At 52.2% G+C, this 70,399-nt stretch overlaps 2 protein-coding genes across 2 annotated transcripts; both read right to left on the bottom strand.

Moving 5' to 3' along the window:
• Positions 1-22,379: 22,379 nt before the first annotated feature.
• On the bottom strand, positions 22,380-28,156 carry SRXN1 (sulfiredoxin 1). Its single transcript, XM_012755235.3, has 2 exons — positions 27,899-28,156; positions 22,380-24,479 (listed from the first exon to the last, which is right to left on the bottom strand). The coding sequence occupies exons 1-2, from the start codon at positions 28,106-28,108 to the stop codon at positions 24,276-24,278; spliced, it is 414 nt and encodes a 137-aa protein (XP_012610689.2). The 5' UTR covers positions 28,109-28,156; the 3' UTR covers positions 22,380-24,275.
• A 12,397-nt stretch (positions 28,157-40,553) lies between these two features.
• On the bottom strand, positions 40,554-52,140 carry SCRT2 (scratch family transcriptional repressor 2). Its single transcript, XM_012755234.2, has 2 exons — positions 51,988-52,140; positions 40,554-41,344 (listed from the first exon to the last, which is right to left on the bottom strand). Exons 1-2 carry the CDS (start codon positions 52,118-52,120, stop codon positions 40,554-40,556), a joined length of 924 nt encoding a protein of 307 aa, XP_012610688.1. The 5' UTR covers positions 52,121-52,140.
• Between the last annotated feature and the right edge of the window lie 18,259 nt (positions 52,141-70,399).

The following is a 70,399-nucleotide window of genomic DNA, read 5'->3' as shown; positions in this document are numbered from 1 at the left end:
AGCAAGCCAGGCATCAGAGAGACCCAGCTCCAGTTCCAAGGTTTGCTGCCTCCTGGAGTCTCAGTTTCCTGCTCTGAAAACTGGGGATAAAAATAGTACCCATTCCCAGGGCTGGTGATGGTTCTGTGAGCTGATGCCAATAAAACTGGGGTCTGGCACACAACGAGTGCTCAATACCTGAGAGGAGTCTGTGCTACGTGTTGTTAGGGGCTGGCCCAGCCACTGCCTAGGAAAGGGCTGAGCAGTGTTGACTCTGTTCTAGGCCTTGTCGCTGGGAGTGGGAAGGGAGTCCTGCCACATTCTCAGCCCCCTTACACAGGGACCTCGTCTGTTGAAATAATAATATTATTGAGGGGTTACTATATGCCAGGCACTCTTCTAAGCACTTTCTCATTTAATCCTCAGTTATAGTCTCATGAGCTCAGTACTACTAATATTCCCATTTTACAGATAAGTAGACTAAGGAACAGAGAGGTTAAGTAATTTGCCTAAGCTCTCACAGCTAGCAAGTGGACTGGAATTCTTTGATAAGTTGCTTCTGGTGGGGATAAGGAGGGAAGGACCCTTCCCCAGGGCAGTTTAAGCCCAGATGCTCACAAGAGTATGCTCCAGAGAGAGTAGGCCTCGTTAGCTGCAGAGTTCTGGTTTTGCTGGGCAGAGGATGCATATTTGAAGCCAGGATGGAATTGCTCAAAAATAGAGGGGAGGCTGATGCTGCCGTGGGTGTCCTCCATCAGCGCTGTCCCTCTAAGGAAATGTTGGGCTGATCCTTAAAGACTAGCAAGTTGAAGGAAGTGCTAAATTATTTATCCTGTCCAGGTACCCACCTGGCTCAGGGTAACCTTGACACCAGTGCCAGGTATGACAGTCACCACGATGATGTAGAAGATCAAGATGATGTTAAATAAAACCATCATTTAAGGAGTACTTTGAAAATTCAAGGAGTTCCGCTGAAAATCCTCAAGGTGAAAGTCAAGTACTCAGGCCCCAACCCAAGCTCAGCAGCTGACTGTGCCCAGGGGCAGTTCTCCTCCCCTCTGCAGGAGACACAGAATGGGGAGTGCAGGTTGGAGTGTAGGCCCCGCAGAACTCTGACCTTGGCAGACTGTTTTACCCCCAGTTCCAGCATTGGTAGTCCAGCCAAGAGAACAGAATTTCAGAGCAAGAGTAAGATTAGAGACAAAGAGAAATCTGGGAAAGCTTCCTGAGGGAGGTGGCCTGGATCAAGTTTAGGGGATCTCAGCTACCTTAAATAAGGGATCCCCATGATGAAATTGTTTTACTCTATCCTCCATGGCCAATGGCAGTGTTGGCACAACAGGTGCATTGTGGGTCACTCTCTTGGGTTGGCATGCAGTCACTGCTATCTTCCTATACAATACCTATCCCTTCTCCTTATCAACCCTGATTTGTCTAGGGCAGCAGTGGGCCTAGCTATAAATGCTCCTCTTCTCAGCCTTCCTTGCAGCTAGGGGTGGCCATGTGGCTCATTCTAGCCAATGAGATGAAAATAGAAGTTCTTAGGGAGGGCCTGCTTCCCCAAATGAAATGGCAGAGTCTCCTGAGAAGGCTTTTGCCTTTTATCCTTCACCTTCTTCCTGCCTAGAATGGAGATGCAATTTCTGGAGGTATAGCAGCCAATTTGGAGCCATGAGGGCAACAATCACATGCTAAGGATGGCTGAATTAAAAGCCAGGGTATTTGAGTCCTCGATGATTTGTTTGAACAGCCACACTATTCCCCAGCCTCTTGAAAAGAATAAAAAAAAAATAGTCTGATTTGGTAAAGGCACGATATTAGGTTTCAGTTACATGCAGCCAAATGCAAGCCAGTATCAATACATCCAGGTCTCATAATGAGTCATTTTCACACCATGACCATCTACAGCACATTCCATGCCAGGCACTGAACTAACTGCTTTACATCTAGTGTCTCATGTCATTCTCACCATCCAAGACAGTGGGTGCTGTAATTATCATCACAGAAGGGGCCATTGAGCCCTAAGGGGCTAAGAAGCTCATCCAGGGTCACCTAGCTAGGAGAGTGACAGAGTCAAGACTTGGACTTGGGTCTCTCATTTTCTTAGGTCTTTGTTAACAGTTGTGATGGTTTAAAAACATGACCTCTACTCTTCCCATCAAGATCTGGGTGGGGTCCATGCCCCATCCCTTTGAATCTGAGCGGGCTTGCGGCTACTTTAACCAATTGGACTTGGCAGAAGTGACCCTACGTGACTTCTGAAGCTGGTCATGAAGGATGATGCAGCTCCTGCCTTGTTCACTGGAACCCTCCTGCTTGGAGCTCAGAGTTGCCACCGAACAAATTTGATGCCCTGAGGCCGCCATGCTGTGAGGAAGCCCAAGCCACTCGAGAGGCCACAGGCAAGTGCTTCTGAGCAGTGGTTCTAGTCTTTCAGTCCCCCAGCTCAAGGAAAAGAGATATGTGAGTGAAGATGAGATGCTTTCCCATGATTCCAGCCCCAGCTCTTGGTCCCTCTACTCTTGAGTGTTCCCAGTAGAAGCCTCAGACATCATGGAGCAGTGATAAGCCTTCACAACTATGCCCATTCTGAATCCCCAACTATAGAATCTGTGGGCATAAGAAAATGGTTGTTTTAACACACCAATTTGTGGGGTAATTTGTCACACAGCAATGCTAATTGTAACTGTATCTCACTGCAATGCCTCCTAGATATTATTTCCAAACATAAAATCCCCAAACCCTGAAAGTACAGTCAATTTTCATTATTTGCTGTAATGATATTCTAGAAAGTCACTGTAAACACTGATTAGCAAATACTGAACCATTGCTCTTAGGGGAATCACAGGGTTGGGTGCATGTGAACCTCTCTGGTCACAACATTTTCATCAACAGACCAATACACAACCTCGTTTTATGTGTGTGACTGTTGAAAGACACCATATTTAATATACATTGTTGATTCATTCACAGCGAACTCACCGCCAACAGCTCTGTACCTCATGCCTGAACAATGCCCATCTAACTCACTTACCTTCTCTTTAAGGCACATTGCAGCCTTTTTGTGCTTAGAGACACTAGACAGCACCTCAGCACTACGCTTGGGGCCATTTTAAGCAGCAAAATCACCAAAAAGGCACAAAAATTTGTCAAATGTGGCACTAAATAGATTGCAAAGAGGACACTTGTTGACAGCATGAGGGCCAAAACAAGGCGGCGTGTCCATGAACTTGTTTGACCTCAGCTGGACACACGAGCATCAGGTGACTCCAGTTTGTCATTACTCCCGGCATGTCCATCAGTGACTGTAAAAGTTCTGGCGAGTATTGATTTGGGGGGCTACAAATAGATTTTAGCGAGTAGGTGAATCACTAATACAGAATCAGTGAATAATAAGCATTGACGGTGTTATTTGGTAAGTTCGGGGCTTGTAGTCTTAATAATTGGAGAAAGAGAGACACAGAGCAAGTGAAAGGGTGGCCCAAGAGCCTCACTTCTCTCCTTTGTAAGGTGTGGGTGACGAAGTCACAAACTGTGGGGTTTGTGGAGAAAAGGGGTAGTCACAAGACAATAACTACATTGTAGAGGGCTCCATGCTGAACACTTTACCTTATCTGATCTCAGTTAACACTCGCAACAGCTCTACGAGATAGATCCTATTATTAAGTCCATTTTTCGGGTGGGGACCTTCACACCCAGCAAGGTTCAGGGACATTGCTCAAGAGCTTGCAGACAGAGCTGGATCTCAAAGCTGGTCCTGTCTCAGCCGAACGCTTTCCCACCTGCTCTCCAGACTTGCCAGGCGCCCATGTTCACGGGCGGGGCATGTGCGGGGCATGCAGTAGGCTCACGGCAAGTGGATGCTTTGATGAAGATCATAAACCGGGATCTGGGGACTTTGAGGCTGTTCTGCCAAGCTGGCTGGGGACACCGAGGTGGGGTGGAGGGCATCGTAGGAGCTGTTGGGGAGGGAACCGGGTCTGTGTGATGGGAAGGCAGGGCAGGGAGCAAGGAGGATCGTGAATCAGACCCCTGGTCACCTCCCGCAGAGGGTTAAAGCAGCCCAGCCTCCTTCCGGCTGAGCGGAAATCAGATTTTGAGAGCTGAGCAGGGCTCCGGAGGGATGTTTTTCTTCTCCATTTGTCTGCTTGTGGCTGGCCCATAAAATCGACCGGAACTCCATGCTGGACTGAGGAATTCCTGCTCAACAGGGACATGGAGAATGCAGGTTGGGGGGGCATGGTGTGGCCCCTTATCGGAGCAGAGACCACCTCCACCCCCAAGGCCCCAGCTCAGGCCGGGTGATCCCTGCTGGAGGCTCACAGGATTCCTTGGTGGTGGGATGCGTGGGGGAGGGAGCAGGTATGTACAAGGAAGAAGTGATCCCCCTCCCAGCCTTTTCCAAGGGGGAGTTGGGAGGTGAGGAGTAGGAGGAGACAGGGAGAGGTCAGGCTGTGGCAGGTCACTGGCGTGTGGTGCAGGTTCCCCCTATTATGCTGGGTGACACTGGTTGAGTCTCTGCCCATTTCCTCATCTGTGCAACCAAGGAGGCTGAGTGAGATGACTGCCATGTGGGATTTCCTCATCAGAGCTGCATCCGGGGCTCAGATATATCTAGCAGGCACCGTGCGTGCATCTCCTCCCCTGAAGGCAGTGCAAGCATCATCACCCCTATTTCACAGGTGAATAAGCCACGGCTCAGAGAGGGGAGATGGCCTGTCCAATGTCGCTCACTGGAAGGGGTGAGGCAGGATTTGAACCCAGACAGCTAGTGCCAGAATCCACTTCTGTCTCCTTTAGTGAAAGTTCCTAATGCTCCTTTTCCTGCGATGCGCTCTCCCTTTTCGCTTGGCTTGATGCCCTCATTCTTTAAGACTCAGCTCATGTATCACCTCCTCCAGGAAGCCTGCCCTAACAGGCAGGCTGGGCCGTGGGGCTCCTCTTTGGCTGCAGCAGGCTGCTGTTTGTTAAAGTTGAAGGAGCCCAGATGAGGCAGCTGCCTTTCCTGGGCTATCTGTGTGGGCAAGCAGAAGGGATTAGGAGGGGCAGGAGCGGAGAGGCCAGGTTGAGCCAGTGAGGCCAGGGCTGGGGGACATTCCATGGAAGTGACAGCTTGCTGCTTCTCTGGGGGAGCCCTGGGGATGGGAGAGTGCAGGACAAGGCTTTGAAGATGCAAACGGGGCGATTCCAGCCCTCCCTCCTTCCTGGTCCTGTGTGCCTCCGGCTCGGCTCGCCAGTAAACAGGATCTCTGGGCAAAACTGCCTGAGAACCCTGCCCAGTGCCCCAGAGGCCTTGACTTGCTCCTTCCTGTGCTATAAATCGGGTCCCTTCCAGCTGTGACATCCTGGACGCCATGGGGGAGGCGAGGCAGACAGACTTGTTGCAAAGAGCTGTGTATGGCCTTGCACAGAGCACTGCACCTTGATTTCCCTGTGAAATCGAGTGAGGTAATGCGTGCAAGCCCTTCATAAACAGAGATGCTCGAAGGACCTGCTTGTGGGCAGAGGCACTGGGAACAAATCCCAGCTCTGCCACTGAGCTCTGTCTCTTCGTCTGTCCAATGGGGCTACTGGGAGTCACTAACTTCCCAGGACTGTCAAGGGATTCAATGTGCAGAGAAAATTCTTAGCACCCAGTACATGTGCCATAGATGTCAGCTGTCCTGAAGGGTAACTATTACAATGATAGGGCATCAGACATTTATTGAGAAGCTATCTGGGAGCCCAGGAGCCTCAGTTCACACCCCAGAGGGGACTGTGGACTGGACAGGGCACAACGTCAGCCCTGTGCCTTTGTGTATGCCTCCATCCTGTCAGAGACTGTTCCCATGCCCAAGACCACCTCCCCCGCACCCCAGAGAGGCCACACCTGTGAGCACACCCCTTCCCTAACATGTGCCACAAGAGTAAATGTCTACTTTGAAGCCAGCCCTGTGTGTGTGTGGTGGGGGTGGGCGTTCAAATCCAGACCGTACCACTCCCCAGATGTGGAAACTTACATGTCCCTTTATTGCTCTATGCCTTCAGCTTCCTTATCTGAAAAAGGAGAATAATAATAATACCCACCTCTTACAGTCACCATGAGGACTGAGTGAGTTAAACTGCCCAGCATACCATTGGAGATATTATTACCTTCATTCCACAATGGGTAAACTGAGCCTCAGCCAGGAGAAAGGACTTGGTTCAAGCTGTCAGTTGTCATGTTTATTGGTCCTGAGTTGGGATTAGTCTTATTATACCATGAGAAGCCCCAACCAGGGAACTCCTTGCTTGTGAGATATCTCCTTTTATCTCTTAGTAAGTTTTTAGTTAAGTGGAAGCCCATGCTCATAGCTTATGGAAACTGGATAAGAGAAAAACTACTTCCCCTTTCTTGGAACAATCACGTGGGAAGAAGTTAGCTGCCATGAATGAAGTCCAGCCACCCTGAGACTGCTATACAGTGAGGAAGCCAAGCTAACCATGGAGAAGAGTCTTATAGATGAGATACTATGTGACCGAGAGAGTGCCCAGGAGCATTAAAGCTGCAGACATGAGTGAAGAAGCTGTCTTGCTCTGTTGCCCAGGCTGGAGTGAAGTGTTATGATCATAGCTCACAGCAGCCTTGAACTCCTGGGCTCAAGCAATCTTCCTGCCTCAGCCTCCTGATTAGCTGGGACTACAGGTGTTCACCACCATGCCTGGCTGGAGAAGCCATCTTGAAAGGGAATCTCTAGCCCCAGCTGTCTTAGCTGATACCATATGAGCCACCCAGCTGAGCCCTTCCTAAATTCCTCACTCATAATATCATGAACAAAACAAAGTGGTTGTTTTAAGTCTCTAGGTCAGGGTAGTTTATTGTGGTACAAAAGATAACCAGAACACATATGCCCTATGATTCAGCAATTGCACTCCTGCATACTGGTTGTATGTCCGACAAAATTCTCATACCAGCCCACAGAAGACATGGCCATGTTGTGGCAGCAGGGAGTTCCAGGCCACCCAGGTGTCCCTAAAGGGGTGGTAGAGAGGAACAAATGGTGGATGAAGGAGCTGTAGCCAGCAATTAGAAATCACAGATCAAGCCATGTATATGATTGTACCATGTTCCACAAGAAGACTTACACAGGAGGAGGAATTGGCACTAACAATGGGATGACCTCCTCCAGGCAAGGCCCATGCCAGGTGCTGGGGCTCAGAGGGAACAGGGAGCCCGCCCTGCCCACAAGATGCTCAGGGTCCTGATTCTGCCCTACCCATGATGTGACCTCAGCCGACAAGCTGGTTGGGCACTGCCCACCCCTCTGCCCACCTCGGCCTCTGCCCTTGCCTTCACCCACCACCCACTGTCACTCTCTCCTTCCTTCTGCCAGGAACACTACCCCAACTCCCTATCTCCCCTGTCATTAAACACACAGACAAATATAGAGAAAAACAGAATAAAACCCTATGTACCCACCACCCAGTTTAACACATAAAAATTTTCAAATATAATTGAAGGTGTAATGGTTTTAGATATGTCCACACATTCTTTGACACTCCTCCTTTCAAAAAGTAGAGTCTAATTCTCCCCACCTGAGTGTGGGCTGGGCTTGGTGACGCACATCTAGTGAAGAGAATGTGGTGGAAGGAAGGTTTGAGGCTAGGTCATAAAAAGCTCCTGCCTAGATGTCTGTCTGGCTGTCAGTGCTCACTTTTGGAATCCAGCCACCATGTTGCCATGGAACCCAGGCCAGGCCAGGCCATGTGGAGAGGAACTTAGTCCCTCCTCCCTCCTCCCGGTCACTGACCAACAACCAGCACCAATCCGACAGCCATGCAAATGAGCCCCCTCTGGCTGGGCAGCAAACTCTTCAACCCACGCTCCCTCCCAACTCCCACCCCAGTTGATGTCTGAATGCAACCTCTTTGAGGACCAGAACCACCTGGCTCAACCACTCCCAAATTCCTGGCCCCCGAAAACTGTGAAATATAATAAATGACTGTCATTGCTTTAGGACGCTATGTTTTGGGGTGATTGTTATGCATGAGAGAGAACCAATCCAGAAGGAATCCCTTCCCGACAGTGATCCACCTCAAAGAAACCACTGTCCTGATATTATGATTCCTGTGAATGCTTTACCTTTTACTATATATTATACATCCTTACACGATACATGGGACTGTGTTTCATTATTAAAAATGTGTAGAAATGCCCATTGTGTAATACATGCATATTATGTGGATTATATACATCCTATCTCACGTGATTTCTTCCTTCTGTGGAGTGCGTGGGAGACCATCTGTGTTGCGACGTGGCTGCCATTCCTTTGCCCTGCCGGCCAGTACCGCGTTACGTGCACACACCACAACACGTCACCACAAAGTCCATGTTGATGAACATGGGTCGGTTCTGGGTTTTGCCACAACAGTGCTGGAACATCCAGTCACCCTCGCCCCCTCTTCACACAGCAACCTCTTGTCCTTGGAGGTCTCAGCTCTAATGTCACACCCCTGAGTCCCCGGCTAATGGACTCTCTGTCCTCACATGCCCCCCAGGCTGGTCTCTGCTGGTATTCCCTCTCTGTTCTTCCCAGCACCTGCTCTGTGTGGTCAGCATTCGGTTGTCTATTCCTTGCTGCGGCGAGAGGGTAAGGCCATGAGGACATGGGGGGCAGTGGGTTTTCCTCCCAGTCCTGCCCACACCTGGCCCACACCTGGCACAGAGCCCACAATCAAAACTGTCACGTTGGGGATGGCTGAGAACAGCTTCCTCCCTTTGGGTCTTGGTTTTCCCATCTGCACAGTGGAAACTCTAGGTCCATTTTGGGTGACTTTAGTTCAGCTTCTGGGAGCTGCCTTAGATTTTATTTGAAAAGAATAGCCACCGTTTATGTAACAGGCCTGTTCTAAGCTGGCACATGCATCTTCTCATTTCAGCCACTCATCAACCCTTGAAAATAGGCTCTATTACCGCCCTGTCTTTACAGAGGGGTAAACTGAGGCAAAGAGAGGTTAAGCCACTTATCACAGGACTGGCAGGTGGGGGAGCTGGGATTTGACCAGAGGAGACTGTCCAGAGCTCACCGTCTAACCCTGGAGCCACCCTGCCTCAGTGGCTCCCACAGCTGTGGGAGGCAGAGGAGGAGGTTAAGGACAAGGGTGACGAGGAAGACACAGCAAGATTGGCAGCTGCTCTCTTTTTTTTTTTTTTTTTTTTTTTGAGACAGAGTCTCACTTTGTTGTCCAGGCTAGAGTGAGTGCCGTGGCGTCAGCCTAGCTCACAGCAACCTCAAACTCCTGGGCTCAAGCGATCCTCCTGCCTCAGCCTCCCGAGTAGCTGGGACTACAGGCATGCGCCACCATGCCTGGCTAATTTTATATATATATATCAGTTGGCCAATTAATTTCTTTCTATTTATAGTAGAGACGGGGTCTCGCTCTTGCTCAGGCTGGTTTTGAACTCCTGACCTTGAGCAATCCGCCCGCCTCGGCCTCCCAAGAGCTAGGATTACAGGCGTGAGCCACAGCGCCCGGCCTGGCAGCTGCTCTCTTGAAGGCGTTGGCCAGCCAGGGCGTTCTGGTGTCCCCAGTCATGAGGCTCTGCCACTTCCCCACTCCCTGTCTCCCAGCCCTGATGGTTTCAAGACATCCCACCTCCCGCATGCAGCTCCCCTGCCCCAGCCCCAGACTCGAGGGGTCCTGCTGTGTGTCAGTGGCCCACAGCCCTGCCCCTGTAGGGAGGCATCTCCTTCCAGAAGGGCTCTGGAGACTGAACTCAGGAGCTGAGATCTGGAGTCACAGCCCAGCTGCAGCGTGGCTGGCGTGGGGCAGGTTTTGGACAGTGGCAGGTTAGGTCCGAGGTGTGGTTGGCCATCCTGATGGGGACATTGAGGCAGCAGTTGCGATCTGTACTGGAGACACACTTTACACCATCACTGGCATGAAAGTAAAGCCACAGACAGGCTGAGAGTACTTTGCAGGAGGGAATGGATAGAAAAGAGGCTACAGTGTAAGCACTTTCTATAAGGACACAAAGATATCTAAGCACATCAGCTGTTTGAGATTTATTAAATAGATACTTATACTATTCTAAGTGTTTTTCAAATAATAACTCATTTAGTCTTCATAACTGTCCTGTGACGTAGATACTGTCATCATTATTATCAGTATTTTATGGAGATTAAGAAACTGAGGCACAGAGAGGTTAAGTAACTTGCCCAAGGTCACACAGAGGTTAAGTAACTTGCCCAAGGTAAGATGTGGACACAGCTTTAAATCCGGCAGTGCAATTCTGAATCCTTGTGCTTCACTGTCACCACGTGCTGCCTTCACCACTGTGTATCAGTTCCACACAAGCAGGTGCCCGTGGAGGTTGGGGGTAGGGGGAAAAGGAGATTGAGGGGAAAAATAAAATGGAGCGTGTGATGTCAATGAGCTATGACTTGAGAGATGGGATTAGCCCAGCTCTCTGCACCTGATACAAAAATGAAAAAGGAGGAGGAAGGGGGAGAAGAAAGAAATCTTAGCTGGGCTCTCCAGGCCACGATTATAACAAGCCCCTGGCCCCCGAGGCCCCTCCCTGGCTGGGCCTGCTGCCTCTCCAGGCTCATCCCTGACCCTCCCCGGTATCCCTGCCACCCCCAGCCACACCCTGTCGCAGAAACCCCCTCGATCCTAACTTAGAGCCTTTGCTGGTGCTGTTTCCTCTGTCAAAAGCGCCCTTTCCTTCCTTCACTATCTCAGGAACTCCTACACATCCGTAAAAACCCAGCCGAAAGGCTCTTTCCTCCTTTTCCAGCCTTCCACTCCTCTGGGCTCCCACAGCCCTTTCTTTGTACATCTCTTTTCTGGTTGGCTCAGCTCAACTGCTGGTCTCCCCTGGTGGCCCATGAGCTCCTGGGAGCAGGGACTGGGTCTGGCTCATCTCCGTAGCCCCCATGCTGAAGCCAGAGCCTGGCACATGGTGGGTGCTCCGCAGGGCAGGGGTCATGCCCCTTTCACCCACCTTCATAGCTACAGCGTCTGGCTGGCAGTGGGTGCTCGATACAGGCGGTTGGGCAGATGAATGGATGTGCGGTGAAAGGGTGAATAATGACATCAGATCTATTTCCCAATAGCAGTGTGATCTCAGCGCTGAGAAAACTATTCACAGCTCTGGATTCATATTGTAGACTTTTGATCCTATACCCTTTGTTCTTTGAGCTATAGGATGTTGCTGAACAAGAGTCTCGGGGCATCACTTCTTCCAGCTGTGTGACCTTAAGCAAGTTTCTCAACCACTCTGTGCCTCAGTGTCCTCATGGGTGGTTGGGAGAATGAAATTTGATCACGTGTGCCAAGCGCTTAGCCCGGCACCTGAACATCACACATGCTTATGTACCTATGCTGCTGACCTATATCTGTATCTGACTTTTTCTTTGGAAATGACGTTGGGCTTACAGAAAGGTCCCAATAATAGTACAAAGAATTCCTGTATACTCTTCACCTAGATTCCTTAAATATTAACATTTTATTATCCTTGCTTTATCATTCTCCCTCTGCATATAATTTTGTCTGAACTGTTGGAAGTAAGTTGCAGATATGACAGCTCTTTACTTCTAAATTAATTATTCCACATATATTTTCTAAAAACAATAACTTCTCTAAAATCACAGGACAGATAAAACATCAAGACATTAACATTGATATATTACTGTCTCTCTTATAGACCTGTCGAAATTTTGCCAATTGTTCCACTATTGTCCTTTGCAGCAAATAAACAAAAACCTTTTTTCCTGATCCAATATCCAAGCCAGGACACACATTGTATTTAATATTTACGTTTCTTTAGTCTCCTTCTGGAGACTTCTGGAAAAGTTCCTTAGTTTTTCTTTGACTTCTATGCTGATGTTTTTTGAAGAGTATAAGCCAGTTGTTTGGTAGACTGTCCCTCCATTTGGATTTTCCTGTTATTTGTCTATGATTTGATTCAGATCAGGCACTTGTGGCAAGAACACCACGGAAGTGACACTGTGTCCTTCACAGAGCTTCCCATCAGGGGCATATGACGTCAATTCCCCCATTATTGGCGATGTTCACTCTGATCACTTGGTGAAGATGGTGTCTGACAGTTTTCACCACTGGGAAGTTACTGTTTTTTCTCTGCAATTAAATAGTATCTTGTGGGGAGATACATTGACAATGGAAATATCTTGTTTCTCTTTATACTTCCTGCCCACATGCTTCCTAGCAGGATGATACATTTTGCATTAGATGTAACTGTTATTCGACCAAGGACCAAAGAGCATGGGCCATATCCCAACAGTACAAAAGGGCGAGGCAAGTCTCCCTCCCACCCGATCCCCAGCATTGTGGTCCTCTCCCCAAGCTGTCCTTAGTCCCAGCGCTTCTTGTTTCCTTCCAGAAATGTCCTATGCGTGGACAAGCGATTGCATACATACGTCTTTTAGAGTTATATGCACACAGAGGACAGCAAAATATACACATTACTCTGCATCTTGCTATATTTCACTTAATATGTTGAAGACCGTTTTATATTTGCACATAAAGAGAGACCTCTTGCTGTTTTTAGAAACCTATGTCCACCTGAGGTGCAATCTCAGGTAGTGTAATCTCTTCACATTCACAAATAAGGAAACTGAGGCCCAGAGTGAGGAAGGGACAGGTCCCCAAAGTCAGAGGCAAAACAGACTTGGAAGCCAGCCTGGGAGCCTTGGGCAAGGGAGGCGACAGGTCTTACCACTGGGGAACCAGTCCGTCTAAGGGTCTTTCTGACAAAATGCCAGACCCAGGCTCATGCCCCTGTTCTCAGCCTCGCTTCTCCCCACTTTCCACTCCCCCCCGCTGGGGTCCCCTTCTTAGCTCTTGTTAGGGACTCCCCTCCAGCTCCCTGCTGGGCCGGGCCTTGGGAGCAGCATTGATCCTCTGACAGCCCAAGACGGATTGGCAGGGAGTGTGTATTCAGGTGCAGACTCGAGCACATGGAGGCCAGATGAGAGTGGGGTGAGGGGGGCCAGGGCCGGGTGGGGGAACCGAGGACTGAGGAGGGCAAGGACAGAGCCTCACAGGCACCTGCCTCCTCTCCGTCTCCCACCAGTTCCCGCCCTTCTTGGGGCCTCTGTTTTTCCTGCCTCCTCTCACCAGCCAGGCGAGGGCGGTCCAGAGGGACGGGGCGGGGCTCGCCGGGCATCCTCTCCCCGGCCTGGGAGCCCTGGGCTGCAGCAGACAGCAGCTTGGACCCAGCTCGGGCCGTCCTGTGAGACTCGGGCAGATGACAGCTCCTCTTGAGCCTGTCTCCTCAGGGCCGTGAGGAGGCAACGAGCCACACACAGCGTCCAGCAGACAGTGAGGCTCGGCCAGTCAGTGTCTCCACGTCCCTTCACTGGCCTCTTATAGCTCCCACTGGCCGGCGCGGTGGCTCACACCTGTAATCCTAGCACTCTGGGAGGCTGAGGCAGGAAGATCACTTGAGGTCAGGAGTTTGAGACCAGCCTGAGCAAGAATGAGACCCCATCTCTACTAAAAATAGAAAAATTAGTCAGGTGCAGTGGCGCATGGCTATAGTCCCAGCTACTTGGGAGGCTGAGGCAGGAGGACCACTTGAGCCCAGGAGTTTGAGGTTGTGGTGAGCTGTAATGATGCCACTGCACTTTAGCCTGGGGTGACAGAGCAAAACTCTGCCTCAAAAAAAGGTTATGGAAGCTGAGATGGTGGCCCCCCAGCTCTGCCTGTGGGAAGTTCTCCCTTCTCCCTCGCAGACATTCGTCCCTGTGGCTTCCCCAGGGCAGTGTGGACTCCAGGATGGAGGGGTCGACCCAGATGCCCCGTGACCTCGGAAAGGCCTTAGATGGCAGGGCGTCTCGGGTGGGTACCCGAGCTCGGTGTGGTCTGCGAGGGGAGACATGGCTGGCGAGAACAGCGCGGAGGCAGGCTCGGAGAGGGGGCCGGGCGGGCCGGGGTGGGCTCGGTCAGGGAAGGAGGGGCTCAGAGGGGGACAGGTGAGCTCAGAAGGTGAAACCCATGGGGACCTGTGAGTGGCTCAGAAAGAGGCTGGGGGTGCAGAGAGGGGCTGGTGGAGCCGGGAGAGAGGGGGACTCAGGTGGGGGCTGTAGACTCAGAGAGGGGATGGGGACCCAGACAAGGGGATGAAGGCAGTGATGGGGACGTGGGAACAGAGGTCAGGGGCAGTCTGGGGAGAGGTGAGCACACACAGCCCTCTGCAGCCGGGGAGGGGGAAGGCTGCGTGGGGGGGGGGCGAGTGGCACCAGAACAAAGCCCTGGGGGGCGGGGAGCAGCCTGGGCTCTTGCAGCTGACAGACCTCGAGCTAATTACCATTAATGAGCAGCTGGGCCCGTTCCTGGGATTTGCATTCACAGCGATAATCAGCACCGCTGTGGATGGCAGCCGGGAAGATGCTGGCTTCACGCGGGGTGGAAGGTGTGGTTCTGCATCCCCTGCAGAGCAGGAGACCGAGGAGGGACAGTCTTGACGGGGGCGGGGTGCTGGCATCATTTGCCATCCTAGGCCCGGGCCAGGGGTGAGGGTCCTGGGAAAGGGACTGAGTTGTGGCCCTCACAAGCCCTAGGACACCAGGCTGGGAGGGCCCTTCGATTGTGTGTCAAGCTGCGCACTGCGGAGATGAGGGACCAGACCCCGGGGGCGACGGGCCACTCAGGCTCACACAGCACAACGGCAGCAATCGTTGAGCGCGTCTGCGACACTGTCCAGAGCACTTCACTGAATCTTCACCACCAACCCCATGAGGTGGCTACTGTTGTTGACCCCATTTTACAGGCGAGGAAACCGAGGTGCAGGGCGGTCACACAGCCGAGGACCGGCAGAGCTGGGACCTGAGCGCAGTCCTCCCCGTTGGTCCCCGCTGGCACACAAGGGCTGAGGAGCTCTCAGACCCTGGTGATGGGCTGACACTGCCTCTCTCCCCCATTCCCCTCTCTGCAGGGATGCCCGTATGTTTGGTGCCCCCGGCAGGGTTGGGAGGTGAGACTTAAGTATAAATAAATAAACAGGGAGCAGATGGTAGGGGAGGGTGTGCTGGGAGGGGCAGGCCCAGGGCCTCCCCCTTCTTCTTGGGAAAACAGTGCTGGGCCGGAGCAAATGGATTCCAGACTCAGGGCCTGAGACCCCCCACCCCCCAGGCCTGTACTCCTGCCTGCTGGGACTGGCTCAGCCCTTGGGAGAAATGGTGGGCTGGGGTTCAGAGTTCTGCCCATCCCTCATGTCTCTCTCTTTCTCCTGTGTGGCCTTGAGCAAGTTACTATACCTCTCTGTGCCTCCATTTCCCCATCTGTCAAATGAGGGGCAGGAGAATGAACTCTGTCAAGCTTCTGTTCCAGGGCCACCTCCTCTGGGAAGCCCTCCTTGATTGCTCCAGGCAGAATTTATTGGAGCAACCGCTTAGAGTATCAAGGAGGATATGGGTATTTGTGTCTTTCATTTCACAACAATCCATTCAACAGACATTTGTGGTTGGCTGTGTGCCCGGCACTATGCCACCCTCCAGGCTGACATAGCTTCCAGCACATAGCTTTTCTCCATAGCTCCAGAGCTGGCTCAGAGTAGCCAGCTACTAACAAACACTCGTCATGTGAGTGAATGAATGAGAGCGAGGATGAAAGGGAAGAGGAGGACCTGCCATGTTTCCCAAACGTGGAACCTGCCTCCCTAGGGTAGGAGTGGAGAGTGGATAGAAGATAATGTGGGTGAACAGCAATGAGTTATTAAATAACAATGGATCCACAGCGAGAAAGCCATTCCTTTTTCTGTGTCTCCTAGCCCTCCTCCAAGTACAGGGAGGAAGTATCTGATCATGATGCCAGTAACATGTTTCAGACACCTGTGATCTCTCTCTCTCTCTGTGTCTCTGTCTCTTTCTCTGTCTTTCTTTCTCTGTCTCTCTCAACATGAAGAAGGCTCATCTTGGGCTCAGGGCTTCTGCAGACAACATTATTCAGCTAGAATTTGAGACTATTGTTTTGTTTCCATTGTATTCATTTTGGTCGGTTACCTTTTACTTGTGTTTGGATGTTGCTGGTGGGAGCTCGAAGCAGTTCCATCCCACTGGGGAAGCGTTTGGCGCTTTCTGATGAAGTGCTTGCCTAGGACCAGGGTGGTGATGGGGGCTTGATCAAAAGGGGCACAAGGGAACCTGTGGGGTGATGAGAATGTTCTGTACTTTGATTATGGTGGGAATTAAATGGCTTGTCTATGTTTGTTGAAATGCATTGCATGGTAACATTTCAAATGGGAGCATTTTATTTTATGTAAATTATACCTCAAAGTTGATTAAAAGCACATGTTGAAGATATTAAGTAAATGGTAGAGATGCCACGCCAGTGTGGCCAAAGTCATGAAGGTTGTCCACCACACGGTAAAGTTTAGAGTCAGTAAATAAATGAATAGATAGGAGATGGAACAAATGAATGGATGAATGGGTAAATGGGCAAGTGAATGAAGTATCTGTCCCATCTATGGTATAAATTCATTCTACACAGCCCCAGTAAATTAGGCAGTCCTGATCAGAAGTTGACCTATCTCACCTTACATAGCTGCTAGGATGGGGAACTCACTACCTTATGCCATAGCCGTTTCCATGTCTGAACACTAGGAGTGTGCAAAAGACTTGTCCTCATATTAAATTGATCTTCCCGGAGAACCCCTGCCCTCTGGGGCTCCACAGACTCATCTGCTCCCCTTCCTGGGGACAGCTCAAATGTTCTCCCTTCCCAGCCGGCTCTTCCCTGCACCCTTCACCCCGATGCTTAGCTGCTCTGCCCGCTTGCAGAGAGCTTACATCCCGGTGGGGCAGTAGGACAAAGACCAAGGACACAAGCAAATACACAAAACAAGTACATGCTACGAAGGAAACAACAGGGTGAGACTAATGGGAAGAACCGTAGGGCTGGGGGGAGCATGGAGAGGCAAGGGCAGGCTCTCTGAGAAGGTGATATTTGAGCTGAGACCTGAAGAATGCAAAGGACCTGGACGAAGCAGAGAAAGAACATTCCAGGCAGGGGCAAGAGCAAGTGCAAAGGCCCTGAGGCCAGAAAGCAATGGGGAGCTGGCTGGAGTGGGATGAGCAGGTGAAGGGCAGGTTACTTAGCTTGCTGATGGTGAGGAGCTGGGAATTGTTTTCCAAGTTTGATCCTCAAACACTTGTAAACATAACCCTCTTACTAACTCACTCCAGGTTGGGCTAAGGCCACTCTCTTCTTGTTAGCAAGTGTTCAAGATACCCATCCCACCGACGCTGGACCCTCCTTGCCAGAATCAGGACTGGAAGAGATTGAAAAAAGGTGCATCATCTTGCTCTCTGTGTGTCCTCACCCTTTTTTATTGTATTTAACAGACAGAGAGCACCTGTGTATCTTGGACCCTGGTCTCCAAAAATGAAGCCATTTAATTCTCACAACAACCCCATGAGGTAAGCACAGTTATGAGCCTCCCACTTAGCAGATGAGAAAACTGAGGCTCAGAGAGGCAAGGAACTTGCCCATAGTCACACAGCAGGGATCAGGCAGAACCAGGGTTCAGCCCAGGCAGGCCCTCTCTGGAGGCCACTCGTTTGACCCCCACACAGTCACACAGGACTTACTAAGAGTCCTGAAGTCTCTCAGTAAGTGTCACCTCGGGAAGCACCAAATGATTGGAACTATTAATAGAAGGGCCTTTAGTTTTAATTCAGTAAATACTTATTGAGTGTCTACTAAAATAGAACAATGGTCCCTGAAGGTGATGGCAAGCCTTCCTGCGCCAAGTGGCACTTGATGGGACTTTCAGAAACATTTTTCTGACCTCGGCTCTTCGTTGTGCTGTTGGGGGACCGGAGGCCCCACCTGTGTCCTGTGCTTGGCCAAGTCTCCCAGGGCACAGTGGCAGAGCAGGATTCTTCCCAGGGCCTCCGGGGCTCTGTCCACACTCTGGCCTGCAGTGAAGGCTCTGGAAGGGATGGGTAGATTCCCAAAGCTGGGCGTCACTGGGGTCCTCTCTTGCCCCCTAGATCCAGCGCCATCCATTGGCAAATCCTGGGGCTCTGTCTTCAAATTACATCTGGATTCTGACTGCTTCTTTCCACCTTGGCGCAATCTGCCAACCCTCACGTGGGGCTCCGGCGACAGCAGCAGCGCCCCCTTCCTCGCCTTCCGTTCCTGTCCCGCTCAGCGCTAGAGCCGGACCACGCGCCTCCTCTGCTCGCAGCCTCACGGGGCTCCCAGCTCCCTGGGAGGAAAAGTGAAAGCCCTCCCCACCAAGGTTGCCCCTCCCGAGCTGACGGTGCTCACCTCTCCCATCTTGTCATCTGCCCAGCCTGGCTTCCTCCTGCCTCTGCTGCTTCTTGGACACTCCAAGCAGGTCCCACCGCAGGGCTTTTGCACGTGCTGTTCCCTCTGCCTGGAACACGCTTCCCGCTGATGTCCACAGGGCTTCTCTCCTCTCTTTGTTCAGGTCAACACCCCCTCGGGGCAGGCTGGGGCAGGCAAGCTTGTCCCTCAGGGAGAGGTTTCCAGCTGGGGAGCAGATCCTCCTCCTCCTCCCCCCATAGCCTCAGGGAGCTGCCCCCTCCACACAGAGTCCTCTACAGACAGAGGGTCTCAGGCGACCTGCTCACCGCCTCAGTGTCCTCGTCTGGGAAGAGGTAAGACTATTGAGAGTGAACGGCCAGTGTCTGAGTGGTTGCCATGCTTGTCCCCTTCCACAGACAGGGAAACTGAGGCTCACAGAGGTGAATTTGCCTCCAGGACAGCTGCAGCCTCTGTCCCCTCCTCTGTAAAATGGGGACACTGAAGCCCCCCTGCCAAGGTTACCTGGAGGATACGGTGAGTTAGATACAGCCTTGAAACGCTAAGCGGTGTCTGGCACGTAGTAGGTGCTCAGCGAATGTTGGCTACTACTGTTGTTGTTCCGAGAGGTCAACTAACTTACCAAGGTCTCACAGCTAGAAAGTGGCCCAAACAAACTCAAACCGAGGTCTGTCTGACTCTAAAGTGACTCCCCTCTCACAACCACGACATATAATGGTGTTAGTAACAACACAACAATAGCAACGCCACCGCGGTCCATGGGCGTCTCTAGGGGTCGGAGCATACCGGGTGGCCGCCCCTGCGCAGCACCCAGGCCGCAAGCGCTGCTGGCGATCGCCCCAGCCCTGTCGCTGCTCGGTGGGGACAGGTGGGCGGCCGCAGAGCCTCCGCCGCGGCGCCCCCCACCCGTCGCCGGCCCGGCGGGGGCGGGACGCGCTGGGCGGCCCCGCGGGCCCTCGGAGGAGGCAGCGAGCTCGGGGCTCCGGCGGGAGCCGCGGCCTGGAAGACATTACACGGCTGTCGGAGGGGGCGGCAGGGGGGCGTCGCCCGGAGTTCCGGAGGGGTCCCGGCGGCGCACGGCCCGGGCGAGGGGACGGCCCGCCACAAAGCGCGCTTTGTTCTGCGCTCCCCCCGGAGCTGGAACCAATGGATTGGCGGCAGCTGAGGTCATCTGTCAGGCAGAGCCGGGGGTCAGGCCCGGGGAAGGGGCCGCGGGGCGGGCGGGGTCGGCGGGGGTGCGGCGGGGCCGGTCATCGGCGCGAGCTTGGCAGGTCGCTGCTCCGCTTCGGGCCTCAGTTTGCCGTCTGTCCGGCCGGAAAGATCATTTCTGTCTTGAGAATCAAAGTGTGGAAACCATGATGATGATGATGATGATGATGATGACGATGATGATGGCGGCATTCTTGTAACCAGCAGCCCCCATCCCCCCCTGCGGAAGTGCTGACGCCAGGGCTGGGGAGGACACCGGGAGCAGGCGGGTCTGTAACCTGCAGAGGTGTGTGTGCCGTGGGAATGGGTGTCACAGCCTCTCCCGGTTCCCTGCTTTGAGCCTGGCGGCCAGCGCGGCCGCCTTCTCCGGGGCTGACAGGTGGAGCCGCCCAGACCCCAGTCCCGGAGCCCCCTGAGCCTGTCCCCGTGCGCTCTCGTCCAGGACAGCGCAGGGCCGGAGCGACCGCATAGGTCAGGGTCTGGTCACTTTCCTCTACCCCCAACAAAACTAGAGCCCATTCGTTCATTCACTCGTTCTCAGGCCCCATCTGCACGTGCCTTGGTGTCACTATCGGCGGCCATCAAGTACAAGGAGCCCCAGAAATTGCCCCAAGTATGTGTGTGTTGCTGGGGAAAGGGCTCATGGCTTTCTTTGGTTCTCAACCATGTTCATGACCCTAAACAAGGTTAAGAAGCGCTGGTTGGAGTGCAGGGAAGGAAAACGGGCCCCGAAACTCTGCTGGAGGCTGCGGCACTTGGAATTCGCCAGTATCTTCTAAGTGGGAAATGAGCATTTGTAGGAGGCAGGCAGTTCCACTCCTAGACGTGCAGTGGAGGGTGCAGAGCGATGGTGGCGGGCAGTCACAGCAGCAAGTAACTGCAAACCCCTAAGTGTCCATTAACAGGACTGTGACTAATAAATGGCTATATTCATGGCCCGGAACACCATGCAGCAATGAAAAGGAATGATCCAGACCTACCCAGAATTTATTCATTCAACAGATACCTATCGGACACCTAGTATGTGTCAGGCACTGTTCTCAGCCCTGGACCTGCAGTGATAAACAAGACAGATGAAGTCCTGCCTCAAGAATGTGTGTTCTAGTGGGCAAGACAGACGTGAACAGACACAGAGGGTACTTCCAGAGAGTGTGATCAATGCCATGAAGAAAATAAAACCAGGTAAGGGGATAGAAGGATGGAGGAGGGGGCAGTCGTAGGCAGTATGGCTGGGGAAGGCCCCTGGGAAGAAGTGACATTTGAACAGAGACTGGAATGACGGAGCTCTGGGAAGAGCACTGGCACTAATGGGGAAGGTGGCTATGGCACATTGCCCAGGGAGGAAAGCAATATGCAAAATAATGTCAAGCAGAAAAACAATCTTTACTTAAACACACGCACATTACTACCAAGTTAGATAACGCTCTGGAAGGGTATATGCCAGATGCATGAAGGTAATTGTCCCAAAAGGGCAAAGGGATAAATAAGCAGGGCTGGACACATGGTGGGCTTGAGCTTGCCTCTAACACTTTAATATTTAATTATTTGATATTTTCGTATCTTAATGTTTAAAAGGTAAATATATTCACAAATAATTTGTGAAATGAAAAAAAAAATTTTAAAAATCTATCATGGTGAAGGGAGTTGGGTGCAGGCATCGAGGGGCCTAAGGGGTCCCTATGCATTGCCTTTCACCCGGGGCAGGGGACACACTGGATCATGGGAGCCCAGAAGAGGCACAAGGCTCTGCTAGGAGGGGCCTGGAAGCTTCTTGGAGGACGTGCCTTCTTTGCTGAGCCTGAGATTCTCTGGCCCAGTGCCCCCATGTAGACAGGGAGACGATGTGTGCAAGGTCACGCAGCAAGAGCAGATAAGCAGAACCTGAAACTCAGACTCCCAGCCACGTCTCCTTATGCCTGAATCCCCCGCTGCCCGGGTTAGCTAATGGGCCCTTCTCAGCCAGGCCCTGCCCTCAGCCCCCTCCCACAGCAGCCGCTCTGCAGGCCTGAGAGCCAGCCCTGCCCGGGGCAGGAGAGCAGCACCACCTGCTGGCGTAAGAGGGAAACGCAGCTCTCTGACCCCATCCTGCGCCACGTGCAGGTCACACACCCTTCAAAACCCAGCTCCTCTTCCTTAAGTGACCAGTCCCTCCCACTCCTGCAGCTCCTTCCCAGTGCCTAGCAGGGCCCCTAGCGCTGCCTGGTTGGATCTTCTCTCTCAGCAGGAAAAGTTTCAGGAGGGGCGACCACCAGCTCTTATTCCAGGCCAGTGGGCACAGGCGGTGTTTACTCACGGCAGACAGTGGCACCGGACACAGTACAGCTCATGAAGCGTGTCCTCAGCTTCCCTGACCCTTGATATAAACCTTAGGGGTACACAGTCCAGTTGACAGCTTGGAAAAAGTCCCCAGGGGAGGGAAAGACTTGCCCAATGTCACCCAGTGAGTACACAAGCTGGTGCCAGAACACAGATCTCCTGGGACCCATCCTAAGGGACCTTCCTCTCCACTACAGGTGGGAGTGGGGGCGGTCACCATATCTGAAACTGGTGCCGTCTAAATAAGTAGCTCTCAGCTTGTGGTCCCCGAACAGCTGATGGCCATCACCTGGGAACTTGCTAGAAAAGCAAAATCTCAGGCCTTGCTCCAGATCTACTGAATCAGACACTCCCAGTGTGAAGCCAGAAATCTGGGATTTAGCAACCAAGCTTGAGAACCCAAACCACTGGTCTAAAGCAATTGCACCCCTCCTTTTTTATTAAATAAACTTTTATTTTGGAATGATTTTACATTTACAGGAAAGTTGCAGAGATAGTACAGAGACAGACCCTGTATACTCTTCACCCAGCCTACCCCAACGTCACGTCTTACATAACCATGGTACAACTGTCAAAACAAAGAGAACGACACTGGTATATTATGTTAACTGAAATCCAGACTTTATTCAGATTTCTGGTTTCCCCACGAATGTCCCGTTTTTGTTCCATGATCCAATCTAGGATACCACATCACATTTGGACTATGTCCCTTTTCAGTTCCACTATTGGTCACCTCAGTCATCTTTCCCTGGGACAGGGAATGGGTGGGAAAGCTGCTGTCCTTGTTATTGAGCTGGGGAAACAGAGGCTTGAAAATGCCAAGTGACCAATTCCCTTGTAGGGCAGTGAGAACAAGGCCCGCCACACTCTGTACCCTCCATCTCTCCCTTTCTCCCAGGACTGCTGGTTTCCGAATCCCCTCTGGAATGATACTCCCATCCCACCAAGGCAGAAAATGAGATACCCCTACTAGGGTGGGTCCAGCCCTTGCAGAGACCCACTTCCTGCCCTATAGCCTCTTCCTCTGGACCCTGAGCGCCAGGACGATGTCTCAGTGCCTTCGGACTGGGTGGAGTGAAGCCCTACAAGACAGAGGGAGGAATACTGTTGTTTGCCCAACCAACATTATTTGTGACAGAAGAAAAATGGCCACAAGTTCTTCGTGGCTCCTCCTATTAGGAGGTGTAAAGAGGTACAGTCTGTTTCCATCCCTTGACTCTGGGCAGAGCCTTGTGATTTGATGTGACCAAAGAACTCAGCAGAAGTGACACTGTCCTAGTTCCAGGCCCAGAACACAAGAAGTCTCGCAGCTTCCACTCTCACTCTTTTGTAACCCTGAAGCCATCATGTGAATGAGCCTGAGCTAGACCTGCTAGAGAGGCCACATGGAAGAGAACCAAGTGACCCCAGTCTGCAGCCTGTCACCTGCTGGACAAATGAATAAGGCTCCTGGACCATCCAGGCCCAGCTGACTGTAGCTCATTGTGGGATCCCAAGGCAAGATCAGAAGAGCAGCAGAACTGCCCACATGAGCCCAGCCCAAATTGCCAGCCCATAGAATCTCGGGCAAATGAATGATTTGCTTTTAACTCTAAGTTTCGAGATGGTTTGTTACATAGCAAAGGCTAACTGATACACAGCTCCTCATTTCTCTCTTGGTGATGGGATCCCAGTTTTATTTTAGGAGGCAGAGTGCCTGTCTCAGTAGATGGAACATGATGGTTCTACTCAGCTGTGACAATTCTGTATATCTTAGCTTTCTTTACAACTAGGGGTAGCAAGGGCAGCTGGCTCAGGCCAAAGAGACCTCAGTGACAGTGTGCAGGGGAGACGGCAGGAAGCAGGCCTCTGACAGAGGTTTTACTTTCTGATAGAAGTTGACAGGTCCAGCTAGCTTGGCCCTACCTCTTCCCCACCCCCTTTCTTCCTTGAACACAGACATGATTCCTGGAGATACAGCAGCCACCTCGTGACCATGGAGTAACAAGCAATGAGGGCAAGACAAAGAGAATCACAGAGATGTGAGCCCTACCTTCCTCAGTTGTTGAACCAACACCATTAGCCACCTGTCTCCAGAGTTCATGCCAGGTGGAAAAACCAACCTGTTTAAGCCACTGCAACTGAGCTTTTCCTTTCCTTGCAGCTGAAGATACTCCATACAATAGGGTACAGAGGAACAAAACGCAGAAGGATGCTTGTCCTTGGGAATGGGGAGCCAGGAGCACGTGGCTCTGCAAATCCTTTCTCATTTCATCGTCTCAATAATCCACCAGGGGAAGGCCATGACCCTATTTTCACAGCGGTGGGAACTGGGGCTCCCACACTGTTCCTCGTGAGTCCCAGGCCTTGCAGCTAGCCAAGGGGGATGAGAGTCAGCCCCTTTCCCAGGTGCAAAAAGAACGGATCCCTGATCCCCCTTCTGGATGGTCCACACTGCTGGAGGCCAGGGGTGTCTTCTGGGCTCTTGGAGGTGGCAGCAGGTGGCAAGGAAGCTGCTACTGCAAGTCTGGCGTGGACGCCCCCAGGTACACCCTTAGGTCCGAGAGGGTGGACTGCACGAGCTTGGCAGGGATGGTCTCTCGCTGTAGCTGCTGGTAGGCTGCGTAGCGGTGGCAGCCCCCAAAGGAGTAGAAGTAGTCACCACCCTGGGCCCCTTTGATCCAGAGGACATCAATGGGGGGCACGCTGTCCGGGTCCTCCTGGAAAGAAGTGGCGCAGAGTCAGTGGGCGCGGTACAATGCTTGGCAGCTGGCAAAGCAAACTTTGTCAGCCTGAGTTGGGCTCACACTGGAAATGCTGTTAAACAGCCCGGAATTCTGTGAGCTGGTTGACATCACCTTGGTGGCTTGAAGGTCGGCTATGGAGAGAGTATTTACACCAGGGAAATGGGCCGATGCTACAAATCAGGGATTCTTGCCCCCCCACCTCGCCCCCCCCCCAGACCAGGTTGTTAACCATTTCTCAACACACCACATGCACACTATGCATCTGGCCCTGTTCCACACTCTGGAAAAGCAGTACAGCCAGAATGAGACTGACACAGCCCCTGCTTCACGAGCCTTCAGTCTAGTGGGGCAGATGGAACAAAGAAGTGAATATTAGAGTGATAAATGCTATGAAGACAATGAGACAGGTGGCATGACAGGGATTAGGGTCCACAAGGCCGCTCTGAGGTGGCACTGAAGCAGAGTACTTGGGAAGATAGAGAAGCAGAATAGATTAAGGGCCCAACTGCCTGGGTTCAAATCCCAGCTCAGCTATTTAGCAGCTATGTGATCTCAGGCAATTAACCTCATTGTGCCTCAGTTGCCCCATATATTAAATGGGGACAAAGATAACAAACCCATCTCATACTATAGAATATATGTATATTTAGTTTAAAACAACACTTGGCACATGCAAAGCGCTCAGTAACATATGCTGTGTATTATCTGAGGGAACAGCATTCTAGGCAGAGGGAACAGCAGATGCAAAGGGCCTGAGGCCAGTACAAGTTCACTGTGTTGGAGGCACAGCAAGGAGGCCAGTGTGACTAGAGTGGACTCAAGGGCCAAGCGGAGGAAGTCAGAAGGCAGCAGGAGCCAGGTGATGCCGGGCCATTTCTAAGAGCAGTGGGTAGGCTCTGAATCGTTTTAAATGAGCAGGGCTGGTGTGATCTGATGCACATTCTAGAAAGTTGTCACTGTTGAAAAGAGGCTTCACGGGGTGACAAGGGCACAGCAGACAGGACAGAGGTGAGGCCTCTGGAGGTGTTCAGTGAAGACGCTGTCTTGGACGATGGTATGGTGGGGACAGGGGGAAGTAGACAGGTTTGGGACACGTTTGGGGGCAGATCCGGGGGGTCTTGGGGAAGGGGTGGATGTGAGGGCCAGAGAGAGGAGGATCTACACTGATTTCCTGTTAGGGGCCCAAGCAGCCCGGGGGAGAGTGGGTCGGCCTCTCAGGAGGGAAAGCCAGAGGCAGGAGGGGGAAGGGGGTAGAGCACGCTGGAGAGACCCCGTTGTGAGCTGCCTAAAGGCCTCCTGCCACCGGCCCGGTTCTCTCTCGTGCTGCTTTGATGGAGTCATTTATCCATAAATTCCACAAATGATTTTTAAGAAGTAAGGCCGGAGCTCTAGAACCTGACAAACCTGAATTCGAATCTCAGCTCCTTTACAGAGCAGCTAGGGGACGCTGAACGAGTGGCCTCACCGCTCTGAACACTGTCCTTCATCTGTAAAATGGGAACACGCCTTCCTATAGGGCTGTTCTTGAAGAGTGAGCGAGCTCGTGAGGCACTGGTGGGGCGCCAAGGAGGGGCAGCTGTGCCAGGCAGGCCTCCAGCTGGGTGCTGGGGCACGATGGTGGATGGGCAGAATAACGGCTCCCAAAGATGGCCATGTCCTAATCCTTGGAGTCTGTGAAGACGTCACCTTACATGGTGGAAGGGACTTTGCAGATGTTGTTAAGGTAAGGACCTCCAGAGGGAGAGATTATCCAGATGGGTCAAAGGCAATCACCAGGGTCCTTAAAAATGGAAGAGGGAGGCAGAAGAGGAGGTCAGGGTGATGCGATGTGAGAATGGGTTGGCCTGCCATTGCCGGCTTTGCAGATGGAGGAAGAGGCCACTAATGTGTGTGGCTTCTAGAAAGGCAAGGAAACGGAGTCTCCCCTTGAGTATCCAGAAAACAACACCGCCCCCCTGACGCCTTGATTTTAGCCCTGAAGACCCATTCTGGGCCTCTGAACCATAGAACTGTAAAATAATAAATGGCTGCTGTTTTAAGCCACTGCGTTTGTGATAATTTATTACAGCGGCCAGTGAAAACTAATATAGATGGTAAGTAAACAAAGCAGATCCGGTTCTTGTCCTCACAGAGCACATGGTTCTAGCAGGGAAGACAGGTGTCTAAACAGGCCACTACAATCCACTGGGATCAGAGCTATGCTGCTGAGCACACAGGTGGCTTCGAGGCCACAGGAGCCCCCAACCCAGCAGGGGTGGTCAGGGAAGATGCTGACACTGAGACAGGAAGGACAAAGAGAAGTTAGAAACAATAAGGAAGAGATGGGAGAGAGAGCCTGTGCAAAGGCCCAGTGGTAGGAGAGAGCATGCATGCCTAGATCCCTCCCTCCCACAAACAGCCAGGCACTGTGCTGGCGTTGAGACTAAGATGTGCCAAAGTCCCTGCTCCTGTGGAGTTCACACGAGCTGGGGAATACGGACAACAAAACACAAATGAATAACAGAATTTCTGGTTAACATAAGTGCTACACAGAGAAACACCTCTGGCTACTAAAGGGAGAGCTACCAAGGTCAGGGACCCATTAGCAAGGGGTCAGGGAGGCAGAGCCCTGCACCAGGCAAGGAGCAGGCCCTGGGGACATCCGGGGAAGTGGCTCCAGGCAGTGAGGACAGCAGTGCAAATCCCAGGGGTTGCCGGGCCTCAGGGATCTCATGTGCTCACCTTCCAGGGGTCCAGGGGAAGGGGACACAGTGCCATATAGGCCTAGCCTGACACGGTGTTCCTGCAGCAGCGCCCTCCTCGGGTTCCTGCCGGGATCACTCCGGCATGCCCCGCCACCCTCCCTCAGTGATGGGGCTGAGCCCTGTCCTCACCCACTTCCTGTTCAGACAAGGCCCTCCCAGCAGACATGACGTGCCAGGTCTCATTGCCACTGTCACAGCCAGAGCGACTGCAGTTTATCTCTGGAGAGTGTGATGGCCATGCAGCTGGGCGCTGGGGCCTGGCTGCCTCGGTGTGAGTTCCGGCTGTGCCACTTTCTAAGTGCCTGACTTTGGACAAGTGGCTAAAAATGCTCTGGTGCCTCAGTTTCTCATCGGAAAAGAGAGACAGTATCTACCTCGCAGAGTAGGCACAGAACAATAAGGGACTTAAAACAGCTCCTGGGCCACTGCAAGCACTACGAGCTATTGATCATTATTTAAATTATGTGGCCCAATCCCGTCCTTGCTGACTTGATGCAACAGGGGCCCAGAGAGCCCCAGCCACTTGCTCAAGGTCACACAGCAAAGGCCGAACTCCGGCAGAGGCTGGAACCAGTCTGCCTGGCGTCCGGCGCGACCTCCCTCCTCCCGAGCCCTCCCTCCAGCTGGCCGGCCTCCCTGGGGCCTCACCCGGATCGTGTCCACGAGGCTCTGCACCTTGGCCGGGTCCAGCACAGACGGCAGCGGCCGGATGAGCACGCTCAGCGGCACGTTGTGCACCGCGGCGATGCAGCCCGAGTGGATGCTGCCGTTGTGCGCGGCGCCGCTGGGCCCGGGGCCCTCGGGCGCCCCCCGGCCGGCGCCCGCCCTGCCCAGCGCTCCTCCCGCGCGCAGCCCCATCGCGCCGCCGCCGCGGCACGCACCGCCTCCCGGCTTTAACTCGGGCCGGGCCGTACCATTCCGCGCCGCCGGCGGGGTGGGACGGCAGCGCGCGTTTCTCCCAGCCCGCGGTGGGCCGGCCCCAGCCCCGGGGTCCCCGGCGGGACTCCCGTCGCGCTCGCTGGGCGTGGCCCGACCGGCGCGGGGCTCCCGCTCTCCGCCTGGGGGCGCCCCGCCGCCTCCCCTGCGCCGCGCGGGGTCCGGGCAGTGGGAGCGCCCGGGCGGGCTGACTCAGGGTGAGTTTGCAGGTCGGGCGGCGGGAGGCGCGGGTGACGCACGGTCTGGGTGACTCAGGCCCGCGGGGGCGGGGGACGGGGGCGGCGGCCGGACCTGCCTAGCAAGGGTGAGTCTGCAAAGCAGCGCTTGGCTGCCCGTCCCTCGCAGCCCTGGGGACCACAGCCACAGGGGAGATAACGCCCACGGCTAATAACACTCGTAACACTACTGCGTCAGGCTCCGATCTAACACTTTGCACTTACAGTAACTATTTAAACCTCAAAACAACCCTGCAAGGTAGGTATAATTATTATTCCCATTTTACAGAAGAGGAGACTGAGACACAAAGAGGTGTAAGTGATTTACCCAAGGTCGTGGAGTCGTAAGTGGTGGAATCAGGGTTCAAAGTCAGCCTGGCTCCAGAGTTCGCTCTCTGCCCCGCTGCTGGCTTCCTTGGTTCCGCAACAGTGACTGTCACACAGAACCTTCTGGAATCGTGCTGACTGCGTGGGACACAGCCCTAAAGTTCCACAGTGTCTCATTGTTTCATTGCAGCACCGCTAGGAAGCAGGTGCGGGTATCCAGCCACTTATCCAAGGTGGGTCAGCTGAAACTGAAAGTCAGGTCACCAGATCCAAAGTCTGGGGCCACGTAAGCCCCAACTCCAAGCAGGGAGGTGGACAACCAGACTCTGTTCATGTCTGGTTTGGTTATTTTCTCTCTCACCCTGGTTGGCACATGCATGGGGAATGCATACTCACCTTGTCAGCTGGAGAGTTTGTGGACCAGGGGGCCCACATGGCCTTCAGCCAGAGACTGACACTTTCGAACCCCATCTGTAAAATGAGGTCGTGCTGCCCACCCATCACTCACCGTTGTTGCGTGATTGAGAGGATGCACCTTAGTGCTCTGGGAATTGTGTGACATCCCATTTTGCTGTTGAAGATCATTCATTTTGGGTTTAGTCTCTCACAAAGCCTTAGAACCCTCAGTCCACTGTAAATTTGACTTTGAGCCTTCCCCTTTCTCTTCTGCAACTGAATCTTGCTCTGTTTCAGGAAGTAGATCTGACACACATACCCCGGGCCCGGAACTGTTGAGAATTAGACAATTTCACCAAGAGGGAAGTTGTCCCTTCTAGAACTACTTCTTCATTATAGAAAGCAGGGACGGCAGAATAACAATTTCTGGCATGGAAAAATGGAGATTTGACCTGAATCTCTCATCATGGTTTGCCCAGTGAGGCCCCACACCGGATATCAGATTCTATATGTTAAATACCTATGGCCCAATTCAAAATGCCTTAAACATTAAGAAGGTTTTTCTCACCTAATACGATGTTTGGAGGTAGGTGTATGCAAGGTTGGTAAAGAGGCAGTTAAACAATGTCATCAAAGACCCATGTCTGTCCATCTTTTTGTGTCATCACCCCCAGCGTTCTGGCCTTCATCCTCAGGTTTGCCCCTCGTGGTCTCGAGATGGCTGCAGTAGCTCAAAGCATCACATCACTACATAAGAATGCTTAAAGGTGGCAGTTAGGACATCTCTATCTCTTTGTGCCTTTTGTTTTTTTTTTTTTAGAGACAGGGTCTCTGTTGCCCCCAAGTGCAGTGGTCTGATCATAGCTCACTGTAACCTCAAACTTCTGGGCTCAAGTGATCCTCCTGTTTTAGCCTCCCGAGTAGCTGGGAGACACCACCAACCACACCCAGCTTATTTTTTTGACTTTTTAAACACAGGATCTCACTGTATTGCCCAGGCTGGTCTCGAACTCCTGGCCTCAAGCAATCCTCCTGCCTTGGCCTTGCAAAGTGCTGGGATTATAAGCGTGAGCCATAACCCAGCCTGTGCCTCTTTTTAAGAGTGAAGAAACCTTTCCTAACCCTCCCCATCTGACCCTGTCCTGCCCGGGTCCAGACCTTAACCAGCCTCTGATGAGGGGAGTGGAATCGCCGTGACGGGTTTGGTTTGGTTGGTACTCACCTATAGGCTCAACAAGGTTGACCTTTCCCTGAGGTGCATGGCTCCTGATCCCTGAACAGAATTGGGAAGGCGTGACAGCAGCAGCTGGTTTTCTTGTAGGGAGCCTCCCCTCCCCACTCTCGGGACTGTGTGCTTGCTGGGGCAGACCCCATCCCTCAGAGATGGGGGACTGGGAGGACCTGGCCAGTCCAGGCCAGTCAGCAGTTCCATTAGACTGGCCCACCTATCCCCAAACTGGTGAGACCCAGATTTTTTTTTTTTTTTTTTTTTTTTTTTTTTTTTTTGAGACAGAGTCTCACTTTGTTGCCCAGGCTAGAGTGAGTGCCGTGGCATTAGCCTGGCTCACAGCAACCTCAATCTCCGGGGCTCAGCGATCCTACTGCCTCAGCCTCCCGAGTAGCTGGGACTACAGGCATGCGCTACCATGCCCGGCTAATTTTTTGTATATATATTTTTAGTTGGTCAATTAATTTATTTCTATTTTTGGTAGAGACGGGGTCTCGTTCAGGCTGGTTTCGAACTCCTGACCTTGAGCAATCCGCCCGCCTCGGCCTCCCAAAGTGCTAGGATTACAGGCGTGAGCCACCACGCCCGGCTTGAGACCCAGATTTAAGCCTCATGTTAGGATGAAGGTGAGTCACCTTCCACCAAGGCTAACATAAGCCTGCAACCGGAAGCTGGTGAAATTGTGGTATCTCTCCAATATCTTTGTGTCTTAGTTTGGATTCTCTCAAAAGTAGAACCTGAGATAAGGATTTGTGTGCACATAGTTTCTTTGGGAAACGTTCTAGTTAGTACTGAATCATGCCACAATTTAGTGGCACAAAACAACCATGTTATTATCCTCACAGATTCTGTGGGTCAGGAGTTCAGACAGCATGCAGTGGGGACTGCTTGTCTCTTCTTTACAATGTCTGGGCCATCAGCTGGGAGGTGACTGGATGGCTAGGGCTGGAATCCTCTAGAAGTGTCTTCACTTACACGTCTAGTGGATGATACTGCCCGTCAGCTGGAACCTCATCTTGGACTGTCAGTTAAAACAACTACACATGGCCTCTCCATATGGCTTGGGCTTCCTCACAGCATGGCGGCTGGTTTCCGTGAGCAAGTGTCCCAAGAGAACCTGGGAGAAGCTTCATGGCCTTTTCCAATCTAGTCTTGGAAGTCACGCAGCAGCATTTCTGCAACATTTTATTTGTGGGAGCTGTCACAAGCCCTCCCAGGCTCAAGGGAAGGGGACATAGACATCATCTCTTGATGCAGGAAGGTAGTAAGGTTCTAAGAGAGCCTGTGGGATGGGACAGACTAGTGTTGTGATTATTTTTGGAAGACACATCTGCCATAGGAGGTGATCCCAGGATGTACTGGGGAAGGGAGGGATGCCAATTAAAGAGTGTGTTAATGAGAAGGCTAACTTGGTGGGCAACTGGGGCTAATTCCTGCTGGGGAGTCTCTGAAGAACTATCATGCATCATGCATCCAAATTGTCCCTCAGAGGAATAAGGGGGCTGGATATTTATTCTCTGACTCCTGTCCCTCACTGGTTAAGGGTGGCCTGAGGCTGTGAAATCTCTGGCATTTCTGAACTACCCTACACTTGAACTGAGCAAGCATTTGTGGACCCAGAGGCATGAAGCTTTCTACTTATGGAGACCTCAGAGATGGCCCAAGGGGATAAAGAGAGCAAGACACCAATAAATTCCTTTTCTGTCCAAGCCAGTTAGAGTCTATGTGTTGTATGCAACCAAAGCCCTGACTCCCTCCCCACCCATCCCACCTCTGGGATCTCTGCTCTTCCCCTAGCAGGTTGGCCTAGATGTGGTGCTCACCCTTTCACGTTCATCTTTGACAAAGAATCTTGCACACGAGTCATTCATGTATGCAGAGGACTCCCCTGAGCGTGTGGGAAGATGAAAGGATTTCTGTGCCACACAAGTAACATTCAATTTTATATTCCCTTCCCCCAAACTGTTCTTGTCCATTTCTACAGCTTGGATTACAGGCTTCTGCCTTGTTGCTTGGTCCCCCTGTCCCTTGCTGTTTTCCTCTCCATCTCCTCTTAGTCCCCTGTACTGATCCCTATGTTCCTGTTCTTATTTCATGCAGAAAGTTTGTCTCTTGCTTCTGCAGCCTTGGTTCCTGCTGAGCATCTGCTTGGGGTCTTGAGAAAATGTCACACTTAAACTGTTTCTCCTCATAGTCACAATATGACTGCCAATGCTAACTGGGAGCATCCTCCTTCTATATTCACATCCAGAAGATAGAGAGAACCTCTCCTCCAGCGATGATGGAATTAAAGCCTATAAAGAGCAGGGTTTTCATTCTCAGGGTCACCTCCTGATTCAAGATTACTGCTGAAGTGCCAGCCATCTCATCCAAGTTTGAGCCTAGAAGGCCGTGGAGAAACGGAAATGCAAAAGCATATGACCCTCTCCATTTTTAGAATGCTATCTCAACAGTTTCATATAAAACTTCTCCTTGTATGTCATTGACCAGAACTTGGTCATATGGCCACCCCTGACTGCAAAGACAGCAAGGATACGTAGTCTTCATTCATAGTGGCAGTGTGCTCAGCTAAAACTGGAGTTCTTTTTACTAAGGAAGACGAGAATAGATAGTAATAAGTAGACAGCAAACTGAGCCACAGCTTCCAAGTTACAGGTATTATGGCTCACAGAAAAGGAGAGAGAGAAAATGTCCAAGTTCTAGTTGGACACTCACATCTGAAAAAATCAGCCATGCCTGTGAGGCACAGAGATTTAAAAAAGCATAAGCCACCATTATTGATGATGACTTAAATGTATGGAGTTCATTTAAAAATAATTATTGTCACCTGCTCTTGGTTAGGCATTGTGTTAGACTCAGGGCATTTAATGACCGGAAATCCAAGATCCAGGTGCCTTGTGTCCCCCCCCCCAATTTATATATTGAAATCTTAGCCCCCAACGTAATAGTATTAGGAGGTGGGCCTTGGGGAGGTGATGGTATCGCGGGGGCAGAGCTCTCATGAATGGGATTAGAGACCCTGGAGAGACCCCTCACTCCTTCTACCATGTGAGGACACAGTGAGAAGAAGGCCATCTATGAACCGAAAAGTAGGCCTTCACCAGGCACCGAATCTGCTGGGCCAGGACTTCCAGGCTTCCGGCACTGACAGAAATACATTTCTGTTGTTTATAAGCCACCTAGTCTGTGGTGTTTGTTGTAGCAGCTCGGGTGGACTAAGACAGAAACTGGCCCTGAGAAGGGGCAGGGGCGGGGGTGGCGCTGCTGTAACACATTTGTAAAAAGGTGGAAGTGGCTTTGGCACTGGGTAATAATGGGTTGGGCTGGAAGAGTATGGAGGTGCGTGCCAGAAAGGCCTCCATCACTGGGATGGACTTCTGGTGAGGGCCCGGAAGGAAAGGAGGAGAGCTGCAGAGAAAGCCTCCATTTTACAGAATACCTCAGTGATCCTGGGCAGAATGTTGGCAGAAATACGGACAAACAAGACCATGCTGATGAGAAAATGAGGAACATGTTATTGGACAGTGGGAAAAAGGCCATGCTTGTTATCAGCTGGCTGAATTGTGTTAATGTGAAGCAAAACTTAAAGGTTTGAAAAATTCTCAGCCTATCTATATTGCAAAAAGTGAGAAAGGATGTTTGGGAGAGAACACTAAAGGTGTGGCCAAGCGTCCCTTTGATAAGGAGATTACTGTGGGTGTGAAACATAAACGTATTCAGCTGCCCCAGCAGGAAAACTGCCCAGGATGAACTGAAGGGGAAGGAGGTGGGAAGGGATGAAGCAGGCTGTCAGACTTCTTGGATTTTGCAGGACAGGACCAGAAGGCAAGCTACTCTTCAAGACAAAGGAAGAATGACCCTGAAGGCGATTCAGAGATCATCAGCACTGCTTCCTAAGTTTCAAAAGGGAGGACCGTAGCCTTTCTCCCAAAAGGCTGGGCACCTCTGCCAAAAGCCATGGGGGCAGGGCTGCCCAGAGCTCTGGGTATCACCCCTGCTGGACAGAGCTGTGGGGGCAGGATGACCACGCCAGTGGCTTCGGTGTGTGGTCACTTCCCTAGTGCGTCTGGAAGGCCGCCCCAGTAGGCCTAGAGGGCAGAGCATTGAGCCAAAGAGGATTTTTCTTGAGCCTTAAGATCTCATGGAGTTTGCCTCGTAGTTTGGACTTAATTGAGATCTGCTACCCCTTTCTTCTTTCATATTTCTCCCTTGTGGAGTGGTTTATCTTATACCTGTCCCAATATTGTATTTTGGAAGTATTGTAATACGTCATTTGTTTAATTTCACAGGCTCACAGCTGGAGAGCAATTTGTCCCAGGATGAATCGTACCTTGAGTCTCACCCATATCTGATTTAGATGACATTTAGAAAAGACTCTGGATCGTAGACTTCAGAGTTGATTGTGGAATGTGTTAAGACTTTGGGGGCTGGTGGGATGTAATGAGTGAATGTACCTTGCATGTGAGCAGGACGTGAATTTGGGGAGGCCACTGGTAGAATGCTATAGGTTGAATATTTGTGTCCCTCCAAAATTCATATGTTGAAATCTTACCCCCAATGTGATGGTATTAGGAGGTGGGCCTTTGGGGGGTGATTAGGTCATGAATGGAATTAGTGTCCTTACAAAAGAGACCCTGGAGAATTCCCTCACTCCTTCCCCCATATGAGGACATGGCGAGAGGAAGGCCGTCTATGAACCAGGAAGCAGGTCTTCATCAGACACAGAATCTGCTGGCTCTTTGATCTAGGACTCCATGCCTCCATAACTGTGAGAAATAAAATTTCTGTTGTTTATAAGCCACCTAGTCCATGACAGTGTGTTATATTAGCAGCGGCCCAAAGGGACGAAGACAGACGTGAACAGATCTGCATTTTGGAAAAGATCTTTGTGGCTGCTGTGGATAGAGGAAGAGGGGGGAGAGGCAGGATGAATCCAGGGAGACCAGTAAGAAGGCTGGTCCAGTTGTCCAGGTAAGAGATGATGGTGGCTGTGGACCACAGTGGAGACTGGGAAGATGGAGAGGAAAAATCAACAGGAGCTGATGATGGATTGGATGGTCAGGTGGGAAGACAGAGGTGCGAGAGATGACCTCTGGGATTTACGATTGCAGGACTGGATGGGTGCTGGTGCCATTCATGGAGGTGGAAAACCCTGGAGGAGAACCAAGTCGTGGCTCCAGACTCGGCCTGGCCTCTTGTGCTTTGGGGATATCCAAGTGGAGGCGGCCTGCATGCAAATGCGGACTTTAGCTCAGAGAGGAGATCTCAATTGAAAATGTAAATTTGTTGAGTCATCTGCATGTGGGTAGAAATTGAAGCCATGGCTGTAATGGACCTGCTTCAGGAGAGTATACAGGAACGGAAAGTGGGTCCCTTCTTTGGATATAGGAAGGTGAATCTGCAAAGTTGCTAGGTGGAGCAGCCAGATAGGTAAGAGGAGAACCAGACAGTCATGTCATGGAGGTCTTGAAACCTTTGAGAACACAGAGGAAAGCAGTCTGGATTGTGTGCCAGGTGAGGTGCTTTGGGCTGTGGGTAATAGGAACCTGATTCAACTGCCTTAAACAATAAACTCACCTCGCATAGCTTGGAGTCCAGGAGCAGCACACTGAGTGGTTCTGAGGGTGTTTTGCTCATTGGCTCCTTGATGTCATCAAAGACATAGACTTTTACAATGCCCCTGCACTGCCATCCATGCTGTTGGCTTCATGCTATGGCTGGTGCCCTTCATGGTCACAAGATGACATACTTCCCTGTGCAGGTTCAAGGGGAAGAGAGAATGGACATCCTTTCTGTCTCAGCTCGTTTGCGTTGCTGTGAAGGAAGTACCTGAGCTGGGCAATTTATTTATTTATTTCGGCATATTATGGGGGTGCAGATTTTAAGGTTTCAAGAAATGCCCATTTCCCCCCCTCCCCCCAATTTATAAAGAAAAGAGGTTTATTTGCCTCATGGTTCTGCAGACTGTGCAAGAAGCATGGCGCCCCCATCTGCTTCTCGTGAGGGCTGCAGGGAGCTTCCAGTCAAGGTGGAAGGTGAGGGAGGAGCAGGCATGTCACATGGTGAGAAAAGGAGCAAGAGAGAGGAGGTGGCACCAGCCTCCTTTAAATAACCAGCTCTCCCATGAACTAACAGAGTGAGAACTCACTTGTCCTAGGGAGGGCACCAAGCCATTCTTGAGGAATCTGACCCCGTGATCCCAATGCCTCCCACCAGGCCACACGTCCAACATTGGAGATCAAATTTCAACATGAGATTTTGAGAGGCCAAACATCCCAACCATATCACTTTCTTATAAAAGTGAGGGAGCAGAAAAGTTTTCCATAAGCTTCCAGCAACTCTCTCCTTAAGTCTCATTGGCCAGAATTGGGTCATGTGCCCATTTCTGAACCTGTGGGAAATGGTGTTACTCTTACACCAATCATGACCCTCCCTTAAGCTGGTGTCCAGTCCCCCAGCTTGCAGGCTAATCAAGGAAGAAGGGGTGGAATGGATGTTGGATCACCGTAGCTGGGCTGGATATGGCCAATGGGCAGCCAGCATCCATTCCCACTTCCCTCTAGGGTACCTTCTGTATTGCGTGGGTGGAGAGTTTAAAACGACATTTCTCAGACTTTTGTAGCAAGGTACTGACAGTGCATTAAGTTCTGCCAGTTATGTGCACTTCTGTGGGATTTGAATGGCAGAAGGGGGCAGGGGCCATCTTCCTACTATTTTGACTCTTGCTACTGTCAACATGTTCTTGGAGGCACTACGTTTTTCCGTAGTAGGTTTCCAGCGCTGCGCCACCAGCATAGCAGGAGACAGTTACAGAGGCAGTGCCAAGGGCCTCCTGATCCCTGGAGTGCACCTATGGTGCTGTGTTCTTGAACTCAGTCCCAGTGCAGCCTCCTGATTCCCCCCCACCCCCCATGTGATTGTGGGAGAGGCAGTAGCTGTCCTGCTGACAGCAATTCTGGGTTCAAGGGTCCAGCTGAGGGCTCACTCCTTCAGCCCTTGCACAAATTTTGTGAGTAGCCAATTCTCCATATTAAATACTTTCTCCTTCAAAGGGATTTAATACAGGTTTATAAAATCCTAATCTAGAGTAGTTTCTATTCCTGGCACCTAAAACAAACATAAGGGATCCAACAGCCAATCAGGAGCAGCGTGTAGCAAGAGGACTGTGTGGGTGGTTAAAGAATGCAATGGGTGTCTGGGCCCCTCAAAACTCTATTGGAAACTTTGTAGGGGAGTTCCCACAACTGCTGTCATTGTTGGAAACATCTAGCACATTGCTCAGGATGTAACCACTTGTCCAGAGGTGTGTGAAGGCAAAGATGGACAGGCAGTAGGGAGAAAATCTAAAACTTATGAAAGCACTGCTTACAAAAGGAGGACATCCACCATGAGGCCCAGGGGAGGTAGGTTCCAGCCTGCAACCACCTCCCTCCCCAATACCTGGTGAGTCTGTGTTGGGGGTTGAGGGGAAGTAGCAGGGGTTGGTGGTCCCCAGTGAAGTTTTTCGTAAGGCAAGGACAAATTTGTGTTTTGAAGGATCACCAAGACAGCTGACAAGTAGGATGGACTGGTTCTCCGGCATCTTCCTGAACACTTTTGGTGACTGGTAGCTCACAAGCTGTAGGGGCAGCTCATTGTCTTTGGGCAACTTTGCCTGCTGAGCCAAAGGCAGCCTTTTTGCATGCTCACACTTGCTGCGTGCATGACCATATCTGACCAGGGCAGAGGGGTAGGAGACGAAGTGGGGAAGAATATAGGGATTGTAAACTGGCTGTCAACAGACAAATCTGGACCACAGTTGTAATTGTGTGGCAGGTGTAGTTAATTTGAATTGAAAGAAATCTTTAAGGTAAGACAGGCTCTTTCCAATTAGTCACGTGCTCCATCATTCCCTAATGTCTTAAGGCAACTCCCTTCATTTGCTTTTATTATTAATCTGGTACTTGGACCCTTATTTGAGGACTATTTGGGATTGAGGATGTCTGGGACCTTGTGGAGGCTAAGGGACCCCTGGGGCTGTGTGACCCCCTGGTGGCAGCCACTGGCTGATCAGGCTATAGAGGAGGAAATGCAGGTGGAAAAATCCCAGTCTCGGATGCCCTCCCCTTCTTCTTCCCCAGCCCAATCACAAGGTCTAGAGGCGCTGGTGAGTGGCCAAAGTCCCTTTAATATCCCTGAATTGCGTTACAAGTAATACTGTTGAAGGTAGGGAAGGGAGGGGAGCCTGGGGGTTCGTTGGGAGAAGAGGAGGGAGGGGGAGCGCCAAGCGCTCATACAAAATATGGCCAAAAGGCTTAGCATGCATGGAAAATTATTGCTGTCAGAAGTTCCTATTTACAGGGTCAACACCCTCCATAATTGCGTCTGCGACCCCTCTTCCCCCGCCATCCCTGCAGCCTCCCTTCCCGCTGGGCCCGGAGCTGGGCCAAGGCCCGCCCACCCCTCTGAAGCCCTAGAGAAGTGCCCCTGCCCCAGGGGCCCCTCCAGTCTCCACCCCCTTTTGTGGCTAGGGTGAGGAAGAGGAGGAGGGTCCGAGAGTCCAGGACTCTGGCCCACAAGCAGGGCGCAGAGCGGCGGGGCAGAGGCGTGTGCTTAAAGCAGAGGGGCCAGGGCCCTTGCGCGTGGAGGCGTGTGCTTCGGTCCTCGCCCGGGCATGCGAAAGCGCGGCGGAGGAGGTAGTGGCGGCCAACGGGCGGGTGGCTGGCAGCCCCGGCCCCTCTGCCCAGGAGAGTTGCATAGACGTACGTGGCCGGGAGGGAGCGCTCCTCCCCGGGAGCGGGCAGGAGGCCCCAGCGGGTCCGGGGCTCAGTCGGTCCCTGGAACCTGGGGTCTCTGAGAAGAGGAATAAATAGGAAACAAATCGAGGAGGCTCCTCTCTCCGGGCTCCATGGAGTTAGAGTGGAAGGCTCAGGACGGCGGGGACCTGCCCCGTGACTGGACCTCCTGATGCTTCCTTGCGCCCCCACCCCCCAAGTTGAGGGTCAGCAGGCTGTCCCTCCCATTCTGGAGTCCCCTCTCTTAGCCAGTTCAGGCCCTGATGAGGGTGGGGCTTCTCCCCGAGACTGTGTGTGTGTGGTGGGGGCAGCTGCTATGGCCTTTGCTGTCCCTCTCTTGCCTGGCTCCCTGACCTCCCAGTCCAGCTGGGGAAGCCAGACTGTCCCTGGGTGAGGCCAAGACATTAAATAGAATAATAAATAGATAAATAAATAAATACACAAATAAATAACTGGAGGGCCCAGCCGGACAAGGGAAGGGCATAGGCGAGGCGCTCCAGACCTTCCCCCAACAAGTAAGGAGGGAGACCTGTAGTCCCCGGGGTGGGGGAAAGTGCTCAGAGATTCTGGGAGGAGGGCGGCTGGGAGGAGGAGATTGGAAGCCCAGGGAAGGGCTGTCCTGGGGTAGGAGAGGGGTTCCATTAGGGGACAGGGCCCTAAACTCCCCCTCAAGTTTGCTCCAGGTTAGGTAAACTCAGAGTGGTGAGACTAGAGGGATGAGAGGATCTGGAGAGGGAAGGGGCTGGGAGTGGGTGATGAGGCCCCCGAAGACTGATAGAGTGGAACATGTGTGGTGGGGTGCGGGTGTGTGTGAGCGTCCCAGGCATGCAGGGGTCTAGGGCAGACCAGCGACTCCAAGAAAGGGGAAGATTAGATCCCCAGATGGACACACACACGGGGAGACTCAGCAGGGGCCAGCGGGAGGGTCTGGGGTTGGATTGTAGTCTGAGGGCTACAGGGCCTGCATCCAGATATGCACAGGGAAACGGAGGCAGGCATGGGAGTCAAGGGTAGGTTTGGGGTTTAGATTGGGGGCTCCAACAGAGGAATGGTCAGAGAGGCTGGGCTGAGAAGCGAGAGAAAAGGTCTGAAAGTTGGGAGAGCGGCGCAGAGTTTGGGGAGGAGAAACTTCTGGCTCTGGGGCCCGGGAGAGGTGCGGACCTGGTGCCTGAGTTGGGAGCCTTGAAGGCGCGGACAGGGGGTTAAGGTCCGAGTGGGGCCCGGAAAAGATGATGTGGGTCGGGGACGCTAGGGGAGAGCGCAGGAAGAGAACTGTGGGTTTGGGGGCTGGAGAGAAAAGTTCCTGGGTGGGATGGGGGTCCCCTCGAGCGGGGCGGGCAGGAAAACGCAGCTGGGGATTGGAGAGGGCGCTGCGGGCGCAGGTGGGGGACCCGGGGCGCGAGGAGAGCGAGTTCCGGGCGGGAGGCTCAGCTGGCCGGGCCAGCGGGAGGCGGCGGGGGCGGCTCGGCGCCCTTGACGCAGGCGGCCTCGCAGTGCTTGTGGAGGTAGGACTTGAGCGCGAAGCTCTTGTCGCACTGGCGGCAGCGGTAGTGCTTGAAGGCCGAGTGCGTCTGCATGTGCGCGCGCAGGTTGGAGCGGTCGGCGAAGGCCTTGCCGCAGTGCGCGCAGCCGAACGGCTTCTCGCCCGTGTGCGAGCGCATGTGGCCCTGCAGCAGCCAGGGCCGCGAGAAGGCCTTGCCGCACACGCCGCACTTGTGGCGCAGGTTGTGCGTGAGCACGTGCATGGCGAGCGCGGGCATGGACACGTACGCCTTGCCGCACGTCGGGCACTTGCGCGCCAGCTGGCTGTCCAGGCTGCGGTGCGTCTGCTTGTGGCGGCTCAGGTTCGACGACGTGGCGTACGTCTTGCCGCACTCGGCGCACGCGTGCCGGTGCCCGCCGCCCGCCGGCGCCCCCGCGCGCCCCGCGCGCCCCCCGGCGCCGCCGGCGTCCCCCGCGCCCCCCGCGTCCCCGCTGCCCGCGCCCCGTCGCCGCCGCGAGCGCCCGTCCGAGATGAAGAAGGCGTCCATGGAGTAGCTGTCGGTGACGGCCGCCTCCCCGCGGAAGTAGCGCGCCGACAGGCTGGACTGCGGGCTCTCGGGGTCGCTGTACTCCTCCGGCGCCGCGGGCGGGTACGCGGGCTCGGCCGGGGCCAGCTCCAGGCCCGGCTTCTGGTCCGCATCGTAGCTGCTTGCGGGCAGGCAGTGCGGGGCGTAGCCTGGAGGGGCGAGAAGTGGGGAAGTTGAGGCCGAGGCGTGTAGGAGGGCTTCCCTCTCTGGGCAGGTCACCTCCACGCCCTCCAGCTCGGCCTCCCTGTGGCAGGTCTTGGAACACGATGGCTGCTCGTAAGACAGTGGTTGCCAACACGTACCTCAGCTCCACGCGTCACGCCGCCTGGGTTCAAATCCTTCCTGCGCGGGGCGGTACAAATAACCGCCACCCCAGCCTGTGGAGCGCGGGGCTGACATGCTTCTGCTGACTTAGCGTTCACTATGTTAAGTGTCCACTACCATGCAGTGAAGGTCTTAGACCCACTTTGCAGGTAAGAAAACTGAGTCACAGAGAGTCAGTCTAAGCTTACAGGTAGTAAGTGGAGGAGGCAAGATTCAGACCTGGGCAGTGTGACGCCCCCCGAAGTCCATGCTCTTTATTCCAACAACACTCTGCCATTCCAGTTTTACGACTTCTCTGAATCTCGGTTTCCTTGTCTAGGAAATGGAGCTTGTGATTGGACACCTCCTTCCAGGGTCGTTGGAAGGACTGAGTAAAGTGGTGATAATAAACGTGTATTAAGCTCTTACTGTATGCCAGACTCTGCCCTAGTGCTTTACACGTGTTAACACATTTAATGGGCACAGACCCAAGAAGTAGGTACTATTACAATCCCCATTTTATGTATAAGGAAATTGAGAAAGAGGGAGCACACAGTAATTGCTGTATAAATGTTAGCAATTATAATTATGCTTTTTACTTGCGTGAAGATTATTTGTCTGCCACCCCCACTACACTATGAGCTCCCCAGGGCTGGATCTGCGTGCCCAGCACGTGTCTGGCTCAAAGGAAGTGTGTGATGGATAGATGTGGCATAAATGAGTTCCAGCATAATCCAGTTAGACCCACCTCCGAGGGTTGCTGGAGCATTTAAAAGTGGTGGCGTGTGTGGCATGTAGTAGGTGCTCCAGAAAGGGAACTGATTTGTACTTACTCCCCAGCCTGCTTTGCTCTGAGCTCCTCTAGAAGTCTTCCTGAGGCTGCAGTGAGAATTCACCGCCCCTCCTCCTCCCACGTAGCTGGAGTTGGACCAGCAATCCTGCCTGCCCAGGGTTTGAGTGATTGGTGGGTGGACAGGCTGGGGCTCTCCCAGGGGATTCCATCGGGGCTTGTCATGCGCAGGGGCCACCCTGATTTGCCTCTGCCTCCCATGGCCTAGGCTGGCCCTAGCACCTTCCCTGTGGATCCTGGGGGCTGGGCTCCCCAGAGAGTTTCTGGCAGACACAGAACAAACTTATCATCCTGGCACTTAATTACCAAATGTTTCCATTGTCCTTTGATTCTGGGGAACAATGGAGGTTAGGCCCCTATCTGAGGTTTCACAGCTGGGGAGTGACAAATCTCAGGATGTGACCCTCTCCTCTGACCTGCCCCCTCCCAGATCTGTAACCACCCTTCCTCCCTGCACCCTCCCTCACTGCAGTGAGCAGGTGGAAGAGGGCTCTGTAAGCTGGAAACAGGATCCCAGGACGTTCGGACTTAGGGCTGGTACTCTGGTGGGCTTTCATTCTCAAACAGCCTGGCTGATGCAGCCTCCAGACCTTTGCCTCCCATCTGGCATTTGGGATGGTCCCAAGGTCAGGTCTGTGCAGACTGTCCCCTAACACTGAAAGCAAAGGAAGATGTGCCCTTATTTTTTCCTCTGTCCCTTTAGCAGCTAGCACAGGGCCCTCTGCGCACTGAAGTGATTGGGATCATGGGGAAGGGTGACTCAGTAGGGAAGGGCTCTGTGGTCAGACGAAAGGGGGCAGTGGTGATGGCAGTTTTTTAATCTAGGGGGAGGCAGTGCCTAGCCTCTCAGCACCCCATCCTTCTCCTCCCACCTGCTTTTGGTCTGGGGGTTCCCCTCCCTCCCCAGGAACTAGGCCTAGTACTAGGGTTTTAGAACATTCAGGGAATATTGTTTCAGATTGAGTCAAATGCCAGCTGGGCACTCCCAGACCCTCTACTTCTGTATTTCATTGCATTGTAATGACCGCTGATAATACTAGCTAATATTTATTGAGCACTTACTGTGTGCCAGGCTCTGTGCTAAGTGCTTCCCTCCCATCATCGCACTGAATCGTCACAAAAATACTCTCATTACAAAGGAAACTGAGGAACAGACTGGTGATGGTACTTGCTCAAAGCAGGGAGCAAGGATCAGAAACCACTGCACCACCCCCCTCGTTTCCCACACTGGGGGTCCTTGAGGAAGAGGTTGTGGCCAGGTTGTTTGCCTCCATGCCCAAGGGCCCTAGCGCTTAGTGAGTATTTGTGGAATGAGTGATGAAGATAGTATGGGATTTATTTAGAGGGGGTGACTGATCATGTGACCAATGTCTCATATGTTCTATTATTTAAGAAGGATGACATATTATTGGTTAAGAACACCACTTGGGTGCCAGAGTGTGCCCATAGTGCGTTCTGGCTTTGCCATTCCCAGCTGTATGGCTTTGGAAAAACTACTTGACCTTTCTTTGCCTGTGCAGTTTCAGTAAGGAGCCCAGTAGGGAGCAATGTGTAAACAAGTAATAACCCAGACTCTAGAGCACTGTGTCAGACACTGTTAGAGAGCTTTGCACACACGAATGCATTCTACCTTCGTGACTCTAAGGTAGGTACCATTTTACAGATGAGGAAACCAAGGCACGAGGAAGCCAAGTAACTTGCCTAGGGTCATGCAGCTAGTAAGTGAGAGCCAGGATTCTGGCCTGGTGCCTGGCATTTGGTAAATCCACAATACACGTTGGCTGTTATTGTGAATAACAATAACAGTCTCCCCAGGTGGGTTTCTGTGCTGCAGTTTTCTTGGCGCCCACCCCAGCACATCTTGCTGCTCCTCTCTGGACCTCTGGTTCCTCATCCAGGATGTGTAATTTCTACCCGACGTTCTGATGAGAAAGTTTCTGGTGCATAGTAGGAGCTCAAGGAACCAGGCAGTTCTCAACTGGGTGCTCTTTCCTTGGCGCCCTCTGCTGGCGGCCTTCAGCACTGTCGTACCTTATTCCCGTTGCTAAGGGCTCTTTATACCCAAACAGGGTTGCCTGAGACAAAGGCTGCTTATTTCCTTAGGGACTGATGTGGAATTATCTTCAGGACAGGAATTGTGGGCCCAGAGCAGGTCCCCATTCTGTGGAGTTTGGCATGGGTTGGGAGCATCATGAGCATACATGACCACATGAGTCTGTGTGGTCATGTAAAGCACAGGTGGTTGGTTCTAACTTGCTTTGTGACTGTGCCAGATTGCTTAACCTCTCTGGGCTGGGTGTGTGCGCAAAGAAGGTTGGCTGGGGTGCTCTGAAGACCCCTTCTGCATCATGGCTGAATCAGGCCCTCCATGATGCTCTTTGTGGATGGGGGGGGCGTCCCTCCTCCAACTTCACCCCCTTCTCTCAGATCCACAGACCTCTCCATAGGTGACCTTGGGCAAGTCACTCACTTAACCTCTTTTTGCCACATCTATATAAGGGAGTTCATAATAGGATCGAATAAATTAATGCATGTAAAGTGCGAGTACAATACCTGGCACATAATAGCTGGCCTCTCAAGCTGTTAGTATTATTGTCATTATATTATTCTTGCATTTCCTGGTGATAGCCTTCTAATCTGCCGGAAAGGAGAAGGAGATACACATTGGTGTCCCAGGCACCTCTTTGGGCCTCAGCCCTGGAGAATCCTTTAGGATGCTATCGGCCGTGCTCAAATCTTGCAGATGGAACCCAGACAGGTTTTGGGTGTCTCCCTCTGCCCCAGTGGTGACTCTGGAAGGCCGAGTTGCCTGCCCTCCAGGGTGAAACAGCTGTTTGGGTCCTGACAGAGGTAGGGAGGAGCTGGGATCAAGAGAGAAGAGCCCTGGCTCTTACCTGGCCCTTGTACTCAGACCCTAGCTGTGTGGCCTTGGGCAAGTCACACAGCCTCTCTGGGCTTCAATCCTCCATTTGAGGGATGGGGAACAGAGCCCCCCCCTCCATGTATGGATGTATGTTGGGCCCAGGAGTACTTTGGAAATGTGCACATGTCGCCTGAGAATGACTTTGGTTTTTCCTGCCCAAGAGTCTTGATATTTTAGACTTAAGGTCCAGAATCCATTAAAAAATTTTTGTAACCCAAAGGAGTGGTGGGAAGGGACATTTTTGAGGATTAAGGTGTAGGCCCGCTGTAGATACTATCTCATCCAACTGCCTGGAGCGGGGTGGGGGGGTGGGGGTCAGACACCGCACTGTGCCCAGCACCCAGAGAGGGGAAAGGATTTGCCCAAGGTCACTGGAAGGGGAGTCAGGTTTGAAACCCTCCAAAGCTGGTGTTTTTTCCAGAACAACCAGGGAGGGCAATGGAGACCTGCTGGGGAGAGACGGTTTTCAATTGGTTGGGGAAGGGATGGTGGGTTTCCTCAAAATAACACCTCGCATCTGGCCTGTGTCTTATGGGAGCGTTTGGGGTATGAAGCAACTGTTGTAGAGAATGCTCCAGCCCCTTGTAAATATTTGTAAATAGTACTTAATAACAGTTATGACTAACACTTATTGAGCACTTAGTGTGCGCAAGGCACTGCTAAGTGCTATATGCACATCAGCTCACGTCCAGGTTCACTTCCTCCCATGCCCTTGTACTGCAGAAGCTGAAGCCCGGAGAGGGGCCCTGACCCACCTCAGGTCACCGCACAGGTCCTCCTCAGGACTGGGCCGGCCTCCTTTCTTTGTTTAATAAAGCCAGTCCACATCTCCTTTCCGTCTCTCCCTGGCTCTCAGGGTGCCAAGCTTCCTCCAGGGAGTTTCTAGTCCCAAAGCCACCTCCCTGTCCCAAGATGGGCAGGAAAGGAGAGGGCCCTGGTGGTGGGCCAGCTTCCCAGGCGGCCCACTTTCCCGAGGAGGGCCGGGCCTGCGGGCGGTGGGGCTGGAGGGCTGCTGCTCGGGTATATTTAGAGCTGCCTCTTGCTGTGCCAGGGCCTCGGGCCTGGAGAATGAGCTCCAGCCAGCTGAGCAGAAAGCCAGGTCTGTCAGCAGCAAAGCAGGATAAAAATAGTTTCTCCTGTCTGCTCACAGAGCTGGGCAAAGGGGCTGGGTACCTCCCCCTCCCCTTATTATAGCATCTTTGTTAGCGGTTCCCTGGGCACTGGACCAGAAATGACACCCACCTCCTCCAAACGCCTGGCAGCTGGTACATCTGCCCATGGGGGAGGAGGTCCCTGAGTCCAAATGAACAGGGCACAGAATGAAGTCTCGCCCAACATGACCAGGGCTGAAGGGCATGGGGCTGATAATCACTGAGCCAGCCTCAGGGAGTTTCTAGAGAATTCCAGGGCCCATCCCCACCACCCCCACCTCTTAGAATTCCCCCTATTCTGGTCTTTCCTGACTGTGACCCAATTCCTGTGGCCCACAGGGAGGTCCAGGGCTCTGCAGGAAATCAATAGGAAAGATTTTTCAAGGGGCTGTGGAAATGGCAGTGAGTGGCTTGGGGTTTTGAATTGCCCAGCCCTGGTTGGTGGAACAGCTTCCTGCTCCCTCAAGGGGGATCTCTGGAGGCAGGATGTGTCGCACAGTGCCCCCTGTCCCTCCAGTTCTGCTTTCTGCTCTACTGTCTCTCTGCCCCAGAAGGTGCACTCAGAGGGCCCATTCCAAAGCCCTCACTACCCACAGGCTGGCAGGGGACACTTCACTCCAATGGTGTCCACAGTTGGGAAGGAGACCGAGAAGTCTGGTGGCCTCACCTCTTTTGGCAGAGGGCCTCCAGGCTGTGGGGGACCCTGGAACCTGTGGGTGTAGCACCCACCAGGGAGGTGTAACAAGGCCTGCCATTTATGCTCCTGTGACTTTGGGCAAGTCACAGGCCCTCCATGACCTCCGTAGGTTGCAGCTAATCTTTCCCTGCCCTCTCTGCCCTTCACCCACTGTGTGAGTGTTGCCTGAGAGCCTTTGGGGTGTGTAGATTGCCACCCTGACATAAAGGACTTGGTGGACTCTCCTGACTTCCCTCAGCAATCACAGATCCTGTCCAAAGCATGAAAGCGTGGCCTGGGCCCCACATGTCCTCCTGGTGACCCCAGGCTTCAGCGGCAATCATGGGCCCCCAGATTCCACATCTCACATGGGCCCTGTCATTCCACTCCCACTGAGCCCTGTTAATTCATTGGAAAATTCGATTTATGGGTTGCCAAGGTCAGAGCTGAAAGAGATCATATTCAACTATTTGATCTCATGTGAGGGAAACTGAGGCTAGAGGAAGGGGGAGAGACTAAGCCAAGGCCACACAGAAAGCTAATAGTGGGTCTAAGACTTGAACACAGCCATCCTTGAGAATGAATCTGGACATGACCTTGGACTGGAAACTGGACCTGGATCTCATTCCTGGACCCAGAACGTTTACCTGGACCTGTTCCTAGATATTGAAAATTGAACTTGTACGCGGATTTTTCCTGAAATCAGACCTGGACCTATAACCTCAGACATTGACCTTGGACCTAGACCTTGGGCCTGGTCCTAGACCTGAGGCTTGACATAGATATAGGAACTGGATCTGAGATCTGTGCCTGGATGCTGGACTGGATTGGATGTTGGGCCTGGACCTAGACTTTGAACCTGGGCCTCTGACATATCTTTAACCTGGACCTTGGACTTGGACTAAGACCAAGACACCAGGGGAAGAGGCAGTTATGGAAGACTCAGAAGGGCCTGCTGTGTGTCCTTGAGCACCTCTCTAGCCTTCTCTGGGCTCCCTCTTCCAAGGGATTGGGGTAGCCCTTTTGCATCTCTGCTCCCCAGATAGACTGTCTGAGGTATGGGGTGGATGTGTGACAGCTGGGGACACTCGGCTGGGCTCCCAGGCTTGGCCTGGGGCGCCTACCCGGCGCCATCAGAGGCAGTGAGAGGAAGTGGGCACTGGTATAATGTGGTCAACCAGATAAGCCCGTGGGTAGAAGTAGGAGAGCTTCCTCAGCCTGCTGGGTGAGGCTTAATGTAGCTGCAGAGGGCAGACAACTGCGTTATTGGATTGGCATTGATCCCTCCTCTGCCTGGGTCAGATGCACTCTGGGAGGGGATGGGGGTGGGACAGCGGCTGGGGCGAGGAAGGGGGGCCTGGCTCCCAGCTGGAGCTCAGAGTTCCAGTGTGAGGGGAGGTGGCCTCTCCAGGAGACATCCTTGGCAGGGGCCCACGGAGACCACTGCCATGCAGATGGATGAGCCGCCTGGGGTGGCTGAGAGTCCAGCATCCCTCAGGATGGGGCGCAGGTCTGTGAGGGGTGGGCTTGGTGGAGCTGGAGGGGGCGGTCCCGAGAGGGTTAGGAGGATGAGAGTGGGCAGCACCTCCGGAAAGACTGAGTCCAGCTCAGAACCACCCCGCGGGGGAGAAGGGAGGGATATCAGTGGAGGAGCAAGGGAGGCAGAGGCGAGAAAGGAAGCATTTTATTGGAGGGGACAATGCAGTTAGATCTTATTCCCCTCGTCGGGGTGGGGAGGCTCTGCAGGGAGACTGAGCTTTCCCCACTCCGGGAGCTTCCCTTCTCTGTGTAGGGGTTCTGTGGGTCTGGGGGAGCCTGGAGCACAGACACACCTGCTGCACCCTTTCCCTGCTGGCGGCAGGGGCTGAAAAGGAAGGGAGCAAGGCGGCAAAGTGTGTGTGTGTGTGTGTGTGTGTGTGTGTGTGTGTGTGTAGGAATCCTCTAGCGTTTCCAGAGCTAGGGGTAAACCTCTTTAATGTGGGGTCCTGCATCTTTATCAGTCAGGAGCCTGTGGTTCCTCTAAGCTCCACATTTATAAGCTCCCCCCACTCCTGCTTGAGCCCCCCATCCCCAGGGTCCCTCCCATCAGCCTCATCCTGACCCTGCAGCCAGAGCTGCAGGAATGGCTTGTAAGAAGATCTTTCTAATAACTGGAACTATCTCCAGCCCCGGGCCCTCCCCCTTCCTCCCTCCCTCCCTGGCTCCCTCCCTTCCTTCTCCTCCCTCCCTCTCCTCATCTTCCCCCCTCCTCTCTTTCTCCTTGTTTACCCAGCACACTTACACACGCTGGGAGAGAAAAACGTCGGCTCAGCAATTTTTCACACTTCCCTCAAATGCTCAGCAAGGTTATTTCCGGCAGAGCGGAGACAACGGGCCACCAGGAGCTGGCAGGCTCTCTGAGGACCCTCCGTACCCTCCACCCACCACGGAATGAGGGATCCCTCACTGCCCAGTGTGGCCACACCCCGGAGAGGGGAGAGGCTCCTGAAAACAGGACCCGGCAGACGCTGTATTTCCTAGTCATCCCCAGGCTTGAAGAGCCACCACCCCCCATCTCTGGCACTGACCATGCACTGCAGACACTGCCAAGGTGGCCAGGCCAGGGTACCTGTCTTCACCATGGGGCAGCCTGTAGAGACTAAAGCCAAGAAAATTGCCTGATCCCAGAAACTCCGCCACCCTCAGCCAGGTGGCGTATGCTCAATGGAGCCCTAAGGAAACACTGACAATGGCCTCCCCGCTTTCTGTTAGACCCTCATCCAATACCTCCCACCCCATAATTGACCTTCACAGAAGCTGAGCTTGTCAGACTTGGAAGGCTGCTTAGTTCATGCCATCCAAACTCTTTCACTGCTGGGAAGGCTGAGGACCAGAGAAGGGAAGGCACTTGCCCAAGGTCACACAGCAAATCAGAGATGTTAGAGCCCAGGCTTCCGAGTTCCATGCCAGGCATCTGGCTATCAGGACAGCCCCAGGATCCCCTAGAGACCAGGAAGTTGGTCTGGAGACCTTTGGGGAAAGGGACAAAGACAAAGGTGGTTCTAGGACGTTAAACCTGGTGGAACCTCCACAGAAACACCCCGCTGGTGGCTCTGCCCCCACCCTGCTTCCCACTGTTCACTCGGGGGCTCCTTTCAAAGCTTTTTTGGACTGAATTCAAGGCAAGGCATTCTCTTGCCTCCTTTCTGAGGAACAGCCTGCAGTTTTGGCTGTGCATGGGAAATTCTCTGGGCTTCTCTGGGTTTCCTCTGCTGGCCTAGGGACAGGACCAAGGGCTGGGGAGGGGTGTTCCATGGGTGAGAACCCAGAGCTTTTTGTCAGTCCCCTAAGGTATCCATGTCCCAGTCTTGCAGATATTTCAGTTTCTACCAGCTCCCAGAGCACACTCCCTAGCCTTGGCACAGCCCCAGGTCCACCCTCTGTCCTGCCAGCCCTCAGCCCAGCCCAGCCATATCCCTGGGCTTCCGTCCTCGGCCTCAAGAAGCCCTGGGGTCAAGAAAAGAGGACAGTAGAATAAGGGACATGGGGCAGAGAAGGGGGTTCTGTTGGAGATCTGGGGAGGCCAGGGGCTGAGGGGCTGGAGCTGTGTCGCTGATCACTCCCTAACTTCTTTGACCTTGATGAGGTCACAGAGCCCTCTGCCCAGCACCCCCTCTCTACCTGTCGAGGCAGAGGCAGAGTGACGGAATGTGGGCGAAGGGCTTGTGGGAGCCCCCACCCCCCAGGCTCCTGTCTTTGCCATCTCAGCTCCCCCCAATCTTAAGCCCTTTCTTTCCTCCTTTTCCTCTTTCTCTCTCTCTCTCTCTCCTCCTTTCTCTCCCCCTCCCTCTGTCTCCCCCTTCACAACACACACACACACACACACACACACACACACACACGCACACACGCACACACACCCAAAGCTGATGCCACATGTGATGTCAGAACTCTCACTACCAAGGGACGCCTCCTCGACAGACACCTGCCCTAGTGGGGTCCTCAGAGGAGAACATTTCTGGAATCCCCTCCATGGAGGATGGGGTCCACAGAAGCAGTCCCTACTTCTTCTCCCTACCTTCCAGAGATCATCCCTTCTGGCCAGAATGACCTCTCTCGTCCCCCAAACCCTTCTCCCTGCAGGAACTTGTTCTGAGAAGAGATGGAGAGTGTGTGTGTGTGTGGGGGGGGTTGCAAGGAGTAGCAGGGCTGGCTGGGGTGGTCGTGAGAAGATGGAGATGGGGAGGGAGGGCAGCCCAGGGGAGCAGGAGCCACTTTGGGGGAACCCCTCCCAGATATCTCCTCTTCCTTGCAGTCCCCAGGACAGGCACAGCCTTTGGCAGGCATGTGGCTGAGGGTAACAAAAGAGTTGTTGAGAGAGGGGGTCTGAGCGCACTTGTGTGGCTTTGCCAGCGGGAACAGGTTTGAAGGGAGGGAGGGCGCCTCCAGCTAGCCCCAGGGAGCCACCCCCAACTCCCCAGGGACTGAGTCCGGGCCCCTTTCCATTCCCCGCCGGGAGGGCACGCTCAGGCAGCCAGCCTCTCTTTCTCAACCGGGAGAGGGGACCCTCGAACTGCCTCGTGCATTGGCCCCCTCAGCATGGCCCTTCCTGAGCGGTCCTGTCTCTCTGTTCTCCCATCACCCCCTCCCTCCAGCCCTGTTCTAGGGCCACAACTTTCAAAGTCGCGACTGGCGCGTGGCTGCGGGATGGGCCGACCCTGCGACTTTCCCTTTGTACATCCTAGCCCCTGCCCCGCCCGCCTGGCCCTCGGGAAGCCTGGGAGGCGCACACGGCCAGCGAGATTTTCTCCCGGGGTTTCCTGCCGCGCGCGCCCCTCCTCGTGGCCCAAGTTAGGGAAGGCCCCGGCTCCCCTCGCCTCCCCCCTCCCGCCCTGCAGGGTCCCACTCACCGTTGTCCCCGGGAGGCCCCCGGGCACCAGGCAGCACGTAGGCGGTCTCCAAGGGGTGGTAGGTGGGGGCCGGCACCCCGCTGCACTGGAAGCCGTCCCCTTTGATCTTCTTCACCAGGAAGGAGCGCGGCATGGTGCAGCCGGCGGGGGGCTCGGCGGGCGCAGTTGCGTGGGGCCCCGGTGGGGGGAGGCGGCCGGCCGGCGCGATTGGCTGTCCGCGCGGGGTTTCAGCACTGGACAGCTCCCAGCGGGCGGGCGGGCGGGCGGCAGCTCGGAGCCGGCTCGGGTGGCGGCGGCCCGGGCTCGGGCTCGGGCTCCGGCTCCCGCTCGGGCTTGGCGGCGGCGGCGCACAGACAGGCGGTCGCTGGAGCTGTGCTCAGCACTCCGGCTGCCGGCTTTATATGGGACGCAGGCTGGAGGAGATCAGGTGGTCCCCTAGCAATGGAACTGTTCAGCGCTCTAATCCATCAAATGTCCCCCAGGACAATCGCTCCGCACACGTTCCCCTGAACCGGCGGCGGTGGGGGCAGGCCAGGCGCAGGGAGCAGCGGGCAGGCAGGAGGGGAGAAAGTGAGGGCGAGAAAGGCGCAGAGAGACAGAGAGACAGAGAAAGGGGAGTGGGGGGAAAGACGGGGAAGAGAGACGCGGAGAAAGACAGAGAGACATACAGGGAAAGAAAGACGCACACGCTGAAAGAGGTAGAAATAGAAGCAGAGAGACCAAGATAAGGACAAAAAGACACAAGAGAGAAACAGAGAGAGAAGAAAGACAGAGATGGAGAGAAGTAGCAACACACACACACACACACACACACACACACACACACACACACACACACACACACACACACACACACACGGGAAAGAGCGATCCAGACACACAAAAAGGAAGCTCCCCCAGGGATGCAAAGAAAGGAAAAGAAAAGTGCAAAATAGAGGGAGAAGCTGAGGGCAGCGGAGGGAGAGCGTCTGAGCACATGGGGACCCAGGGCAGGCGACGCGCAGGAAAGAGGTGCGCTCGCCGGCGCAGCCCTCCCACCTCCAGTCCTCTCCCGCTCCCCCGTCCCGAAGTGGCCGCTGTGGACACTCAGCTTTAACTAGAGGAAGCCTCCCCCTGCCCCTCACTGCTTGGGCTGGCGCTGGAGCCCCCTGTTGGGTTTGGGGTTCAACTTTCTTCTCCCAGAACTGGTGGGGGAATGAGTCCCCCACGCCGCCGCCTGGCCTCGCTCAGCGGTCCTGTTCCGGTGCCTAGCTCAGGCCGGCGCTGCAAGAGGAAGTGAAAATCGTCCAGTAATTAATTTTCCTGCTGCTGGGGGGGTGGTGGTTTTGACACATCCGAGGCTGTGTCTTTCCCTGAAGCGGGGAGCAGACAATAGAGACACGTGGACCGGGAAGGGAGAGGGGGGAAGGGAGGGGGAGCGGGGCTCCTGCTGGAACTCTTTGCAGGTCAGCTCCTTTGTCTCTGGAAGGATCTGAGCAGAACCTCTCCAATTGCACCCAAACCTGGGGGAGCCCCCACATCTTGGCAGGATCTAAGAGCAGGAGAACTCAGCCTTGCTGGCCAAAGCTCCATGGTGGTGGTGGGTGGCCTCAGCAAGTGTGGGATGGCCGGTGCATAGGAGTTCCCCAATGCGACTCTAGGACTGCCAGGCTCTCACTGGGCAATGGCACTTCATTTATGGGCTGCAAGGCTGGTGGAGTGAGGATTTCCCTTTGGGACTGGGTCAGCCAATACCAGTTGGGAGGCTAAGACCTAAAGAGGGCAAGGAGGTGCCTGAGTTCACACAGTGAGTCGGCAGCAATTGCCAGGGACCTCAGTGGCCTCTGGTTACCACTGAGTCAGCCTACCATGCTCCTTGGGGTGTGGCTTAGAAGCCTCAGAATGAAATTTGGGCCCTTGATCTTGCCAAGGTCCTGCCTTATCTGGAGGTCCCTGACCATCTTTCCAGTTGTATTGCCTCATATTGTGTCCCCAGGACTTTTTTAACCTCAGTCACTGAGAGTTGAGGTGACCGCACCCCTGCCTCAGGTCACACCTGTGTTCTCTACTCCAGCCACAGGAGCTGACTCCCAGCACTTCAGTCTTCATGTTCTCTTGGTCTGCCACCATTCCTGCCACCCAGAGTGTCCTTGCCTCTATTTCATCCTAGCAAACCCCTACGTGTCCTGAAGACTTAGCTGAGGCATCACTTCCTTCAGGAAGTGTCCCTGACTGCCATCACTATGGACTGGACCAGCCCACCCATTAATCCTTGAGCTTCATGAGGACAAGGACTGTGTCCCATGTATAGCTCAACACTCTCTTAACAGTGTGCACTGGGGTCTTCCAGCTCCCATATTTACTAGCCATGGGATCTTGGGCAAGTTATTCAACCTCTCTGTGCCTCAGTTTTCCCAGCTATAAAATGGGAATAATAATTATGGCTGCCTCAGGGTTGTTGGGAGCATTACAAGAGTTGCTACATAGAGAGGGCTTGGAATAGAGACTGGCGCATAGTAGGTGCTCACTGCATGGGGGTTCTATATGTACATTTGTGCCTGTAGCATCCAGCACTCATTTATCACATGTTTGTGGGATTCTGGGGAATAAGTGGTGAATTAGACATCCCTTATCTCTCCTCTCTGGGAGCTGATGTTCAAGGGAAAGTGTATGGACATAAACAAGGAAAGCCTTAAATCAACAATATCCTTTCAAATATTTGTCCAGGGCTGTCACAAAACAGGGTGAGATGATGGAGAGTGATAATGCCTTAAAACAGGGTGGCCAGCAAGGGTCTCCTGGGAGGGATGACATTCGAGCTGAGACTTGAGCCAGCCATGGGAGGATCCAAAGAAAGAGTGCTCCAAGCAGAGGCTTCACAAGTTCAAAGGCAGGAATGAAAATTGGGCCAGCTGAGGAACAGCAAAGAGCAGAGGAAGATGAGTTCAAGAAGTTGGCACAGCCCGAACCTAGAGGTAATTCAGTAAATCCTGAATGAATGAATATGATGGTGAGATTTAGCCTATATCTATAGACTATAACTATAACTTAGGTAGACTTATTGGTTGGAGAACAATGTTTTGCTGCTCACACAGAGGAAGTTGCTTATTTGTTCAGTCATTGGGGGTTATTCATGGTGTAGCCCTATTTTTGAGTTTGTGCTGGGTACTGGGATCTCTGTCCTCTAGGGATACCTAGTCTAGTGGGGCTAGATAAGGCAAGTGGATACCAATGAGCTCATCTCTGCCTGCCTGATGGTCTGACCACTTCAACCTCCTGCATAAGAGATGCCAAAACTGAGCCAAAGTGCTTAACAGGGAACTTAGGTTCACAGCAACTTAGGGACAGAGCTGGGACTAGACTCTCTCATTAGGTCTTTTCACTGAAGGGGTGCTCCATCCCTTACCTGATCAGAAGAGTCCTCATTCACGCCCCTAATCCTAGCACTCTGGGAGGCCGAGGCGGGTGGATTGCTTGAGATCAGGAGTTGGAAACCAGCCTGAGCAAGAGTGAGACCCCGTCTCCAATAAATAGAAATAAATTAATTGGCCAACTAATATATACAGAAAAAATTAGCCAGGCATGGTGGCACATGCCTGTAGTCCCAGCTACTCGGGAGGCTAAAGCAGGAGGATCGCCTGAGCCCAGGAGTTTGAGGTTGCTGTGAGCTAGGCTGACGCCATGGCACTCACTCTAGTCTAGGCAACAAAGCGAGACTCTGTCTCAAAAAAAAAAAAAAAAAAAAAAAGAAGAAGAGTCCTCATAGGAGTGACATATTAAGGTCCTGCAACCTGTTAGTGTCAGGATGAAGATAAGATCTCAGGTCTCTGACCTTAAGGTGGCAGGGGCACGTTTGGCAGATGAGAAGAAAGCTTCAGCCCAGAAGCTGGGGTTTCAAAATACTTTCAAGGAAGGAGGCCTTAAGCGTGGATGAAATACACAACGGCCAACACAGTGTCATCAGCAGGACACCAGGAAGGGCCTTCTGTTCCATGAACCTCCCCCAGTCCCAGCTTACTGGTTTCAGAGAGTCCTCTTAGGAATTCACCTCTCCACGTCACATCAAATAAAAAGAGAACATTTATTCCCAAGGATGTTTTCCTCACTGGAGACAGTGAGGAAGGGGTTGCGAGGAAGACATCCGCTTGACAGAATATTCTGTAGCCATTCAACATTCTCATGGGGGAAAGCTCATAGAATTATGCTGAATGGAAGACACAGAATCCAAAAATCTCTCACAGCATGTTCACAACTGTGAACGAAAATAAAAATAAACATGCACAGAAACGTGAAAGAAAGGTGTGGGACTGCAGGGCTCCCCCAACCCCTTTTGTATTTTCCAAAAAGATCACAAAATATTTCAGTATAACACATATTTATCTTGAGCACTTGTTGATTGTCCACTTACTTCTAAGCAGAAGAAATGATAGAGTTTAGTAAAACACATCAGGGTGTTCATTATTTTTCTGACTTTTGGGAAGACAGCGTTGCCAGGGCCAAATTTTCCCCAGTGACCATGATGGTTATTATGGCCTCAATAGTCACGTCACTGAGCAGTGCCACGTGCCTGGCATGATGTGAAGCACTTCCTCTTTGGAGGAGCCGGCCTTGCCTGGGCTTTAGGTTGAGCCTGTTCTCAGTTCATATTCCTGTTCTGCCATTTTCCAGCTCTGTGATTCTCTGTGCCTCTGTTTTCTCATCTGTGAAATGGGGATATGAATAGGGTCCATCTCATAAGGTTGCAGTGAGGATTAAATGATACTGTACCTGTAAAGTGCTTAGAGCAGTACCTGGCACACAGGAACTTGATAAATGTTGACTATTGTTATATATGAATACGTATCTTCACTCAGCTCTATTACTGGCCTGTTCTACAGGTGGGGGTGAAATGACTGGCTCAAGGTACATGGCTGCTGTGTGGAGGAGCTGGGGAGGGTCCCGTGTCTACGTGGCCCACCACCTGCCTCCCCAGGAGCCCCAGGCTTGGCATAATGGGTCTAGCTGGTGGGAGCCACAGGTCTGGCCCTTCCTGCGCCACTGAGCCTGCTATGGTGTCCTTCAGACTTCACCTGTGCCCTGCCAATGAGGTAGGAGGGCAGCCACCAGGGTCTGGGTGTGAGTCTCTGGGCTGTGTGACCCTGGAGGGCTGGCAGAGCCGCCATGAGCCTCACCCTGCACATCTGTAAAGAGGGCATCATACGATGTGCAGGCTTCACCCTGCGGTGCCAGGAGGGAGCACTGGCCTGGGAGTCAGGAGCCCCATTCCAGCCCCAGCTCTGCCCCCTCTGCTCTCCCTTCCAGGCCCCGGCTTTCTTGTCTGTCAAATGGGAATGGGATAAGATGGTCCCCGAGCTGCTGTCCAGAGCTGATAATGGAATTCTGTACGAATTCCAAGGAGGAGAGTAGCCACAAATGCATTCGCTCCGTGCTGATGGGGCTCTTTCTCCGGTAAGCTTCACTCACTCTGCCGTTTCTCCAGTGGGTTTTAGCAGACCTGCCTCCTGTGAGCCAAAGAGGAGCGGTAGGAGAAGGATGAAACTGGAACTATGTCACAGCTCCTGCACCCAGGCTCACAGAGATGACTTGCCCAGGGGCAGGTGGGGGGTCTTCTGAAATGTGATCAATGCTGTGTTCTCTCTTGTGTCACTTGGGTCCTCTGGGAAGCAGATGTGAAAATGCAGGTGGGAGTGCAGGAGACCTGTGAAAGCAGGAGCACCTTCAGCCCAGGGGCAGGTGACACTGAGAAGGGGGAGGTGGCAGAAAGGAGGGCTGGGGAAGAGGAGCCTCAGGCCCTGGCGTGGCTCTAAGGAAGTCTTGGCCAACCCAACAGCGAGCGCCAGTGTGAAGATTCCTGTAGAGGAGGCCCATGCAGGACTCGCTGTGCTTGGTCACCAGCTGGCACTGTCCTGGAAGAGACACTGGCTGATTGCAAAGGTGCTGCCACTGGAGGCTCTCAGTGACAGCAGTCTGGAGGAGATCTGAGTGACACCTCCCTGTGGTGGCCACATACTTTTCTTTATTCATTTAATAAACACTTAGGGAGCTCTGGGCTGTGTGCCAGGTACCGATCTATGCGCTTTACGAATATTATCTGAGTTAATCCTCACACCCACCTTTTGCGGCAGACAGCATTAGCCCCATTTTACAGAGGGGGAAACTGAGCACAGAGAGGTTAAGTAACTTGCCCAAGATTTCACAGCCAGTAGGTGGTGGGCCATGAATCCAACCCAGGCAGTCTGCTGTAGAGGCTGTGCTCTGACCATTCTGCCGTGCTGCCTCCTCTCTAGCTGCAAAGGCCCTGGAGGCAATTTCTGGGGACCATTTTCATTCCTTATTGACCTCAGAGCCTCAGCAGGCTTCAGAAAGGGGACTACTAGGGTGGTCAGGGGTATGGCAGAGTCCCAGCCCCTCCTGAAACTTCTACCCTGCTCCATTAAAGACTCCAACCTCAAGGCCTTTGCATATACTTCCCACAGCCCAGGACATGCCTCCCTCCCCTCCTTGCCTATTAACCCCTCCTCTCATTGCTCCCCTACATGGTCCCTGGATCTAGCCCAGGACAGGGGTGGTATGTGGTGGGAAGGAGCATATTTCAAAGTCCCAGAGGATAATAAGGCCAGCTAACACTTACTGAGCATTTATTATGTGCTAGGAGCCAAGTCCAACCCTTTACTTAAATGACTTCACTTAACCATCATAACATCCTGTGAGATGTGGCCTTCTGTTATCCCCATTTCACAGATGAGAAAACTAAGGCTCAGACAGGTAAAATGACTTGCCCAAGGAGACCCAGCTAGGAGCCAGTGGTATCAGGATTCAAACAGGCTGTCTGGTTGCAAAGCCCTGATCTTACACCACGAGTTCTTCTAAGAGAGCCAAGAGTGCCAGTGCTAGGGTGGAGGGGAGTGGAGGGTCCTCCAAGGGAGTGTCCCTACCCTTCCCCCCCTGCCAGGCCTGACAACCCCCTGAGTGGGGCCTGGCTCTGTGCCATTCATTGTCACACTCCCATTACTTCCCCAGTGCCAGGCAGACAGTAAGTGCTCAGTAAATACATCTCTTGAATGAATGCATAAACTTGTGACCCCCTCCTCCCACCTCCGCTCACTTTGGTCTCCTTTGGCCAGGGCCAGGTTGATTTGCCAACCTCAAGATTTCCCTCTGCTTTGGGGGATAATTGGGTTCCTATCTTGACTATCACAGACCCTGATAGTCCCGTATTAAGATGCCTTTCCTTCAAAGTTGGAGACATTCCTGAACATGCTAACTCCTGTCCCTGACAAGTCACATCTTAAGCAGCTCTCTGAAACCTCTGGAAGGGACTGGATGGCAGGTATTGGATAACTAGGTTTCCTGCAGGCTCAGGGGATTTGGGACAGGCCCCTGGTGTGGGTTGGGGCTGGGGTGGCTAAAGGCCCCTACACAAGAGCCCCACATTCGAGCAAGTGAGATGGCTTAGAGTTTGGGTCCTACTGAGCCTAGTTTTAATCCTGGCTCTGCCGCTTCAAGCTGGATGACTTTGACCTGCTCTGTTTCCGACCTGGGCCGGTTCACCCCTCCTTAGGCAACTGGGTGGTCCCCTGCTCCCAGGAGGTCACCATATTGATGCCGAACTTAGTGCGGACACCTGGTGGGCATAGCGCACTACAGCCCAGAACTCCTAGGCTCAAGCCATCCTCCTGTCTCAGCCTCCCAAGTAGCTGGGACTACAGGTGCGCACCATTGCGTCCAGCTAGCTGGATGACTTTGGGCAAGTCCCTTTGCTTCTTTGTGCCTCTATTTCCCCTGTATAAACAGAGGCCAATGCTAGTGCCTGCTAAATAGGGCTCTATGAGGCTTGAAGTAAGCAGCCCTCAGTGAATGGGAGTTCTACTTGAACAGCCTTCGAGATATCAGCATCATCCCTTCCCCATCCTCATTTGACAATTGGGGAAACGGAGGCAATTGGGGAAACTGAGGCATGGGACAGGGAAGTCCCTTCCCTGGAACACTTAGGCTTTCTGCCATATCCAGGCTGGCTCCCTCACCCCACAGTGGCCTCTCCTGCCTCCCTCTCTTCCCTACCAGCCTAGCTCAGAACTAGCCCTGGCAGATGCTGAGGCAGCTGTCGGAGCTGCAGAGTGGGCACTTCCGGGCTCCCAGGACTCCTGGCACAGAGGAATCAGCCCCTTTCAGCACCCCCAGCTCTGCCTCCTGTGCCCTGCCTCTGCTCGTACACCAGCTGGGACCCATCAGCTAGTGCAGAAACCCAGGTGCGTGGAGGCAGGGGGCTGTCAATATTGACCTGTGCTTGACCCCAGACTTTGCGTTCACCTTCCCAGCCTCTGTCTCACCCCAGCTGTGGAGGGGCAGGGGAGGACAGGATGGTGTGGGTTCAAATCCTGCCTCAAGACTACTTACTAACAAGTTATCTATGCTGGGAAGGCAAGTTACGTATCCCTTGCCCTTGGTTTCTTCCACCGTTAGCCTGGGATGTTGACACTAATGGCACCCACCTCACAGGGCAGATGGGAGATGCGTGAGGCGTTTGCATGCAGTCAGTGCTTGATGACATCAGTCATTGTTAATTCTAAGTCCATCCTCTCACTCTTGACCTCTTGGACCTTTCAACTCCAAGAAGTCTCTCTTCTTTCTGACTCCTATAGTTCTAATGGTCAAGATTCTGAAAAGAAATTTCATTGAAACCTTGTCTAGGCTGTGAACTATTTTTTTTTTAATTTTTTTTTTTTTTTTAGAGATAGGGTCTTGCTCTGTTGCCCAGGCTGGAGTGCAGTGGCATCATCATACCTCACTGCAGCCTCGAACTGTCGGCTAAATTTTTCAATTTTCTTTTTGGTGAGACAGAGTCTTGCTATGTTGTCCAGGTCTCAAACTTCTGGCTTCAAGTGATCTTCTAGCCTTGGGCTCCCAAAGTGCTGGGATTACAAGCATGAGCCACCGTGCACAGAGCAAGTGCTCATTAAAAGGTCTGCATGGCTGTGATACCACATTCACTTATGGAATCCTCACACCTACATTTGGGGGTGTATAGCATGATTATCCTTTTTATAGAGGGGGACACATGGTATAGAGAGATTTAAAATTGTCCAAGGTGGACAGGCATGGTGGCTCACACCTGTAATCCTAGCACTCTGGGAGGCTGAGGTGGGAGGATTGCTTGTGGTCATGAATTCAAGACCAGCCTGAACAAGAGTGAGAGCCCTGTCTCTAAAAATAGAAAGATAAACTAAAAATAGAAAAAATTAGCTGGGCACAGTAGCACATGCCTGTAGTCCCAACTATTGGAGAGGCTGAAGCAGGAGGGTCCCTTGAGCCCATTAGTTGGAGGTTGCTGTGAGCTAGGCTAATGCCACGGCACTCTAGTCTGGGCAACATAGCAAGACTTTGTCTCAAAAAAAAAAAAAAAAAAAAAAAAAGAGAGAGAGAGAGAGAGAATTGTCCAAGGGCTCACAGCTGTTAAGCTGCAGATATTTACTGAGCACTTATAAGCTCATGCGACAGACACTGTGCTAAGGGCTGGGACACAGTAACAAACAAGACAAAGACCTGGTGTCATGCAGTTTACATCCTACTGAGCCAACAGTAGGTAGATAGCTAAGGTCCTATTGTAAAAAGCACTAGTTAGGCAGGTGACCTGGGCAAAGAAAGAGAGAAGTAGAGCGAGAGCCATTTCAGATGGGGTAGTCAAGGAAGACCTCTCTGTGGAGGTGACTTTTGTGTCCTGAATGCAACAAGTGCTTGGTTGAGACTCGGGGACTCTGATTTAACATTGTTGTGGCAGGTTCAATCTGGAATCCTAGAGATCCCAGGACAGCTTCAAAGTGGATAAATGACTCCCCTACCCCAGTTGACCCACCTCTGTGGAGCAGTTAAAAGAACAGGACAAATTAGATTCCCTGAGCCTCACTTTTCTCATCTGTAAAATGGGGATTGATGCACACAGGACACACTCAGGGGAGCTGAGTGGATCAACAGAGACAATCCACATGAAATGCTGGCCACAGAACTGGGCAGACCCGAACCCCCTGGTTCTTGGTGGCTGCAGCGGGCAGGTGGCCTTCCTTTTGTCTGTGCAGCATCCTCTGACACCCTTGCCACGTGATTCCCAGCCTCTCACTAATGATGTCAGCACTGGCCTTCTCAGCCTTCTCTGCAGCTGGGGGCAGTCATGTGACCCGGGCTAGCCTCCTGCCATTCTGGCTAGAGTGTGGTGGTTGCCACATTGAGTGTCCAGAGGTAGCTGGGACAAAAGTCCTGGTGTCAGCGTCCAGCATGGTGTCATGAGCTCTGGTCTTTCGGCCCCATGGTGTTAGCAGCAAAGTTTCCCTTAGGCCATGGCCTGATTTGGAGCTTTTTTTTTTCCTCTGGATACAAAGGCTTCAAGCCTGGTTTCTATTCTTTTTTAATTTTTTAATTATTTTTTTTAATTTTCAATTTAATTTCTCCTCTTTTTTTTTTTTTAATCTTTAACCAGTATATGCTTAGCTACAAGCCTGGTTTCTGACCCTCTTGGAGATTCTTCAAGTGTGTCTGTAGCCGTGGATCCTAGACAGTTTAGCAGCCCATGCCGTGGTCTGGAAGCTCTAGTGGTTTCCACACCTCTGCCCATCCTGTTGCTTCCCTGAACCATGTTCCAGTTTGTCAATGTCCTGAAAGTACAGGACCCACACACGGGTGAACACAAAACTCCCAGGAATAGATGAGCGGAGCCGAGCAGAATAAAACTGTCACCCCTCTCACTCTAGATATGGGACTTTTAATTACATGGCCAGACATTGCTTAAGCTTTTTATTTCCCGGGATGACACATATCAAGCTACTATCAAATGTTTTGTTTTTTCCTCCCCCTCACACAGTGTTGCAAAATCTCATTTTACTACCCCTCTTCCTTAATCTCTATCTCAAAATGGCCTCGTTCCCTCCCTCAGCCCCCAAGGAATGGCAAATCGATTACAGCCCAAGAGCCCAATCTTGACTGGTCGATAGTGGTTGCCTGGAACATGGTGTTGCGATAGATTTTGTCGCTGAGTTTGGGCTCAGTGAAGAAGAGTGCTGCGGTTGATTAACAATGTCTGCCAAGCACAGGAAGGGAAGTAACGGTGGTGGTGTACTTGTCATTCCCTGCCACAGGTCCTCCTAACCTGGGTCCATTGAACACATTCAGGAGGTCTGTCATTAACTTGGATAGGAAAAGTATTACGTCTTTAATTCCATTAACCTCTATCTGAAACTTGCCATTCCTTCAACGATGACTGCAGGCAACAGACCACAATGGGATTGGCAGGACCTGTGACATTGTCACGGATAGAAATCCTAGATATTTTCTTATCACCTTACAGATGTTCCAGATATCTTGAAATATTGACTTAGAAATTACAACAGTTACTTGCTAAGCATTCATTTCCTCACTCACATCGACTTAGCATCTAGTCAATGTCCCGGGAGCTTGCCAGGACCCGGGCTGGGCACCAGGCAAAGGGAGGTGTGTGAGACTCAGTCCTTCTCTCAAAAGAGACAAACAGTGACAATGACAAGAGAAAGGCCTGATGCTTTGATGGGGGGAGGTACATGGGGCCCCTAACCCAGCCTGAAGGCTCCCTGGAGGAGGCTGTCTCTCAAATGAGGAATGAATCAGGTCCCTGAGTGCTAAGGAAGGGTGTTCAGGAAGCAGAAACGGCCAGCTGGGAGAGAAAGAGGATGCAGGGCTTGCAAAGTGCTCCATGAGGGGGGTGCGGGTGGTGGAGGAGGGGTGGGAGACGGCTGGAGGGGGTGTCACTCAGCCCTCTGGATGTCATGCTTGGATGGTGCCCTGGCTGTGGCGAGGAAAGGGTGCCGCCCGGCTGCCCCATCTGTCTCAGTGGCACTGAGCTGTGACTTCAGTGGCCTGGGGAAGTTCAAGGTCACTGTCTGGGGATGGGGGAGGTGAAGACCATCTCACCCGGGCTGGCAAAGGCCAACTGGGAAGCTGGGGCCAATGCCTCCCCTCGTGGCAGCCGCCACCAAGGTCCTTCTGCTTGGAGGCCGAGCGGGCCCTGTTCCTTTATTTATGGGCTGTGTGAGCAATTTACTCCTTGCCGGCCGGCTGGCTGGGTGTGCGATGCGGGGATTACTCACGCCCCAGTTGTGGTCCGGCCTCTGCAGGCTGCGGGGTAGTGAGTGAGGTAATTAAGTGTAAAAGACGGACCAGGCAGGGGAGGGCCGAGGGGGCGAGCAGGCGCTGGTTCTTTTCAGGCGCAGGGGAGTGAGATAATGTAGGATAATAGCCTAGCCGGGCCCTGCCCGGGCAGCCCGGCCTGTGCTGAGAGGTGCCCCCCAAACGGCCAAGACAATTCAGCCTTTTCAGGGAAAATGGGGGGGCTCGGGCAGGGCTGGCTCCCAGGGACAGCTGTATGGAAATGACAGCTCCTCTCCTTCGTCCTGTCCTGTGCTGGCTGAGGGTGGGGGGCAGGCGCTTTGGCTGGGGGTAAGGCTGGGGAGCAGTGGACAGGACCAGGAAAGCAGGTGAGGCCAGACCAGGGGTGCGTGTGGGCCGGACAGCTGAGCTGTGTGTACATAGCCGACTCACCTGAGTGGAAATGGTGGCTTGGCCTTGGTTAGTTGTGTGACATCAGCCTAGTTGGGGCCCTTCTCTGAGCCTCAGGACTCCCATCTGTAAAATGGGGCTGTCAAACAGTCCTCCCTTCCCGGGGGTGTTTGGAGGATTAACAAGAGATGCATCGCTCCTGGCACACAGTGGGTGCTCCATAAATGCTTGAGATAGTAACATCCAGAATCAGAGCACAGCGATCATTTGTCCATTTAGTGAATAAATGTTTCAGTGCCTACCATGCTCTTACGGTTCCTGGTGCTGGGAAAATTGCGGGGAATAGAAAAGGTTACATCAACAACCCCACTTCTGGAAATTTATTCCATTGAGTGTGTGCACACATGTGAAATGCATACCTTCAATACAATACATTTATTGCAATTTTGTTTGGCATTGCAATCTTAGTGGCAATCTAAATGTCTTCTCTCTATGGACTGACTAAATATTCTATACCTTATTTAAGGTATAGAACATCCAAACAATGAAATACTATGCAGCCATTAAAAGGGCAAGACCATTTTTAATGTACTGACATAGAAAGATCTCTAAGATGTATTGACAAATACAAAAAGGAATGTGGGGAATAGTTTGTGTAAAGAAAGGGGAAGATAAAAATGTATCTATATTGGCTTGGATATATAACTAACTAAATATATAGTTATATATATAGTTGGATATATAACTAGTAGTAAAAGTGGTTGTTACCTGTGGAGAGGACTAGAGTTGGAATGAGAGACAGGTGTGGGGGGAGACATTTCACTGTATTCTTTTCTATAGGTTTTACTTTCACACCAGTGAATGATTACTAATTCAAAAAGGTAAAATAAAGTAAAAATATTCAGCTTCTTCTTTCCTCCTTCTTCCTTCCCTTCCCCCGTATGTGTTGGCGGTGGCTGGCGAGGTTTGGGACCAGGCAGGGAAGGCAGCTGAGTGAGCAGTGGCCCAGCGTGCTGGAGGATTGAGCAAACGCGCACTTGTATCAGGGATGACGAGAGCCGGGTTACTCACCATGGGAGACGGGGTTACAAATGTGGAAAGAGAAAAGGCCAGAATGAACCCTGTGGTGTTAGATTGGAGTTGGAGGGATCAGTGTAGACTTGTGGCTTTTCACATATACGTGTGTGTGTGTGTGTGTGTGTGTGTGTGTGAAAGAGAGAGAGATGCATACATGTATTTCCCAGTTCCGTCTACAAAGACAGCCTAGGAGCAGTAATGAGCACACCATGTAGCAAGGAGCACACCTAGCACCCAGATCTTCGTTTATCAATCCCACGCTCTGCTAAAAGGAACCAGGGTTTGGGAAAATGGCTAATTTGAGGGCTGGGGCAGGGAAAGTCCACACTGCTTGATACCTTGGTGCATGACACATCTCGTTGTGCCACAAAATAAGGAAGTGCTCAAGGAATGGTGAGGACGTGTCAAAAGAGCAGAGGAGCTAACCCAAAGGTGTTTGTAGGGTCAAATCAGGGACAATGTGAATTATCAAAATAGTGACAGTAACAGATTAAAGCCCATTGAATAAAAATAGAGCTGAAATACATACATACACACATATGTGGGAAGAGAAAGCTCTTTCTCACATTAGGATGCCCAATAATCAGTGTAGAAGGAAGGATGCAAATATTACCATAATAATTGATTCAAGCAAGACTCATTCATTACTGGATGCTAAAACGAAAGCTATCATGTGAGAATTCATTGAGGATAGGATGTTTACAGAGTCTGAAAGTATCTTCCCATGAGATATAATCATTGGAAAGGGGAGGAGAGTGACTTTATAGTGGAGAAACATGGCAGAGACTACCTTAACCAAGTGACCAAAGGTTGTATCACTTGTTGTGGGACAAACCGACATGGACCTCCTGATGTTGTACACAGAAAGGGGCCAAAAATCACTTCTGTGATGTTCCTGCCTGAGACACCAAACCTAAATCCAGCCATTAGGAGCCACTGGATAATCCAAATTGAGGAACCTTCTACAAAGTAACTGGCCTGTGATCTGGGCATGTGTCAAGGTAAAGAAAGGCAGAGAAAAACAGAGGGACCCTCACAGGTAAGAGGAGACTAAGGAGATAAGACAACGAAACACAATGAGTATTTCTGGATGGATATTTTTGATTATTATAAAGGACATTATTATTGTGACAATGGACGATGTTTGACTGGGCTCTGCAGATTGGATGATAGTAATATATCATTGTCAACTTCTTGAGTTTGACGGTTTTATTGTGGTTATGCAGGAGGATATCCTTGTCTGTAGGAAACACACACTCAAGTATTCCAGGGTAACGGGTAATCAGGTCAGCAGTTTACTCTTGATGCTTCAGAAAAAAATAATCTCTTTCTCTAAAGAGAGAATGATAAAGCAAATACATTTAAATGTCAACATTTGGAGATTCTGGGTGAAGGATCTATGGGAATTCTTTGTACAATGTTTGCAACTCTTCTGTAAGTTTAACATGATTTCAAAATAAGTTTTTCAGATGAAACCAAAACCATATGTCAGGGAGTGATAAGTGACATGTAGAAAAATCAAGTGGGCAGGGGAATAGAAAATGAAGAGGTGGTATTGTTCTAGATGGGGTGGTCAGGGCAGGCCTCGCTGGGGGGAGGATGTTTTAGCAGAGGCCTGGGGAAAGGAAGGGAGTAGGCCTAGGGGGGAGCCTTTCAGGCTGAGGGACCCATCCCAGAAAAGGAGCCAGCTTGGCATGCGTATTAGTGTCTATTCGTGTGTAAGAAATCATCACACACTTAGTGGCTTAAATCAACAGCCAGTTAGCTTGCAGTTCTGTAGGTCACAGTCTGGCACACAGTGGCTGGGTTCTTTGCTCACGGTATCTCAAGGTAGAAATCAAAGCATAGGCTGGGCTTGGTTTTTTTTTTTTTTTTTTTTTTTTTTGAGACAGAGTCTCGCTTTGTTGCCCAGGCTAGAGTGAGTGCCGTGGCGTCAGCCTGGCTCACAGCAACCTCAATCTCCTGGGCTCAGCGATCCTACTGCCTCAGCCTCCCGAGTAGCTGGGACTACAGGCATGCGCCACCATGCCCGGCTAATTTTTTGTATATATATTTTTAGTTGGTCAATTAATTTCTTTCTATTTTTGGTAGAGACGGGGTCTTGCTCAGGCTGGTTTCGAACTCCTGACCTTGAGCGATCCGCCCGCCTCGGCCTCCCAAAGTGCTAGGATTACAGGCGTGAGCCACCGCGCCCGGCCTGGGCTTGGTTTTTGTCTGAAGACTCTACGGAAAGATACACTTCCACGTGCATTCTTGTCATGGGCAACAATTCAGTTCCTTGTGGTTGTAGGACTGAGATCCTTGTTTTCTTGCCAGCTGTCAGCTGTAAGAGGCCACCCCCATTCCTCGACAGGTGGCCCCTCTATCTACAAGTGAGCAGTGGTGGGTTGAATCTTTCTCCTGCTTCTAATCTTCCTCTTCTGTGACCAGCCAGAGAAAACCCACTGCTTTGCGAAGGGCTCACGTGATTAGGTTAGGCACACCGAGAGAATTTTTATACCTTAAGATCACCTGTGTCAAATAGGTGGGAGTAAATGCCACCACATTCACAGCTCAGAGGATTTTGCAGGACATGTACATCTGGAGCAGAGATGACTAGAAATCTTGGGGACCATCTTAGACTCTGCCTACCATAGCAGGGGGTTGGAAGAACAAGGAAGCCAGCGTGGCTGGAGCAGAGTGAATGAGGGGGTGCAGGGTAGGAGAGAGCAGCAGGCATAGGTGAAGAGACACACCATATAGCCCAACAGAAGACTGATGACCCCAAAGTGTCCTTGTGCCATTTTGGCTCCTGAGAAAAAGGAGGGTCATGCCACTTGCTCCATGGACTCACTTGCACTAAAGAACCCTGGGGTAGGACCCAATAGACAGTTAAGTGAAAGGAATGCATATGGCGGAGTAGCCTGAGGGATAGCAGTGGGCCACTGAGCATGGGTGATGAGTGGATCTGCTTCACACAGCTGGCCCGGTAGGCACAATGCCAAGAAGCCCCAGGCTCATCAAAAATCTACAGAAAAATCTAAAACCTAAAAAAGTTGTCTGGGAAAAGATTTTAAAACTTTCCAAATTTGAAAGCAATAAGATTTAATGAAGCACCTACCAAGTAGCATTATATCAACTGGTGATGAACAACTCAATTCTCATAATAGTTCCATATGTATTCATATTATATCGAATATGATGGCCTTTTGTTTCCATTTTTAATTTACTGTGTTTATCTATTTTTCCATAGTATCATGTGCAGTGTACAAATAGAAAGGTACAGAAGGAGATGCAGCAAAAAGGAAGTCTCTCTCCCACTCCTCACCCCAGCCCACCCCCTCCCCTTGAGGCCAGTGTCCTGTGCTCGGGGGTATTTTATGCACATACAAGTGACCACGTACTTGTATACTTTACCCCTCTGTTTTCACAGTGGCAGCCACTCCGCCTGCTTTTTCTCCTTGGGCAGTATATCTTAGAGATATTTCCCGTTGGCTCACATGGAGCTGCCCATCCTTGTGTGCTGCTGCAGAGCAGTCTGTTATCTGGGTGAGTGTCATTTATTAACCAGCCTTGTCCACAACCCTGCCACCTCTTTTCCCAACACCCTACGCAGTCTTGGCCTCTCCCTGGCCCTGGGGAGGGTCACTATGTCCACAAGATGATGTCCCAGATGCCCGGCTCTGTGTGTGGAACCTGGCTTGGCCAGTGGCTGCTGGACAGAGCATCCAGAAGTGTAGGAGAGTTAAAGCCACACCCCTGGGAGCAAATGTCATCCCAAGAAAGTCAGAGGGCAGTGCAGAAGGAAGAGGAATTTCTTAGGCGCTAAGGGCGGGGGACTGACGGAAGGGCTCAGTTCTACCAATCTGAACACCACTGCCTGCACCTTCTGATGCACACGTGTGAGCATTTTGCTAGAATGTCTCCAGGAATAGAGTGGTGGGTCATAGAACAAGTGCAAGATAATGCCAAGTTGTTCTCCAAAGTGGTGTACAACTGACCCCCCCATTACCAGTGTCAAGGCATCCTTGTTCCACAGAACTGATCACATTTAGATTTCTCTAACTTTTAAATCTTGTCAATCTAGTGGACATGACATGAGCTTTTAATTTGGATTTCTCTAATTACTCAGAGGTTGAGCATCTTTTGAAATGTTTATTGGCTGTTCATGTTTTCTATTCTCTATGTCTGTTCAAATCTTTAGCCTATTTTTCTTTTCTTTTGAGACAGAGTCTCACTCTGTTGCCCAGGCTGAGTGCCGTGGCATCAGCCTAGCTCACAGAAACCTCAAACTCCTGGGCTCGAGAGATCCTGTTGCCTCGGCCTCCCAAGTAGCTGGGACTACAGGCATGCGCCACCATGACCAGCTAATTATTTTCTATATATTTTAAGTTGTCCAGCTAATTTCTATTTTTTTTTTAGTAGAGATGGGGTCTTGCTCTTGCTCAGGCTGGTCTTGAACTCCTGAGCTCAAACAATCCTGCCACCTCAGCCTCCCAGAGTGCTGGGATTACAGGTATGAGCCACCGTGCCCAGCCTGTACATTGTTTTATAGCTACTTTTTCACTTAATATAGCATGCACATTTTTCCATGGCTAAGTATTCTACAGCATTATTGGCAAATGGTTGCATAGTTTTCCCTTGTATGTAACCAATGCCCTATGATGAACATTTAGGTTGTTTTCAACTTTTCACTATGATCAATAATGCTGCCAAGAATATCCTGCAGCAGTTATGGTCCACATTCACGATTATTTCTCTTAGACAAAGTCATAGGAGTGAAATTGCCCATTGAATTTCAGGTTTCTGATGCATTTTACCAAAATTTGCCGGAGGTTCTACTTTTGATTCCTTTTTA

This window comes from Microcebus murinus, chromosome 16, assembly GCF_040939455.1.
Source record: "Microcebus murinus isolate Inina chromosome 16, M.murinus_Inina_mat1.0, whole genome shotgun sequence".
Taxonomy (NCBI): domain Eukaryota; kingdom Metazoa; phylum Chordata; class Mammalia; order Primates; family Cheirogaleidae; genus Microcebus; species Microcebus murinus.
This window is presented reverse-complemented; position numbering and strand designations above follow the sequence as displayed.

Coding starts and splice junctions, on each gene's coding strand:
- SRXN1 (XM_012755235.3), bottom strand. CDS start 28,108: ATGGGGCTGCGCGCGGGAGGAGCGCTGGGCAGGGCGGGCGCCGGCCGG. Junction 24,480..27,898: donor GCCTCGTGGACACGATCCGG/GTGAGGCCCCAG, acceptor ACTTCTTTCCAG/GAGGACCCGGACAGCGTGCC.
- SCRT2 (XM_012755234.2), bottom strand. CDS start 52,120: ATGCCGCGCTCCTTCCTGGTGAAGAAGATCAAAGGGGACGGCTTCCAG. Junction 41,345..51,987: donor GGGGCCTCCCGGGGACAACG/GTGAGTGGGACC, acceptor TCGCCCCTCCAG/GCTACGCCCCGCACTGCCTG.